Raw genomic sequence first — 72,089 nt, forward strand, 5'->3', positions numbered from 1 at the left:
ATTTGATTTGATTTGATTTGATTTTTAGCAGTCCAGCATTCTTCTCTTTTTTGGTTATAGCACTATGGTTTCCTGTTAGGAATGTCTTCTTGCCCACTGTTTGCACTCTTTTTTTAATCTTTATTTATTTTTGAGATAGAGAGAGAGAGAGACAGAGTGCAAGCAGGGGGAGGAACAGAGAGAGAGGGAGACACAGAATCCGAAGCAGGCTCCAGGCTCGGAGCTGTCAGCACAGAGTCCAACCCGGGGCTTGAACTCACGAACGGCGAGATCATGACCTGAGCTGAAGTCAGATACTCAACTGACTAAGCCACCCAGGCACACCTGCCCACTGTTTGTACTCTTAAGTGTCAGCTAAGATTTGAGTCTTGAAAGGAGTGATAGAAAGAAAGAAAAAAATAGAGCCCATTCATTCTTACAGAGGAGACTTGGATATACTCTGACTGGTTCCTGATACCTGGTTCTTGGTACCAGTGTCACTGGATCTCTTTGCTGAGCACACTTCTGCAGTGGCTTCTTTGGTTCTGAGTCACTACCCCACATCCTTCTAATAAGTCCTTTATTTATTTATTTTTTAAGTTTCCCAAAGCTGGACTTGGTTGTTGCAACTGAAGATCCCTGACTGATGCACTCAGAACCTGCACTCCTCCTCAGTGTGTGTTATTTTTCTAAAGGACAATACAGAATTTAACACTTTATATCAGTATATAGATATGAAATATTTTTTACTTCTTTCTATGGATGTTTGTGTATATGTGTCATGCTTGTGCACATGTGTGTTGGTATTTAAGACACATATACAAATACCAGGATTACACCAGCATCTTAATGAGGCCTTCATCTTTCTTAATTAGGGAAAATTACTAGACTCAAAGCAGAAAACTGGTGCATTCTGAGGAGACTCCCTTGAGCATTCTGTCATGTTCATTGTTGAGTTCGTAGTCTCTAATTTACAATAGGGCCAAATGAGAAGACAAAAGCTCTTTTAAAATCAGTAAATAATGCTAAACACTTACAAATTTCCTAACAGGTTTGTGCTTGATACCTAGAGAAAGAACTTACAGCTGGTTAAGTTCTATTAACTACCATCAATTTCCTTCAAGGGAATATTAAAAATACTGTGGAAGCATAATCATAACAACATTTGTGGAATGTCAGCATAGATTCCTTAAGAGAATCTCAAAAAAGTTATTATGGTCTAGAGATCTAAGGCTTAGGAGGCTAAGATTTTGGACTTAGTCTTGCCTCTGTCATTGGATGACCTTTGATATTCATTTCACCATTCATGGCCCTAATTTTCCCATCAGTGGAGTGAAGATGATAATTTCTTTATCAACCTCACACAAAGTTGTATGTAGTTTAATTGAGATTTCCCCTCATTATGTTAAGTGAAGTAAGTCAGACAGAGAAAGAAAAATACCATGTGACTTCACTTATATATGGAATCTAAAAACATTGAACTCACAGAAAAAATAAAATAAAAACATTGAATTCACAGAAAGAGTAGAATGGTGATTTCCAGTCATTTAGGGGTGAGGGAAATTGGGAGATATTTTGGTTAAAAGGCACAAACTTTCAGTTATAAGATGAATAAATTCTGGGTATCTATTGTGACTATAGTTATCAATACTTTATTGTATATTTGAAATTTTCTAGGAGAACAGATTTTAAGTGTTCTCACCATAACAACAAACAACAACAACAACAACAACAACAACAACACAGTAATTATATGGGGTGGAGGATGTGCTAACTAACCTTATTGTCATAAACATTTATATATATGGGTGATGTACTTTCAAATTAGAAACCCAAAAAAGTAAAAGATCATATGACAAACAAAAGAAATAGAAAATAATGCAATCACCACATGGAAGGAATTACATAATTTGCATGGGGGACCTAAAATGAAAAACTGAGAAGCATATTTAAAGCAGTGCTAATCACAACTGTACAAAAATGCAACACTTCTTCAAAGGGCAATTTTATGAGATGAGCAACCAGTTTACTTTTTAGCAAGAAGTACATTTTTACAAGTGTGTAATAAGTGGGAATTACTATCTACAAACTACTTACCTATTTCTTAGCACCTCTGTTAGCTCTATTTTCACTGTCTTATTTAACCCCCCAAATGATGTGAACTAGGTATTCATTTTATAGAGGAAACTGAGAGTTTTGAACTTTCATGAATTTAAGAAATTTCAGTAATTTAAGAAATTAAATTACTTACCAAGATAAAAAATGATCGAGTTGAGATTCAAATTCTTTGGGGACAGGCATGCTCATTTTATTGCACTTTGTTTTATTGCACTTTACAGATAATGTGTTTACAAATTGAAGTTTTGTGGAAACTGCTTCCAGCAAGTCTATTGGCACCATTTTTCCAACAGCATTTTTTCACTTTATGTCTCTGTGTCACATTTTGGTAACTCAGAATGCTTCACACTTCTTTATTATTATATTTGTTATGGTAACCTGTGATCAGTGATTACAGTTCACTGAAAGCTCAATGATGGTTAGCATTTTTTTAGCAATAAAGTATTTTTTAATTAAGGTCTGTACATTTTTTAGACATAATGCTATTGCACACTTAATAGCCTACAGTCAAGTGGAAATATAATTTGAATATGCAGTGGTGGAAAACCATAAAAAAATTATTTGACTTGCTTTATTGCTGTCTTCCGGAACCAAACCTACAATATCTCCAAGGTATGCCTGTATGTCTTCCCACATTGAGTATGAGCCTGACCATGTGATTTTCTTTAGCCAATGGGATATTAGCAAGCATGACATAGCAGAGGCTCAATAAGCACTTGCACTTTGGGCGTTTGTCTTCTTTGCAGTGCTTCTTGGAACCCGGAGACTACCCTAGAGAGGCCATGTGGAGGAGAAATGAGGTGCCCAGTTGAGAGTTAGAACCAAATTCCAGGCATGTAGCCTCAGTTGAGTCATTCCAGCCATCCTTCAGGTGTTTAAGCCACCAGAAACAAGTCAATCTCACTGTGCATTGCCTAAATCCCTGACCTACAGAGTCATAAGTATACAAAATAATGGTCACTTTATACCACCTAACTTTGCATTGACTTTATCATGCAACAGTAGGTAATTGATTTTTAATTTAGGATCAGTCTAAAGCTGGAGTACTCTTTATCCTACAATATTCTGTCTCAAATTATTGAACCTTTCTATATCTCCTCAACTGAAATCTAGTATGTTGTTTTGCAAAGACATTAAATAGGAAACTTTTATTAAAAGCAAAAGAACATCAAAATGATTCATTTCTCTCCACACCAGATTTACTAATGTTAACATTTTGGCTTGTTTTCAGGCTTATTTTTAATAAAATAAATTATTCTGTCTTTTCTTATAAATATTAAGTTTATTTATTATAAATATCCAAATACTGCAGAAAAGCACAAAGATTTAAATATCAGTTAAGTAGCACCACATAGAAATATTAAATGAACTTCATCCAGTCACATTTGTTTTAAAAATAGAAAGATACACAGGAAGAAAAAATACTTAAAAAAACATTTTTTTTTTGAGAAATTGAGGCGGGGTGGAGAAGGGGAGAGGAAAAGAGAGAGAAAATCTTAAAGAGGCCCTCATGCAGGGCTCCATACCACGACCCTGGGATCATGACCTGAGCCTAAATCAAGAGTCGTGCACTCAACTGACTGAACCACTCAGGCACCCTGAAAAAATACTTTTAAATATGATTATATTATATATCTCTTTCTAATGTAAAAAAAAAGGCAAACTTTTATTTGACCAAAAAAGAAAAAATGAAAACAAATAATACCTGTCCCCCTTCTCCCAAATCCTGATGGAAGTGTTAACTTCAAATACTTATTTCTTCCTTCTATATAAAAGATAACTCCTAAAAGTCTCATCTATGGTTATGAAAGAAATTTTGGAAAAAACAAACTTTAAGAAATTGGAACCATTTTTTTTAAGGTCTCAATTTTAATAGAATGGAGTGATTTCCTGCTATTATATAATGAGGATATTAGCAGTCACATATTTTCTCTCATCTCCCTCTATCCACTTTCCAGATTTACTTAAACATTATCTTACATTATCTTTTTTTTTTTTACCATATAGAAATATTATGTACTATAATGATGATTTTCTTTCCCTTAGAACTCTGTAGACCCAAGCTCTGCTGTCAAAGAGTCAGAGGCCAGTGTGATTTCTTCTCTCATGATAGTGACTGACTTTTTCTGTTTTATGCTTGGATATTTTTTCTTTATTCTTGATACTATTATAACTAGCATATAGGGAATAGCGTAACTAGGGATTTTCTGCATCAAGTTTACTTTGAAAACAGTGTGCTTCTCCAGTATGCACCATTTATTTTCTTCATTTTAGGGAAATTTTTCTGTTTCATATTTTCAAATATGTTCTTTCTGCTTTATTTTTTAAATTCTTTATGATCTAATATATTTGTTAGGCCCTTTTTACCTATCTATCATATCTATCATATCATATCATTTTACCTATCTATCACATTAGCTTTTCTTTAATCTCTTAGAGTTTTCTTTCTTCCTTTTTTTTGCATCATTATTATTTCTAACCTTTTCTTTGAGAGCAATTCCATATGCAGTAGAACCTTTTTAATTTTTTTGCTTTTTCAAATGTATTTATTTTTCTCAGTTTCACCAAGATCAGTTTTGTTGTTACAACTCAAGATCCTGGCAGAAAACAGAGTTCACCCTAGATGCTTACAATTTAGAGATATTAGAGACAAAATTAGTGTGGAGGCAAGGCTAAGATAAAATTTAAAAACAAAACAAAACAAAACAAACAGAAACAAAGAAAGAGTAAGATCCCAGAGACTTATAAGCACTTGAAGCAATTACCACCTCTAGGACTGCAGGGACAAGAGGAGAAAATAGTGTTTGTGGAGTCCACTAATAGTGGACATATGGAAGAGGGGTCCCTCCAATGTAAACTAGAATTGTGGAGGTCACATCTATGGCCAGAGTTGTGTGTGTAAATGTGGAGAGAGGAGAAGAACTACCTAAGCTTCTCCCGCTCCCTACCCTCTGATCTCCTGTCCATATGGAAGCCAAAGGGCATGGGAACAAAGGTGATAAGGTTCAGGGGTCAACTTCCCCTGGACTAGAAGCAGGATAGAGGGGGAGGAGAGAATGGTGGTAGTAGCAATGGTGGGTGGGAGGTTGCCAATGAGAATAACTAGCACATACTTGTCAATTTATCAAAGATTTTAACTCTTCAACAAGTCTCAAATATTTAGTCCTTTCCACTGGTGGTGTATGTGTGTCTATTTATATACACATACACATTTGCCAAGTACCCACCGGTGTCTTCATGAAGTCTTATCTTTCCAAATTTTAAGGAAGGTCTAATTTTCAAAAGAAACAGGCAGTATCCTAGGGAATATCCTCCAAAGAATGAATCCACTTCATTTTCCTAGTTTATCATTTATCAGCTCAATTTTATTTAAAGGAAGAGAGAAGAGCCAAAAACTGTTACAGCCGGAGAGCAATGTTTTCCATCCTCAATTATTTTTTCTCAGATTAGCAAATTACCATTGTATCTCATACTGTTGTGTTATCAATTCCTTTTTTAAGTAATTTTTTAAAAAGTTGAATTTAGGGGCGCCTGGGGGGCGCAGTCGGTTAAGCGTCCGACTTCAGCCAGGTCACGATCTCGCGGTCCGTGAGTTCGAGCCCCGCGTCAGGCTCTGGGCTGATGGCTCGGAGCCTGGAGCCTGTTTCCGATTCTGTGTCTCCCTCTCTCTCTGCCCCTCCCCCGTTCATGCTCTGTCTCTCTCTGTCCCAAAAATAAAAATAAACGTTGAAAAAAAAATTTAAAAAAGTTGAATTTATATCCTTTTTAAGTTTGTCTGTAGCTTGAGACAATCATAAGATTTTTTTCCTCATTTTAAGCTATAATTTCTTGCAAGTTGGATTCTTTTACTTTGCATTAAATATTTACTTTGGCCATGCTGTCATTTCCATCTTGAGCATACTCAGGTAATGTTCTATTGTTATAATACTACAGTGTTGATACCTTCTCCCAACCACATGAGGAAGATTTATTTTCTTCACACCTACAAGTGGTAGACTGAATATTTTACATTATTTTCACTTTTCTGTAGCATGGGGGAATGGCTGGGCCAATGGACAAGCTCAGCTGAGGGGAACATGTGCAATCTTCATCTTGGTTAGTGTGATGGAAATCTGCCCTCTCTCAAAGCTTGGCACTTGCTATATTCTGGTCCATGGAGGCAGCTTTATAGATCTGTGTTTGGCAACCATTGTTAAAGAATGTTGGAGTAAAGAACAAGTCAACCATCAAGGAGTTAAGTAAGTTTACTTTCCTATATGAAGTTAGAAGACATTAGATCTAAATAGTGTAGAATTTTTCTATGAGAAGGAAATAAATTTTACTTGGTTCTCTTGGAATCTATCATCTATAACTAGCAGCTACATAATTCCATTCTGATATTGTATCTATGAATCAGAAAGAAAGAATGCCAACAAAGATGTTGGGAAAGCCCATGAGCATCATTCTGGAAAGCAAAACTTAAATAAAGGAAATGGGTAGAGATGTTTCTAAATGAGTACAATGAGAAATGAATCAGTGAAAGGAGCTAAGAAATAGCAGACTTAATTCCATTTTACATTTCCATGAACTCCAGAGAGAAGTTCACAAAAATTATTAAGCTACATAGTTCCTTTTCACTGTAATTTAATCATGTTGTATTCTTTAGTTAAAAAAAAAAATCTTAGACAATATTAGAGGAGTTCTGTGTGAAGTGGCTATACATTTTTTTCTTCCTAGCATCTTTCTGGTGAACAATCCTCAAATTTTTGCTGTAGCTTTGAGGAAAGAGACAACGGGGCATGACTTGTGGGAGGAGGAGATAGGATTATTACTTAATAAGGATGATGTAATCCAAGAGCTCTTCCTGGCTATGTTTGCCACTTTGTGGGGGGAGAATCTGCCCAGAGAAAACAAAGAGTAAGAAAGTCAAACCCTTGAGGACAAAGTTTAAGTACCTGAAGTTCATTGTTTAACGTTCTCAGTTAGAAAGCTAGAAAAGTCTTTGTTTCAACTACTTTGGTTAGGATTTCTGTTACTGAAAAAGTTCCTTTATTAAATATATTATGTCTCCTATGGATTGGTGGGTAAGAGAAATAGCTGGATTACAGAAATAGCTAGGCCTGCACTTTGGAAAAGAAGACCCTGTTGGGGAGATGAATGTAGTCAACAAAGAAAGGGAGCTACATAGCAGCTATGTTGAGAAAAATACAACAAAACAAACAATAACAACAAAAGAGCTAAAGAACTTAAGTCCTCAAGTGACCCCACTTGTAGGTAAGGCAATTTGATGACATTTATCACCCTAGTTGATCGTCTGGTTTGCTAGCTAAGTGTCTTTTCTGTTTGTTGTATTTTCCCCACAAAGTTCCTCATCAGGTAGAAGACGATTCTGGGATTTTCTGATGGAAGGAAGAACCATTAGGAAGTGAGATTGGGATGTTATTATCACTGCTGTTTCTATTTGTGTTTTTGATGCCCCCAGGAGACTGAAAGTTTTTTTAGAAACATGAAGTGCATCATGTCTTGCTTGCTCATCCCAGTACATCAATGCCTCATACAGCACTGAATATCCAGCGAACTTATTACATGTTTGTGGCAAAAGCCAGTAACTTTATCTCAGGGTCAAAATCAGTTGCCTTTGATGAGATGGAAGTATCTTGCTCAGAGGAATGGCACAAAAATAGAAGATTCAGAAAGGTAAGGGAGCAAGTGTTGGCTTAGAGGTATCATTAGGCATGTGACCTACTCTGATATTGCTAGAAAATTGTCTCCAGAGATGGAAAAAAAAAAAAACAACACAAAACCTGAAGCAACATAGTATGCATTTGTTTTATATAAAAATTTAATGTTGTGCTAATTTTGTGAATGACAAATGGTCTATTTTATAGCACAAATTTAACTTTGAAGCCATCACTTTGTGACCATCAATATTTTGTCTTTTAAAATTTTGTCCATAGATAAACCATGAAAATGTAAACTTTGGTCAGAAGAGAAACAGCATATCTTAACTTTTTTTAATGGAAAGTTGTAAAGCATATTTTGATACTCAGTGATAAAGATTCCAAACTCAGTTCAAGATTTGCTTACCTAATTGCTTGGCTTAATAAAATATTACTGAGCCAGTTGACCAGCTGTTCAAAATTAGACAATAGGTTAGAAAAATATGACAGCCCTAGACAAAGTTATAAAGCAGGTGAATTTGGCCTTCAGAAAATGCCATCTTCTCTTTCTAAACTGATCCCATTTTTCATTGCTTCTTCCTTCTATGATGACCATATCTAAGAAAATAATCAAAATACTAATTGGGTCATGTCACCTTTGATTGAAAATGTGCTAATGGCTTTTGCCTGCTTGTAGGATAAAATCCAACTTACTTAGGACTAGATAAAAAAATTTGTGTGTGTGTGATTTGGACCTTTCTTATCTCAAGAATTTGCCAGTATATTTGATCCAGTTCTGAGTTCATTGTGTTTTGTTTTGTTTTGTTTTGTTTTGTTTTGTTTTGTTTTGTCCCACGCTATTGGAGGCCAAGTACGTCTTCTAAATAACACACTTATTCCTCATCCAAGTTTGAAGCCAATTGAGAAATAAGACAAAACTGTAAGGTATGTGGAGACCAAACTATGGCATTTTTTTTTTTACCAGAGCTGATATAGGAAGAATTGGTGGACAAGTGGGCTTCCTAATACCAGATCCCCAGAACTATTGTCCTAGTAGGTACCTAGTAGGTAACCAAGTTGTAGGAAGTGCTGGATGAGTGCAGGACTCCCTACACTTGGTCCCTATGTGCCCTATAAAGTACTTCACTGAGGGCAGCCTAGGTCCAAGCAGAATAGAAGAATAAGAAACTGGCTCCTTTCAGCACAGTATCTCCTTTCAAGTTTTCCAGCCATGTTAACTCACTCTTCCTCAGAGGAGGATTGAGTAAGCTGCTGATGAAGTGGGCTGAGTAAGGCCAGGATTGTGATGTGCTGGAGGATCTTCCATATGATACTAAAGCTAAGAGTGGAGAAAAGGCATCACTCCAGTAAGGTGGACTGCACTTTCAGCTTCACTTCTCTTATTGTCAAAGTATAGAGTTCTTTTAGTGAGATTTATGGATGGTGGAGTCTTGGTTGTTTGTATGTCTGAAAAGATCTTTATTTTTCTCTCACTTTTGAGAGATTATCTAGTCTGGTGGTTTTCAGAAGTTCCACAGATCTTTCTCAGTTGATATTCTGGTGGGAAAGGGAAGGAACAGGACTAAGCTGGGAGATGGGATGATCCAGGTCCTGCCTTCCAGCCATAGATATTCTGTCTTTATTTCTTTTACATATTGGGTTTCTGCATAATATTATTTTCAACAAAGATCTTATCCCTAGATAAAGTTTGAAAAATATTATTGTAGACTAATCCTTCTTATAATCATAATAATAGCAAACACATAAATAGCATTTATATTCCAGGTATTAAGTGATGTGTGTGTAAACAAACATTAATTCTCAAAACAACGTTGTGAAATAGTTATAATGATACTCCCTTTTTATAGATAAGGTATTCAAGGCATAGAGAACTGAAGTACCTTTTATGAACTTATGCAATTAGTAAGAGGTATAGTTGGAATTTGACCCCAGTATCCTGAATTTGGAGTATATATTATAAACAATTGCACCATTTTGAGTTCTAGAAAGTAGAATGAATCCCACATCTAAAAAATTGAAGGGAGGAAACAAGAACCAGATTTCCTCACTTTCTGCTTGACTTTCCTGCTATATCACACCACTATTAAGGATGGCCACTTACTCTGTGCATAAGTAATGTCAACACTGACCAACATTGTGTTCACTGTTGCTGATTTAGTAGCAATGACTCCAGACTGGGATATTCAACATCCTACTTGCTTTCACCAGTTGGATGACTCACAAGCTTCTCAAACTTAGGAAGTCCCAAACAGAACTCATAATTCCACACCCCACAAACCTGTTCACCCTACCCTTATCTGCTTTCAGTAAAGAGCATCATCTTTTATCATTTGTTCAAACCAGGAAATTATTCATAATCTTTAATTTCTCCTTCTCCTCACCTCCCACATCCAACTCACCAACAAGTCTTTTTGATACCAACCTCAAAATGCAGCTGGAATATATATAATTCTTTCCAACACCACTGCACCACCCTTAAAGAAAAGAAAACACAGTAACTATTACAACTCATAATTTTTCCTTTTTAATCATAGAATGAGCTTCCCTCTATATATATCTATTTTTCAGAGGTTTATACTCAATATACTCAATAACAGTAGTCTGTTAGGATCCAATCGTTTCCTACTTTGTAAACTTATTTTGTGGGAAATAAATTAGAAGTCACAAACATCTCATAATTTACTCTGAAAAAAATTACATTTTCCCTCAATTTTTTTGAAAAGCATAAAAATTATAAATATACATATACTACAACTAACTTATCCCCAATTATTTAATACTTAATCTAGTTTCTAATTCATATGGTTGCAAAGTTGTTATATTCAAAGTAAGCTCTTCAGGCATATTTTATGGAGATTTGCCACCAAAAACTTTTGCTATCAGTTTTAGTATTTAACTATTCAAGATTTGATATCAAAATATATACTTGGGAAAGTTTAATTTCAAGCAAAGTATTTAAGCTGTATTGAACTTGTTTAGTTTAGACATATTTTAATCTTCTTGTTATTATATTGGCATGTTACAATTAATGGCCTATTTGAAATTCCATTAAATCTTCTATTATCAGAGGTTCATAACTGCAGCATAGAAAATTTTCTCCAGGCTGAAACTTGTTATACAAGGTCTCAGTCTAGAACCAATTAAAAAAATTAGTCATTAAATAGTTTGTCTTTGAATGCAGAGTTGTCATTTTCATTAATTTTTTGACTAAGCTGTTTAGCCAGGTCTATACTCCTCCATGCTAATACTCTAAAATTTGTTTTTGAAATGTTCATAGGAATAGTGATGAGAAATATAAGGAAAAATACTTCCTTATTTTATACTGGGGAATGGTATGGCTCCATGTGCCCTCTCTAATGCCCAGTGTCCTCCAATCCAGTATGCTCTGGCTCACCATCACCATCATGTAACCTCCATTCTTCTTCCAAGGTTGGGAGGACCCATTGCTTGGCTATACAAGATGGAGAGTGGAATTTTAATGAGACTTTCAGTGAATCTTCCTGTTCTCAACCCCCCTATTCATCTTCTATTTTTTTTTATTTTATTTTTTTATTTTTTTTAACATTTATTTATTTTTGAGACAGAGAGAGACAGAGCATGAGCAGGGGAGGGTCAGAGAGAGAGGGGGACACAGAATCGGAAACAGGCTCCAGGCTCTGAGCTGTCAGCCCAGAGCCTGATGCGGGGCTCGAACTCACGGACCGTGAGATCATGACCTGAGCCGAAGTCTGACACCCAACCGACTGAGCCACCTAGGCGCCCCTCATCTTCTATTTTTAGGAGTACCAGTACCACCAGTTTCTGAGCCTCCTCAGGGTTCTGCAATGAAAATCAAGTTGCTTCTTGATTAAGCAGATGGGATGATGATAATGATAACGTATGAATGATAATGTAAACAATTACTTGAGTTTACATCTTGCATGCCATTCACTGGCCTTTTAATCTTAGATTAATTATTCAACTTCATTGAGTCTTAGTCTCCTGATCCATAATAGGGATAGCAAGCTGTCATAGAGTTTTTAGGTTTGGTGAGTTAATGAAGATGAGGTTAAAAAGGTAACAGAGTGGCAGATTAAGGCAAGACATGATAGGTCATTGTAAGACTTGGCTTTCCCTCTAAGTGAAATGGAGAATCATTCCTAGGTTTTGAGTGGAGGAGTAAAATAATCAGGGACTTTTTTTTAAGTAAAAAAAAAAAAATAGAGTATTTTGCCATTAGGATTTTCTGACACACTGAAAGAGAAGAGTCAGTGTTGATTCCAAGGATTTTTCACTGAGCAGTGATGGAGTTTCCATCAAATGTGGTAGGGAAAGCCATGGGTGGAGTGGACTAGGAGTGACAGGAGATCAGGGATTGTATTTCTGTTTTCTGCTGAACATCTAGATAAGATGTTGGGGAGAGAGTTGTGGGGAGGACTTGTAATTTTGAGAGTCTTTGCATGCAACATATAAGTTGGAAGTTTTGATAAGGATGCCTTCAATCTACCGATACTTGTTGAATGTGTGACATGTGCCAGGCAGTCTTCTAGGTGATGTGGTCATGTAGCAGAACAAAACAGAGATAATAAATGCTAATGATTTTTCACAATGTCTGACACATAGAAATCACTCAATAAGTGTAGGTTGTTCTCATTATTATTTTCATCTTTATTATCATTCTCATCCATATAAATACTGACTAGAGAATATCTGGAGGAGACCAAGATTATAAAATATTTGGAAATCTGGAATATAATAAATGCTTGAACAGCAGTGAAATACCATGAGGAGAAGGGGCAGAATTAATCCACCCCTTTAAAAATCAGAACTAGGAATAAAAGGTAGAGGGAGGTATATTATAGTTTGATACAAAAATGAAATGTCATAAATTGAATGGGAAGCCTAACTGTAAGGGAGTGATTAGCTCTCACAGGTACTCTTCAGGCAGCACCATCAGGAATATCCTCTTGGGTATTTCTATTTGGGAGTGATATGTTAGTCTTATGAGTTTCTAAGATCACTTATGAATCTAAAATGTAAGAATTCTATAACATTTCTAGAAGTGTAAATTATTTTTCCTGCTTGGAATTTTGACTTATTTGTTCTTATATGAGTCACTTAACCTCTTTGGGTGTCAGTTTTGGGTCTCATCTGTAAAATGAGGCCACTGTAAATGACTTCTAAAACACTGATACTAATTAATGAAAACCACCAAAGAAATTTTTCCTACTTGTTTTCATTTTCCCCCTCCTTTGGAGCAAAGAATGTGAAGATTTCTGGTATACTCATAGTATATAATTCTCACTTTTTCTTTCCATTTGACTTTAAAGGTTAAAAATTACATAAATTAGGGGTGCCTAGGTGGCTCAGTCGGTTAAATGTCTGACTTCAGGTCATGATCTTGCGGCTGTGAATTCTAGCCTCATGTCACCTCTGTGCTGACAGCTCAGAGCCTGGAGCCTGCTTCAGATTCTGTGTGTGTCTCTCTCTCTGCCCCTCCCCCACTCACATTCTGTCTGTCTGTCTGTCTCTCTCTCTCAAAGATAAACATGAAAAAAATTACACGAATTATATTTGCAAGAAACTTTGAGCTTTTACAAATAAGCACAGATGCCTGAGCAAATAAAAACTATATTACAGAGAGAATAATGTGCAGTGTAGGTAAAATCAAACATTTACTCTTGGTTCTGAAACCTAAGTTATTAGAAGTATAAAAATATTGCAAACAATTATTTCTGTGAGAAACAGCTTCTGCTTTGCAATCTTAGGATGCTAATTTTGATCTGCACTGAGGGTTAGTTCCATGACACCTGGGAGAACTATTGAGAATAAGACAATTCTTCCTAATATATGCAGTTCTTTTTCTTTGTATTTTTTCTTTTTTCCTTCAGTGTTCCATCTTTCCCTCTTCCTCATCTCTTATTTTTCTGTGCCATTTCTTTTTGCTATTTCTAATACATTTTAAAAAATTTTTTGTAATGTTTATTTATTTTTGAGAGAGAGGCAGAGTGTGAGCAGGGGAGAGGCAGAGAGAGAGAGAGAGAGAGAGAGAGAGAGAGAGAGAGACAGAGTGTGAGTGGGGAAGGGGCAGAGAGAGAGAGGGAGACACAGAATCTGAAGGCTCTGAGCTGTCAGCACAGGGCCTGATGCAGGGCTCTAACACATGAACCAGGAGATCGTGATCTGAGCCAAAGTGGGACGTTTAACTGACTGAGCCACTCAGGTGCCCCTTTTTGTTATTTCTAAATCAACAATTCTTTGAGCATATATTATGTGCTCAGTGTAACTGATGAAGGATAGGGCAAGGATGGGGCAATGTAAGACCTGGTTTCTGATTTTGAGGGATTGGTAGATTATTTAAGGAAGGAAGGATGGAAGGAGAATGCAATAAACAAAGCTCTTACAGTGACCTTGGCATTGTTTTTAGTGCTGAGAAGACAAAGATTCATGTTTTCAAGTTTAGGCATGTTTTCTAGTTTAGGCAGACAATGTCTTGGCAGACATTGCTCATTTAATCCCCTTAACAATCCTAAAATACTTTGCAATCCTCATTTTGTAGATTAGAATTTGAGAAATTTGTCCATATGTGTCTGAATCTAAAGCCATATTTCTTTTTACTACATTGTGCTGCCTTACAGGACCAATAGAATATAATTGGATCAAGTGCTTTGTGGGGGTGGAGTAAGCTATATTTATAACAGGCATATGAGAAAAGGATATTAACCATTGGTAGAAAGGTGGGTGAGAACTTTATGGAGAGGTAGGGACTTGAGTCAGTTTCTCCATTCATTCTTTAGTGAAAAAAATGTTTAAACACTCTGTGCCAAGCACAGTGCTATACCTGGCTTAGCTCCTTGTGAATCACTGATTTTAAAAAGGATTGATGCCTATAGACAAAATTATAACCAAAATTTTGTAAAAGATTTTATGTAGTGGGAAATAGCCATATTTCATACTATTTTTATTTTTTCAAGTTCTACTGACATAAATTAATTTTAATTTCTTGAATTAAGATGAACTTTTAAGATCTTTAAAAAAAGGCAGCCAGGATTCCTGCATTATATTTGATTTTCACTTAAAATGAATACTGTTTCCCAAAATTAGTTGAGCAAGGTAATAATCTAGGGACACTTCTTACAACTGGGGATCCCAGAAAAATCTAGAAATCTATATTTTTAACAATGGCCCCAGGTTATTTTTTATCATCAGTAAATTTGGGAATCCCTAATTTAGCCCAAAGGCATTTGAAATTTAGCCTTGAATTTCTTGATAGTCAATTTAGACGTGCACAATTCTAGCTGATTTGACACTGTTGTAAACATCAGTTGGTTGATGGGGCCAGATGGACTTGAAATTGGCCTCAAATTTAGATGGGAAAACAGCATTTCCAAACCAGATTTAGGTGAATGAAATTTAACACAGTTAATTTTTAAACTATTAATGAACAAAAGAACAACTGAATTGAAATTAGTGCCATTTTCAAATCCCTAAGACTTAGCTTTTAAGGGAAGAAAATATAATGATGTAGGTATAAGGACAGTGGCAGTATCATTTATTTTAGTTTTATGCATGGATATTTGAAGCAAAGCAGATACAGTGGGGAAAATGGAATCTGGTTTTTAGGAGACTGTTGTTTTGTTTTCAGTTTTAATAGTTGAAGCCTGAATAACATAGGAATGATCAAGAATTTTAGTGAAAAAGTTTTTAGGTGCTGGGGGAGGTTAGTAAAGAAAAAAAATTTGTTTTAGATATAAAATGTCTAATAAGTATTTTTTAATGGTGGTTATGATTAGCTTTCTCAAAGTTGGGGCTTTGTTCATTTTATTTTTTGATTAAGCAACTAAGGCTGGCTTATGGTACAGGGAAGAAAAAGTGCTTTAGCTTGTTAGTCCTTAGTGATAAAATTAGTGTGATCTGTTTTGGATATTAATTAGTATGCTTAGGTTGGGATAGGTTTTGGAATTAACCTGTGTGATTTTGAGAAAACTGCTTAACTTGTCTGCTTTTAATTTTCAACCTCTGTCAAAGGAACCTAGCAACACATATTCCATGCATCTTAGAGGATTGTGAGAGTCAGATGAGATAATGGGTATAGATAAAAAGTTATTAAACTCCATTGATAATAAAAAGAATTCTGTATATTTTGTTTCAAAATGGTTTGAAAATCATTCTATACTGTTTAAAAAGAAATATTTGTTCAAGGAGCCTAACTCAGGTCAAGGAAGTCCCCAGTAAATTCTTCAGATCCTTTCAGTACCCAGATTCTGTCATATGACACAGTAGAAGTACACCTCAACACCAGAAATCATTTGAACATCAGTGGTATGGGAGCCACTCGTAAACCTTCCCATTCCCTGCTCTACTTGTTTAGCAGCTCAGGAGAGGCTGTCCCTATCTACTGCTGTCCATTTTCACCCTTTTCATGGGCCTGTAACTCAGCAGCTTAGGATCCTTCCTAATTTAAATGCTGTTACTCACTCGGAATGCCAACTGGGAAAATGCTGGCAATGCAAAGGTTAATGGAAGCGCTGACACAACCCTAATTACAGGAGCACAAACATATCTCTATAATTGTAGCTAGCACTTATCTCTGTTTCTCATACTCCTTCAGCCCACTGAGATCAGCCTCAAGCTGAGGATGAAAAGGGGGCCTCCAGAGTTGCTTGAATGAGCAGGGGCTGATAGAGCTATCAGGCTTTTGCAGATGGGATGCCTGCCACTCTTGGATATGTTGTCATAATCAGTGTTTAGGCAAAACACCTGGACTACTTCAAGGACCACCACTCCCCTCCCCACCCCAACCCTGTACTGGTGCCTAGTTATTCCACTGGCTGGGAGGGGCAGATGAAACTACAAGGGATAAAGGTGCCAGTCTGAACTGGCTCTCAGATGCTTGACTGAACATTTCCCATTAGGTCATTGTTTACCCTCATTTGAATATATGTTTATTTTCATACTAAGAAAGGCATTGGAATCATGCCCAACATATCCCCAGCAACTGACTCTAGCATTTAAAGCCCAAACATGCTGATGCTTGTTGAGTGTAATTGGCCATGCTACATAGTGATGGCTTTGGGAGGGTGGAGATGCTAATTTTGCAACTATGGGATCTCAAGTCAGTTAATTTAATGAGGACCCAGACTCTTTACTGTCAAGAGACTCTAATGAGATTGACCATCACCCTTGTTCATCTTGTTGTTGGCATTGACTTTTTACCTAAATAGTGTACCATTATGATGATAGTTAGACCAAAGTTGTTGAGTTAATTTATGCAAATGGAAATGTTGGAACTGGGTTTCTTAAGTTTAATTTTCATAGCTTTTTGTGTTTGGTTAAACATCTCAGGGAAGTACATATATTAAAAATCTCAGGGAAGTACATATATGTGAAATTATCTATAAATCTACCTTTCTACTTAATTTATTTTGTTTATGTAAGCTAGTTATGGATTACCGGTATGACACTTCTATGTGTATGTTTGGCAATATTTGTACTTAATATTTTTACCTTAATCCTATGTGGATCATGGAGCTAGCCTTCTCAAATGAAACTGTGTACATAGAAAGATACTTCTGAAACTTTGTATTAGTTTCAAAGACAAAGGCCTCCAGCTTTTGCAGAGTAATGTCTAATTTGCAGGTTTGCTTTTGATGCCTAGAGTCATCCTTTGGAGAACTTTTAATCCTTTCACTCCCTATCCCAGGAGAATCCAACACACCCAAGATCCACACTTCTCTCATTCAGTTTGATCATTTATTAATGCCAATGTTTTTGTAAGTTCCCATTTTCAGTAGCATTTTTGTTTGTAAGGGATAGGGTGGAGAGGGAAGAGTTGACCTTAACACCACAGAATGAATGACTAAAAATGTCAGAATTCCAGTGATTGGTGGCAAGGATACTTTCAGAGAAAGAGTCTTCCATAGTAATCTTCATTCCTATAATCAGCTTTGGCAAAGAGGCTTGTACACTGGACTGTCAGGATAAAAACCTAAGTCATAAGGATGAGTGGATATATGAGTATATGGGTTTGTGTAGTAGGGAAGACAAAATGCAGAAAAAATCACTATTGAATATTAAAACTGTTCTATAAAACATTGTGAGGGAAACAGCATTCTGAATAAACAAATATAAATAAACAAATGACAGAACAGGAACTCAGTTGTAGTATCTCACATGGATAATAATAGTAATAATGCTAATAATGATAAGCATCTATTGAGCTTTTATTATGTGCAGGAACTGTGTTAAGTGCTTCATTGAGTTCTCTTATAAAGTCCTTGCAACCACAGAATGAAGTATGTACGCTTCTTAATTCTGTTTTATTTTTTTTTAATTAAAAACTTTTTTTTAACGTTTATTCATTTTTGAGACAGAGAGAGACAGAGCATGCATGAATGGGGGAAGGTCAGAGAGAGAGGGAGACACAGAACCTGAAACAGGCTCCAGGCTCCGAGCTGTCAGCACAGAGCCCGACGCGGGGCTCGAACTCACGGACCGCGAGATCATGACCTGAGCCGAAGTCTGACGCCCAACCGACTGAGCCACCCAGGCGCCCGTTAATTCTGTTTTAGATGGTGAGCTGAGGAATAAGGCACCTAAATTAATTGTTTGACTGGTAAGTTCTTGGAAGTTGTGTAAAGTCCATGTTATTCTGATGCCAAAACCTGGGTCATTCTATCCTTCTTCCAACAAAGTCAGTTCAGAGTTTTCTTTAATTTTTGTACTCTTCTTAGAATATTTTATAGGTTTGCTCAAGTCAAGGAAGAAAAAATGGCTAATTAGGAAACAAATTACATGTATTCAAACCATGAACTCTATGAGCTACTGTACCTATTAAACATCTACTCCTTGTCAATATCAGATCAGATTTTTTAAAAAAGTTATTTTTTATGACTCAATAAAGAGACATTCTGAAGAAAGCACTGAATAAAATGAATATAGAGCTCTACTTAGTAAGTCCCTCCTGATCTCTACTTTCAGAGCAAAAACCATTATGTGTTTTTCTTTTAATTAGGAAAATTATATATCTACTTCTTTGGTCTTATTTACTTCTTTTGGTTTACATGTAAACTTATTCTTAAGAATCTTTAAAATTCTGGAATTGTGAGGCTTTTCTGGGAGCTGCATTCATCTTTTCCCTTCCTGAATTTCAACTGTAGTATAGGGCTGGCCTTTTATTTAAAAATTTTTTGCAGGGGCGCCTGAGGGGCTCAGTCAGTTAAGCGTCCGACTTCAGCTTAGGTCATGATCTCACAGTTCATGGGTTCAGGCCCTGTGTCAGGCTCTGTGCTGATAGCTTGGAGCCTGGAGCCTGCTTTGGATTCTGTGACTCCCTCTCTTTCTGCCCTTCCTCTGCTCGTGCTCTCTCTCTCTCTCTCTCAAAAATAAACATAAAAAAATTTTAATGTTTATTTATTTTTTTGGGGTGGGGTCAGGCAGAGAGAGAAGGAGACACAGAAGCTGAAGTAGGCTCCAGGCTCTGTGCTGACAGCACAGTCTGATGTGAGGCTAGAACCCATGAATAGTGAGATCATGACCTGAGCCAAAGTTGGACACTTAATCAACTGAGCCACTCAGGCACCCCGTAGGGCTGGCCTTTTGAGGCTGACTCCCCAACATGAAGAAGTAGGGTACAATAGTGAGAGATTGCCATGGGTGTCTGGATTCAATTCCCAGCTCTGTCTTTCCCATTTGTAAGTGACGTTGGGCAAACCAGACCGTTTAAATTTTCTAATGCAATGGTTCTCAAACTTTAGCATGCTTGTTACAACTCGAGAGTTCTGATCTTCTCCCCAGAGTCTCTGATTTAATAGGTCTAGATTAGACCTAAGAATTAGCCCAGGTGATGCTAACACTACCAGTTTAGGGCCATGCCCTGAGAAATGCCACAGTAATTCTTAGTGTTCTCATCTTTAAAATGAGGACAATTGTATCTACCTCAGCGAGCTGTTATAGGGTTTGGAGATAGAACATTAAGCTGACTTTCTTACCTGTGCATGTAAATACCCCACACTATAGACACTAGTTTATTTAGTGCTTAAAGTCCACCATTCAAATCCTCTATTTGGATTATTAACAGGACATTGATAATCCAAGTGTCTCTGAAGGGGTTACTTCTTAAAACTTATCAGTGACCAGGATTATGGAGTTAACTTGCAAAAATTACAGGCATCTGAGAAGGTGGGAGAACAGAACTAGAGATCTGTGCTTATTCAGGGTCAGGAGAAAATGCCTGAAACAAGACTTCCTTCCCGGATATATAACATTGGGGAAGGTCTCTCCTGATTTTCAGTATATTCTAAACAAAAAGATGAGAAAGATGATATCATGAGGATTATATGATTCCTGGCTTCAGGAAACTTTATTTAAAAACCCCTGAATCTCTGTTTCTAGGTTAAATTCAGAGTCCCCAGCCATAATTTAGTGTATTTATTATTTTATAAGACTCACTGATCTAAATAGATCAATTGTCCATGAGTATTGAACAGCACATTTTTCTCTGATCTTTATTAGGCTTTGTGGATGGTACAAGGAAAGTATAGTGAGGATCTCTGAATTCAAAGAGCTGAGCTTATTAGCCACCTTATATTTACATATTATGCCCTGCCAGTGCTAAACTGCACATATTTATTAAAAGTTAAGGAGTGGTCAGAGAGGAAACCTAAGAAATATTTCCTTGTGACTGAAAGTGCTTCCAACGGGTGGTCGGTCTCCTTCAACCTATAATTCAGAATTGATTTAAGATTAAGAGTTATTAAAACTATGACATTTGACCTCAATCCAGATGTGGAGCCTAACTCAAATTTAGCTCATCCACAACAGTAGGGTGTATGGAACACATATAAGAGATACCCCTGCAGCACCAGGTTCTGGTGAACAGGAAACATTGCACTGTAGGGCACTACAAGACCTCTTCTTCATAAGGGCAGTACTTTCAAGAGCAGGAGACATAGTGAGAGACTTTCCTAACATACAGAAACAGATACAGAGAATTAGGCAAAATGATCAGTCAGAAGGATATGTCCCAAATCTAAGAACAAGACAAACCACAGCAAGATACCTAAGCAAAATATAATAAGTAATATGCCTGATAGAGATTTAAAATAACAATAATAAAGATACTCATTGGACTTGGGAAAAGAGTGGAAGACATCAGTCAGACCCTTAACAAAGAGATTTAAAAAGAACCAACCAGAGATGATGAACACAATAAATTGATTTAAAAATACAGTATATGGAATAAATAGCAGGTTAGAGGAAGCAGAATGATTTAGCGACTTGAAAGATAGAGTAATTGAAAGTAATCAAGCTGAACAGGTGGGAGAAAAAAGTGCAGAAAATGAGAATAGACTTAGGGAATTCAGTGACTCCATCAAGTCTGATACCATTTGCATTATAGGTATCCCAAAAGAAGAAGAGAAAGAAAAGGGGGCAAAAAATTTATCTGAAGAAATAATAGTTTAAAACTTTACTAGTCTGGAGAAGGAAACAGATATCCAGTTCCAGGAAGTACAGAGAGCCCCCAGCAAATTCAACCCAAATAGATTCACACCAAGGCACCTAGTAATTAAAATGACAAAGAGTAGTGATGAAGAGATAATTTTAAAGCATAAAGAGAAAAGATGACAGTTACATATGAGGGAAACCTCATAAGGCTATCAGTGGATTCTTCAGCAGAAACTTTATAGGCCAGAAGGGAGTGGCATATTCAAAGTGCTAAAAGAAAAAAAAAAACTGCAACTAAACTGTCTGGTTTTTGTCTCTTTCTCAGACAAACAAAAATTAAAGGAATTTAATGTGGCCATGAGGCCACAAACCAGTCCTGAAATAAGTGTTAAAGGGGACTTTATGAGTGGAAAGGAAAGACCATAAGTAGGAGTAAGAAATGTAGGAGCAACAAAAGCAGTAAAATTAAGCATATTTATAAAAATTAGTCAAGGTTTTCACAAAACAAAAGGACGTAAAGTATGACACCATATACCCAAAACATGTGGAGCAGGGAGAAGAATAAAGGATGGGTTCAAACTCAAGAGACCATTAATTTAATATAGAGTGCTATATGCATATATTATGTATAAACCTAATGGTAACCACAAATCAAAAACCAGTAGTAGATAGGCAAAAAATAGAGAAAGGAATCCAAGTATATCTCTAGAGAGCCAACAAACCACGAGAGAAGAAAGCAAGAGAAGAAAGAAACAGAGAAGACCTACAAAAACAACCACAAAAGAAGTAACAAAATGACAACAAATATATGCCTATCAATAATTAGTTTGAATGTAAATGGATTAAATGCTTCAGTCAAGGGTGACAGAAGGGATAAAAAGCAAGACCCATATATATGCTGCCTACAAGAGACTCGTTTCAGACTTAAAGACACAGACTGAAAGTGAAGGGATGGAAAAACACTTATCATGCAAATGGGAGTGAAAAAAAAAGCCAGGATAACAATACTTTTATCTGGCAAAATAGACTGGAAAACAGAGATTGTAATAAGAGACAGAGAAGGAAACTATATAATCATAAAGGGCACAATACAACAAGATGTAACAATTGTGAATTTATGTTCCTAACATGAGAGCACCTAAATATAGAAAGTACCTAATGACAAACATAAAGGAAGTAATTGATAATAATTCAATAATGGTAGGGGACTTTAGCTCATCACTTACATCAATGGATAGATTATCCAAACAGAAAACAAGGAAACAGTGGCTTTGAATGACACATTGGACCAGATGGATCTCATGGGAATATTGAGAATATTTCATCTTAAAGCAGCAGAGTACACAATCTTTTTAATTGACCATGGGACATTCTCCAGAATAGGTCACATATTAGGCCACAAAACAAGTCAACAAATTCAAAAAGATTGAAGTCATATGATGCATCTTTTCCAAACACAATGCTATGAAACTAGAAATCAACCACAAGAAAAAATCTGGAAAGAACACAAATACATAGAGGTTAAATAATATGCTAATAAATAATGAATGGGTCAACAAAAATTTAAAGAGGAATAAAAAAAACACGTGGAAACAAATGAAATGAAAACATAATAGTCCGAAACCTTTGAGACACAGCAAAAGCTGTTTTAAGAGGGAAGTTTACGGCAATAGAGACCTACCTCAAGAAGCAAGAAAAATCTCAAATAAACAGCTCAACCTTACACCTAAAGGAGCTAGAAAAAGAAGAACAGACAAAACCCCAAATCAGTAAAAGGAAGGAAATAATAAAGACTAGAGCAGAAATAAATAGCAACTAACAAAACAAAACAAAACAAAAAAACAAAAACAATAGAACAGATCAATGAGAGCTGGAGCTGGTTCTTTGAATAGATCAACAAAATTGAGAAACCTTTAGCCAGACTCATTTAAAAAAAAACAAACAAACAAACAAAAGAGAGGACTAAAATAAAATCAGAAATGAAAGATAAAAAATAACTGGCACTGCAGAAATACAAAAAATTATAAAAAATATTATGAAAAATTATATGCCAACAAATTTGACAACCTAGAAGAAATGAATAAATTCCTAGAAACATATAACTTCACAAAAATGAATCAGGAAGAAATAGGAAATTTGAATAGACCAATTATCAGCAATGAAACTGAATCAGTAACAAATAAAAGTCCAGGACCAGATGGCTTCACAGGCCAATTTTACCAAACATTTAAAGAACAGTTAATACCTATTCTTCTCAAACTATTCCAAAAAAATAGAATACATTCCAAATACATTCCACAAGGCCAGCATTACCCTATTATCAAACCCAGATAAAGACACCACAAAAAAAGAGAATTATAGGCTAATATCTCTGATGAACATAGATGCAGAAATCCTCAACAAATATTAGCAAACTGAATTCAACAATACATTAAAAAAATCATTCACCACAATCAAATGGGATTTATTGCCAGGATGCAAGGTTGTCCAGTATTTGCAACTCAATCAACATGATACATTGCATTAACAAGAGAAAGGATAAAAACCATTTCAATAGATTTAGGAAAAGCATTGACAAAGTTCTGCATCCATTCATGATAAAAACACTCAGTAAAGTAGGGTTAGAGGAAACATACCTCAACATAATAAAGGCCATATATGAAAACCCCACAACTAATATCATACTCAATGGTAAAAAGCTGAGAGCTTTTCCCTTTGGTCAGGAACAAGATGAGGATGTCCACTCTCACCATTTTTTTAAAAAAGTTTATTTATTTTGAGAGAGATAGCATGCAAGTGGGGGAGGTACACAGAGAGAGGGAGAGAGAGAGAATCCCAAGAAAACTCCACACTGTCAGCATGGAACGTGATGTGGGGCTCAAACTCACAAAGTGAGATCATGACTTGAGCCAAAATCAAGAGTTGCTTACTTAACCAACTGAGCCACCCAGGCACCCCATCACCATTTTTATTCAACATAGTCTTGGAAGTCCTAGCCACAGCAATCAGACAAGAAATATGAATAAAACGTATCCAAATTGGTAAGGAAGGAGTAAAACTTTCACTATTTGCAGATGACATGATACTATGTATGAAAACCCAAAAGACTCCACCAAAAAACTGCCAGAACTGATAAATGAATTCAGTAAAGTCACAGGACACAAAATCAATGTATAGAAATGTGTTGCATTTTTATACACCAATAATGAAGCAGCAGAAAGAGAAATGAAAACAATCCCATTTACAATTGCACTAAAAATAATAAGATACCTAGGAATAAACTTAACAAAAGAAGTGAAAGACCTGTACTCTGAAAACTGTAAAGTTTGATGAAAGAAATTGAAGATGTCTCTAAGAAATGGAAAGATATTTGATGCTCATGGATTGGAAGAACAAATCTTGTTAAAATCTCAATATTACCCCAAGCAATCTACAGATTTAATGCAATCCCTATTAAAATTTCAAAGTACTTTTCACAGAAGTAGAAAAATTAATCTTAAAATTTCTATGGAATCGCAAAAGACCCAAATTGCCAAAGCAACCTTGAAAAAGAAGACCAAAACTATAGGTATCACAATCCCAGATTTCAAGATCTACTACAGATCTGTAGTAATTAAAACACTATGGTACTGACATAAAAATAGACACATTGTTCAGTGGAACAAAATGGAGAGCGCAGAAATAACCCATGATTGTGTGGTCAATTAATCTTTGATAAAGGAGACAAGAATATGCAACAAGACAAAGTCCCTTCAACAAATGGTGTGGGGAAAACTGGACCACTTTCTCACACTGTACACAAAAATGAACTCAAAATAGATTAAAGACCAACATATGAGACCTGAAACCATAAAAATCCTAGAAGAGTACATAGACAATAATTTATCTGACATTAACTGTAGCAACATTTTTCTCTACTTGAAGAAAATCTTTACTTGTAACTAGTTGTGCATATCAAAGAAAATGAATGTACAAAGTTTATTATAGAGTTTGATTCTAGTCATAAAATCTTCTCAGTAAATCTCTGGATACTTAACAAAATATAGTATCCTTCATTGACAAATGTGCTAGTATTGACATAAACTTATCGATAGTATGTTAATTCAATAGATAGATACTTAACATCTATTTCATATCAACAATCATGGAGATGATTTTGTACTAATTTTTGCATACATTCTAGCTTGATCCCACTGGAATTGAAAGGCTTTCCTTTTCAAATTTTCAAATGGTACTAGAGACAGGCAGAATTCACAAAAAAAGAGATATGTCATATATATGAATACATTTTATGTAATAAGCTAAATATAATTTTTTCAATTATGTATACTAAATATTATATGAGTTTTATTTTAATATAAATAATATAAGATACATAGACCAGATTTTAAGATTGAGTCACTACATTTATATAATTTAATATATTTATGTAATATATAATTTATGTAATATATCTATAGCTTATATGTTACATAAATTATAATTTGTATGTAAATTGTATGAATAATATATAGATTGTATCAATATGTTTTATATTATATGCAAATATATAACATAGATTAAATATAAATTTATATATAAATATAATAAATCTGTCAGGTATTTTTAAAAATTTTTTTTAATGTTTATTTATTTTCAAAGGAGAGAGAGACAGAGTGTGAGTGGGGGAGGGGCAGAGAGAGAGGGAGACACAGAATCAGAAGCAGGCTCCAGGCTCTGAGCTGTCAGCACAGAGCCTGGCACGGGGCTTGAACTCACAAACTGTGAGATCATGACCTGAGCCGAAGTCTGATGCTCAACCAACTGAGCCATCCAGGTACCCCAAGTATTTTTGTTGTCAGTGATTCACTGTTATTTAGAAAATTCGAGCTTGAATGGGGAAAGGATGGGAGAGAGTTGAAGGGATCTAGATGGTGTTCCAAACCTACAACTCTGGGATGCCTTATGGCTGGTTAAAAGATTGCTCACTAAAGAAAATATAATTTTTGTTGAAGGTTTTAAAGGTCATTCTGAGTTTATTTAATCATCAGTGCTTTATTCTCACTACGTTTTTTGTTTGTTTGGGTTGTTGTTTTTTTGTTTTTTTGTTTCCTTTCCAAAACTATATTTACATGGTAGATGAAATAGGTTGTGGTTATAGTGGTTGGGTAAAATTCATATTTTAATACCAGTTCAGCTTCTGCTATGTCAGATGGGAACCAGAAAGGACAGGAATAAGGGTGATATCTGAATTAGGTGGCCCCTTTTTTGGTGTTCTTAGAGTATAATGGTTCAGTTAGATAACCAAGGTCCTTGAAGAACACAGAGACCTAAGAAAGGATTACCAACTACAGAAGAAGAATTCAAAGTAACCATTTTCCGAGGGCTTATCCTGTTCTTTTTTTGTATTACTTACCTAATTAAGCAATAAATAATACCTGTAAACTCAAGGTCACGTCTTTTAAAAATATACGTGAGAGCTTTAAAGTATCTTTAAAGATTTCACTCTAAAATTTTTGGGTAAATTGCAACTCAATTAACATTTGACTTATTGAATTAGTAAGAACAAAAAAAGAAAAATAAAGCCAATTTTTCATCAATTCAGATTCTTAGAGTTTTTTGAAAAGTAAAAAAACAGATTTCTTTATCCCTTGGTAATCTGATTAATTTAATAATAATTAAAGTTGACTTTTAGCTATAAGTTAAAGCATTAAAGTATCTCTATTTTCAGATGGTGTGATTATATGACTAAAAACCTGAAGAACCTATGTAAAAACTACTACAAGCAATAGTGTAATTTAGTTCAGATTGACAGACAAAAGTTGAATAAACTTCATACATAAATTTAAATGTGTATATATAAACAAAAACTATTTGAAGTTATAATACAATACAAGAACCAATGCATGATTAAACACAGACACACAGATACATCTAGGCATAAGCTCAATAAGAAATTGCCAAAACCTCTGTAAGGAAAATGATAAATCACTGCTGAAAGATTTAGAAGTACAGTTGAACAAATTGAAAAGATACATTTTGGACAGGACAGCTTAACATCCTAAAGATGTCAGTTATTTTTGGGGGGCACCTGGGTGGCTTAGTTGATAAAGCAACCGTCTTAGGCTCAGGTCACGATTTCAACTTTCGTGGTTTGATCCCTACATTGGGGTGTCTGCTGACAGTTGAGAGCCTGGAGCCTGCTTCAGATTCTGGGTCTCCCTCACTCTCTGCCCCTCCCCTGCTTGCGCTCTGTCTCTCTCTGTCTCTCAAAAATAAATAAACATTAAAAAATATTTTTAAAAAGATGTCATGGGCAGCCTGGGTGGCTCCGTCAGATAAGTGTCTGACTTCAGCTCTCGTCATGATCTCATGGTTTGTGAGTTCGAGCCCCACATCAGTTTCTGTGCTGACAGCTTGGAGCCTGGATCCTGCTTCAGATTCTGTGTCTCTGTCTCTCTCTACCCCTTCCTTGCTTGCACTTTGTCTCTCTCTCTCTCTCAAAAGTAAACATTAAGAAAAAAAAAAGATGTCAGTTGTTTTTAAGTTAATACATGTAATACAATCTCAATAAAAGTGCCATTATTATTTTTCTTTCCTGATACTAGAAAAGTTGTCTATAAAGTTGATCTGGAAAGAAAAAAGTGAAAATAGACATGAAAATCTTAAAAAAAGGAAAAGAGCAATAAGAGGAATCTAATCCTAAGATACATTAAATCATACTACAAAACCTCTATAATTAAAATAGTATATAGCATTATAGCATGAGTAGAAGGAAAAAATAGAGCCAAGTACATATGGAAATGTAGTTTAAAATAATCTCACATCAGTAGGGAAAAGGTGAACTCATTTAAATAACTGGTATTGGCATAAATGGATAATAATAGAAGAAAAGAGAAAATCAGTCCCAGTTTCCATCCTACACGCCAGAATAAATTGTAAATGTATCAGAGAGTTAAATTAAAGTGCTGAAGTACTAAAGCAAAACATGGTCTGTAGTTTAGGAATAAGAGAAACTTTCCAAACTATAACTCAAGATATAAAAGCATTAAGAGAAAATATTGATAATTTGACAGCAAAAACAACAACAACAACAACAACAACAACAAACTTTTCCATGCATGAAAAAAAAAAAACAACAACAACAAAGAATACATACCATGAGCAAAGAACAAATGGGAAAATGGGAAAAATATCTGCAATTTATATTAGAGGCAAAGGTTAATAATATTCAGTATATAAAGAGCTTATAAATGTAGAGAAGAAAAACATTCTATAAGTCCTATAGAGAAATGGACAAGAGATTTAAGTGGACAGATAATAGAAAAAGAAATATAAATAACCCTTATTTGCAAAGGTGCTCAAATCATTGACAGTAAAAGAAATGTGATTTAAAGCTATCTTGAAATTCCATTTCCCATTTATGAGATTGACCAAAATATAAAATTTTGACAACATCATCTCCTGGGTGGATGAGGCACTCACAAACATGGCTGGTAGAAACCCAGAACTGTACGATTTCAAGTGGAGGACAAGTTGGCAATGTCCATTAGTTGGCAGAAAATCTTTAGTTTTAGGAACCTAGTTTTAATAAACCACAGGGGAATAAGGTGGGAAACAAGAAGACATTTGCACAAGGCAATTCATTATAGTAAAAAACTGGAAAAACCCCAAATAGCTGTTATTAGGGGACTGGTTGAATGCTATATTACATCCACTCAATGAGATACTATTCTATGAAGTGGTAAAGAGAAATGGGAAGGGTCATTATATACTACTATGAAGTCTTATAACTGGAATTAATAAAGAGAGAGACTTGAGAGACCTAGCCACTTATTATAATGTATAGATCTTATTCATGAGTTGGCAAAACTTCTCTTAGGATCCAGATTAGTAAATATTTTAGGCTTTGTGAGTCATACAGTCTCTGTCACAACTATTCAACTCTGCCTTTGTAGTGCAAAAATAGCCATAGACAATATGCAAACAAATGGGTTAGATGTGGCTGTGTTCCAATAAAACTTTACTTAGAAACATGAGCAACAACTGGATTCAGACCTCAGGCTATAGTTTGCTGATATGTGAAAACTATTAAAAGAAATACATGAGACAAATTGAACGCTAACTGGGTGGAAGAATAGGGACAGGACAACGAGAGTAACCTCTTCTATTTGGAAAGGAGAACAAGGGGAGGCACAGAGCAGTTACTGGCGTATAGAAATTCTGAAATCCTATTGAACAAGATCTCCCTGCTCTGGAATGGGGACTGTTCCAAGTTTACATGCTAGCTTTTGTTCCTTTGAGTAGATTTCCAGTTTGCTGTATTTTCTATTAACTCTACCTCTGGGGGTTCATATCTTTTCCATTATTGTTCTTGGTGACATCTGAAAATACTCTCCTTGTGAGAGTCCCTCAGCCTGTGCTGGGTTGTGTATTGTTGACTTAGCACCTAAACTTCTGTCTAAGGTTGGGAACTACATTTCTCAGAATCCTCTTCTCTGTACAGTTGTGGGACAGAGTTGGCCAGTGAGATGAACTTTTATTACATTTGGAAAGAAGATGAGAGCCGAGGACATAACTCTGTGAAAGCTATGATGGTCAGACATGATGTGTAGCAGAGGTACCTGGTGGGCTGCCTGTTCTCTCTTTCTGCTTCAGCTCATCTTCTTGGTTGCTGGCCATGCTGATCAACAGCTGCCTCAACCCACAAAACCTTGGCTATAGGCCCACAGAAGCTTACATAGAACTCTCCACAAACTCTTCCTTTGCCAGGTCAGGCCTCTCTGGCAGTGAGATTCACAGTCCTTGTATTTTCCTGCAAGATCCAACTTGTCTCTGTGCCAGGGCTTCAGATGAAAGTCATTAATAACTATTTCTCTGATCTTTCAACTCCTACTTCCAAGACCTCCACTTTCCTAGCTCCATCTACATTTAGATAAACTGTAATTCCCATATTACATCATTTCTTGTAATACTTACACTCACTCTGGTTTCCTGACTTAGCCTCAGTTGATAGAACTGCCCATTAAAAGTTAAAAATTAAGAGTCATTTTATGTCTAAGATGATCATTCTTTTTAGTCCTCCCCAATGTAGAAGAAGATATTTGAACTAATAATAAAATCTATTTTATTTCACCGCTTTTCAAAAAGAATTTGGTATCAGTTAGTTTTATGCCTGTTTTTCAACTATATTTTAACTGACCAATTGGATTCTAAACGTCAGGATGCCAGATACTACCTTTTGCCAATTAAAAAAAAATCCTGCTCCGGGGGTGCCTGGATGACTTAGTCATTTAAGCATCTGACTCCTGATTTTGGCTCAGTTCATGATCTCGTGGTTCATAAGTTCAAGGCCCACATTGGGCTCTGTGCTGATAGTGTGGAGCCTGCTAGGGTTCAATCTCTCTCTGTCTCCCTGTCTCTCTACCCCTGTCCCATTCACACTGTCTCTCTCTCTCTCTCAAAAAAATAAATAAAACATTTAAAAAAATCCTCAGAATTAAACATGGGTTAAATTGAAAAAAATATATATCTTTTGAAAAACATCATTCATTCAAGGAATTCCATTATAAAAAATTCCTGCCTTGTGATTAATCTAAAATGTTATCATTAAATTTTTTTTTCCTGAAAGATATTTGTCTGCTGAATATGGCATGACATCTAGTTTTTCATAAATTTTCTAGTAATATTTGGGAAAGAAAACAAAAAATAATTCAAAATATGTAATTGCCTGAATATTTATAATCATTTTTTATCCTCCAAGCTTAAATTACAACTGTACAAATTCTTGGCTATTGTACTATTATTTGTGGATTTGCTTAAAAGAAAGCCCTTTAGTGTTTAGTCAGACAGTAGATGGATTTCAGTAGGTAACATTATTTTATGACAGACTCAGTAGCTGAACGGTATTCATTTTTTTAAATCTAGTAAAACATTTTTTTGTACTTATTTATCATTTTTGCAAAAGGTGACACATTAATTTGTGATGGGCTTTTAATTATACAGTTTTTGTAAAATTACTCCTTTTCTCAAAAAGGAAATTTTAAATTTTTTTTTTTCAACGTTTATTTTTGGGACAGAGAGAGACAGAGCATGAACGGGGGAGGGTCAGAGAGAGGGAGACACAGAATCGGAAACAGGCTCCAGGCTCTGAGCCATCAGCCCAGAGCCTGACGCGGGGCTCGAACTCACGGACCGCGAGATCGTGACCTGGCTGAAGTCGGACGCTTAACCGACTGCGCCACCCAGGCGCCCCTCAAAAAGGAAATTTTAAAATAGCCAGGGCAAGCCATGAAAATAAGCCTGTGCCTTGCACCCCAATGTTTATAGCAGCGCTATCAACAATAGCCAAAGAATGGAAAGAGCCCAAATGTTGTTCATTGAGTGATGAATGGATAAAGAAGATGTGGAAGATAAACACACACACACACACACACACACACACACACACACACACACAGTGGGATATTAACTCGGCATTCAAAACGAATAAAATCTTTCCATTTGCAACAACATGGATGGAACTAGAGTGTATTATTATGGTAAGCAAAATTAGTCAGAGAAAGACAAATACCATATGACCACTCATATGTGGAATTTAAGATACAAAACAGATGAACATAGGGAATGGAAGCAAAAATAATATAAAAACAGGGAGGGAGACAAACCAAAGGAGACTCTTAAATATAGAGAACAAACTGAGGATTGTTGGAGGGGTTTTGGGTGGGGGCATGGGCTAAATGGGCAAGGGGCATTAAGGAGGACACTTGTTGGGATGAGCACTGGGTGTTACATGTAGGGGATGAATCACTGGATTCTACTCCTGAAATCATTATTTCACTATATGCTAACTAACTTGGATGTAAATTAAAACAATTAATTAATTAAAAAAAACCTGTGCCAAAGTCCAAGGTCAAAGCAGTGTGATTGAGTGAGGTAGATTTAATTATAATCCCAAAGATTCCTTTGTTCCAGTAAGATAATCTATTTATTCTTTTGCCATGCCTTTGTTTTAGATAGTATGTGCTTCTTGTCTCCTTGACTTTGTATTTGGCTGTGTAACTTTCTTTAACCTATGGGAAGTTAGCAAATATGGTGAAACCAGAGCATTGAAATGTGCTTGCTAGGTTGGGCAGGTTCTCTGTGCTTCTGTATCATGAAAGAGCATACCCTGCACAGTACTGTTCCTCTAGCATGGCTCCCAGACTAAGACACAGGAGACAGAGCTCCCCAGCCCAGCTACAGGCACATGAGCCCAAAATATATGCTATGAAGGTTATATTTATAAGAATAGGAAGAGAAAACATTTTATGTAATGGTTTTTAGGTTGACCTATAATATTTACATATTTAGACATATGTTATACGGGCCTCCATTTTCTTTTTTTTTTTAAATCTTGCCCTGGACTTTGCAAAGGTTAAAGGCTGGTCTACAGTCAGATAAAATTCCATTTCAGTAGTAACACTTCTATTTGTAGTCTTCACGTGTATTCTCTGAATTTATGTGTGTGTGTGTATGTGTGTGTGAGCATGTGTGTGCTATGACTATATGGGGCCCTCTAAAGTGCAGGGCCAGAGGAGGCCCTGGACTGTTTGTGGGGAGGCGAGGAAAATAGTAAGATTATTCACAACATTAATGCCCATTTTGAAGGCATTTAATGGTGGGCCTTTTAGTTGTGGCTTTGAAGGTTTTTAGCATGTCCGAAGGAATTGGCCAGAACCATCACTTACATCTTTGAGTTTCAAAAAAAGTATGGCAAGTGCTTATAGAATGAATGTTTATGTTCCCCCAAATTCATATGTGGAAACCTAATCCCTGACATGATGATGTTTGAAGTGGGGCTCTTGGGAGGTGATTAGATCACTAAGGTGGAGCCCTCAAAAGAAGCCCCCCACTCTTTCTGCCCTGTGGGAGGGCTATCTGTGAACCAGGGAGCAGGTTCTCACTAGACATTGGATCTGCTATTGCCTTGATCTTGGACTTCTCAGCCTTGAGAACTAGAAGAAATAAATGACTGTTGTTTATAAACCACCCAGTCTATGGTACTTTGTTATAGCAGCCCTAGTGGACTAAGACAGCAAGTCTAAGGCATCCCCTTTCCTTTCCATACCTAGCAGCCACTCCTAGGAGGTGTCCCACTGCATGCCACTCTTTGCCCTGTTGTGGCTTCTGTTACCCTTCAAGATTGTGACCAATGTCTATTTAAATTTAAATTTGATTACTGAGTAAAAATTCTAGAACACAAGACCTAACAAAATGTTTTGTTCTAGGCCTTGAAGTCCTATGGATTTTTTTTTTTTAGTTCATTCTATGTAAACAACAACAACAATAACAAAACCCAAAAAACCAAAACATCTCCTTTGCATAAGAATACCCCAGAGTACAGACAATGCACATTTTCTCTCTTGGCCTAGAAATATTCTTAATAGTTAATTCTGATTCTTTCTAATAGTTTCAATGGAGCCGTAACCCACTTAGCTGGATTTTAAGCATCACCTACATTTCTAGGTACATTTATAATGTTAAGGATATTCCCAGAACATACACCAAAGGAAAAAAAAGTGGGGTGGGGGGGAATGCTTTCGCATTGTAGGATGATGACATATGCTTGTGCTTAATCAAATTCCCAGCTAATCACAAATACCAAAGTCATTGAAGAAATCAATTGCTTTTGCATACTGAAGCTCTGATTTAAATTTTCAAGCCTCCATAATTTTAAAATCAATAAACATTTATTATTGTTTCTACTTGTACCTCTGAATAAATCACTGTATAATTTTACCTCTTAATTCTCAAAGGTATAATATAAAAATATTGATTTTAATAGTTTTTTTGTGCTTCTAAAAGGATGTGTAATTTATTCATACACAGCCTATTGGCATGATGCCTAAGGCAATGGATATTATTGTTACAAATAATGTATGAAAACCTTTTATTTTAAAAATCTTTTATAGAAATACAGAAGTCTTACAGAAATGTGCACACAAATGATAAGTTTTCAATTTGATGGATTTTCACAAGGTGAACACACATATATAAACTCTAGATTAAAAAATAATAGAATACACCAGCAACCCAGAAACTTCCCCTTTTCCCCTCCTAGTCACTATTCCCTGAAAAGATAACTGCAGTCTGATTTCTAACACCATTGATTAATTTGGCCTGATATTGGACTTTATATAAGTTGAATCCCACAATGAGAAAAGTTTTTGTGCCTGCTCTAAAAACAAAACAAAACAAAACCCAAATCCCCTCAGCATTGTGTTCATGCACTTCACCCATGTTTTGGATTTAGCAATGATTTGTTTATTGCTGTATAATATACCTTTGTATGAATGTGCCACAATAACTTTATCCATTTTCTGTTGATAGATATTTGTTTCCAGGTTTTAGCTCTTATGAGTAGTGGGATTATGAATAGTCTTGTACATGTCCTTTGATGAACACACGAATGCAGGCATAGTCATGAATTGCTGCTAGGTCAAAGAGCTTGCATGCCTGTGTATGACTTTAGTTGGTACCATCAAATTATTTTCTAAAGTGGTTGTATCAGTTTACTGCTATCACGTACTCCTAGTAGCAGTGCATTCTTGTTTACTTTCTCAACTGCTTTCTCCATCTTTTTAATTTTAGCCATTTTGGTGGATATGTAGTGGTGGCTTTTTGTGCTTTTAGTATATATCATTTCTTTGATGATTAATGATGTACACATTATCATACATTTATTTATTGGCCCTGCATATCCCTTTCTCTGAAGTACCTGGTCAAGTCTTCTGCCCAATTTTCTGTTAAGACATTTATCTGTATTTAAAAAAAAAAAACAACTTGATTTGCAAAAGTTTTTTTTTCAATGTCTGGGTTTGAGTCTTTTTAAAAATTATTATTATTTTTTTAATTGCTGTGGGGGAGAGGCAGAGGGATAGAGAGAGAATCTTAAGCAGGCTCCGTACTCAGCACAAATCCTATGCCCCTGAGATCATGACCTGAGCTGAAATCAAGAGTTGGCACTTAACCAAGTGACCCACCCAGGTTCCCCAATGGGTTTGAGTCTTTTATGTTTATTACAGTTTTTTCTCTCACTCTATGGCTTACCTTTTCCCTTTCTTTTTTTTTTAAGTTTATTTATTTATTTTGAGAAAGAGAGAGAGCGAGTTTGAAAGGGGCAGAAAGAGAGGGAGAGAGAGAATCCTAAGCAGACTTCTTAGAAATAAGTTTCTTACTTAGTACAGTAAAATAATACAGATAAATGTCAATAATGTCTTGTATTTCTATCTTACTTAAATAGTTTTTATTAATTTATATATTTCTTTATGTATAAATACTCCCTGAAATGGTGCTTGCGCAAGAACAGGGAAGCTGATCTTGAGTAGCTTCATATCTGAGAAGGAAGATTATGAGAATAAATAAATAATTACACAAATATGGAATGAAATAAAAGTTGTAAGATAAGGAAACATGGCGTATAAAACACATTTTATCTTCTTTTAGGTGGGTAGCAGGGAAGGTTACATGGAAAAGAAGGCATTTAAACCAAACCTGGCAATGGGGCGCCTGGGTGGCGCAGTCGGTTGGGCGTCCGACTTCAGCCAGGTCACGATCTCGCGGTCCGGGAGTTCGAGCCCCGCGTCGGGCTCTGGGCTGATGGCTCAGAGCCTGGAGCCTGTTTCCGATTCTGTGTCTCCCTCTCTCTCTGCCCCTCCCCCGTTCATGCTCTGTCTCTCTCTGTCCCAAAAATAAATAAACGTTGAAAAAAAAAAAAAAATTTAAACCAAACCTGGCTGTATGGGTGGAATCTGGACATGATGAGATAGATTGAAGGCATTTCCTTGAGCAAGCACAGAATAAACAAATGGCCAGAATTGAAAAGATGTGGTAAATGTGTAAGGACAGGGGTAATTTAATCAGATAGTTTACATGAACTGTGACTAAAAAATTACTGACCTTGACTATTATAAAGGAAACAACAGAAAACATAAATCTAAATGCCTGCCATTTCATATGAAATAGTTGTATTGAATTGCACTTTTCCAGTTGTATTAACAGAATCCAAATCTAGCCAGTTTAAGCCCAAAGAGAAATAGGGTGACTGGGTATTTCATGGAATCTAAGGGGGACATGAGCAGGTAGGCTTTGGGAACCAGTGGGGGCTAAGTGTGCCACTCCATAGTGACCCAGGTAATCCTCTCAGTTCCTATTTATGAGTTCTGCTTCTCAAGCATATCTGGTTCATTCTGCTGTCTTGCTGTAGAATGGTGTTTTAGTCTGGCCGTTTGGGCTGCTACAACAAATACAGACCTGGTGGCTTATAAACAAGAGAAATTTATTTTTCACAATTCTAAAGGCTGGAATTCCAAGGTCAGTGCACCACCATGGTCAGGTTTTGATGAGAACCCTTTTATGGTTTCAGACTGCTAACTTCTCATTGTATTCTCACATGGCAGAAAGAGAGCAAGAGAGTTATCTGGGCTCCTTTTATATGATGATTAATCCCCTCCATGAGAGCTCCACCATCATGGCCTAATCACCTCCCAAAGGCCCATCACTTAGTATGATCACATTGGGGGTTAGAATTTCAACGTATGAATATTAGGGAAACATGAACATTCAGTCTGTAACAAATGGCTTCCCTGCTTCCCAGGCCAGATATTAGAAAATAACTTCTAAGGGCTCTTAAGTAGATTTTCTCCATTCAAGAGATCAGACAGATGTACCTGGAATCTCAAATTCCTGGAGGAAGGGGCTCATCAGCTTTGTTTGGGTCAAGCGTCCATTCTTAGTTCAATCAATTATGACAGAAGAGAGGATAGGAGATACGTGGTAGAAAACATCATATTTGCTGTGATTACTTAGAGCCTTCCCATTATAGCCAAAAGGATATTTGAGGCTGGGGAGGGGGTTTTTAGAAAAGGGGAAAGTTAATCAATTCAGGAGGTGTCACTTTAGAAGACTGTGGTGATATCTAACTTGAGGATATATTATTGAGTTAATAATTGAGCATCTTAAACAAGCTAGGTCCTTGTTTTATTTTGTTTTTTAACTTTTTATTTTAAAATGATTATAGATGTATAGAAGAGTTGTATAGATAGAACACAGAATTCCTGAATATAGTTCATCGAGCTTCCCCTAATACTAATATCTTATATAACTATGGCGCATTTAATGAAATTAAGAGTTAACATTGTACACTCTTGTCTAAATTGTAGACTTTACCAGTGATTATACCAGTGTTTCCACTAATGACCTTTTTCCATTCTAGGCTTTGATCCAGGATACTACCCATTGCATTTAGTCATCATGTTGCCATGGTCTTCTCCAATCAATGACAGTTTCTCAGTCTTCCCTTGTTCTTTGTTATCTTGACTGTTTTGAAGAGTACTGGTAAAGTATTTGTAGAATGTCCATCAGTTTGGGTCTATCTGATGTTTTCTCATGATTAGACTGGGGTTATGGGTGGAGAGAATACCACAGAGGTGATATGTTCTTTCTTCATATCATGGTCATGTTATCCGGGGAAGAAGAGAGCAACATGACTTATGACTAGAGGATGTAAACCTTCATCACTTGGTTAAGGTGGTGTCTGCTAGGTTTCTTCACTGAAGAGTTACTATACATTTGAAAGCAAATGTTAAAACCACCACAGTAAGGAATGAATATTTCAGGGGCAATACTTTGACGGGAAGGAAATACTTTCTCACTCCATAAAGGTTCATCTATTTGAGCATTAAGCTATGGGTCTTGCTTGTAGCAGTTGTTTCTGTGTCTAATGGTGATGTTCTTTTCCCTTAATCTTTTTGTATTTATCCTTTGGAATGATTTCATAAAAAATGTTTATTTCTTCTTCCCAGTTTATTAATGGTTTCAGTCATTTGTGTGGATCGGAGTGGGCACATGGATATTTATATTTTGGATCATAATCCAATACTAACTTTATTTATTGAGCTGTTCAAATTGTTCCAGCTTTGGCTATTTCAAACTCTTCCATTTTCTTTCTTTTTTTTTTTTTCCCCTTAAGGCACTTTCTTTTACATCTTTATTAGATGGTTAGATTTGTCAGCATTTTTCTTGTTGCAGTTCTAGAATCTTTCATTTTCCACAGGAAATCATAGTTCCTTCTATTGGGGAATGGTATTTAGAAACTCAGATGTAGACCTTAGGTGTGCTGACAGCTACTGGAGTGTTACTGCTTCTAGGTCCTCTCTGCTCACAGAGCTAGGAAATCTCTGTATGTATATTAAACCGTGTATACACAGACATCTATAATTACTCCTGTGTCTATCTTCAAACATTTAAAAATAAAAATGAGTTGATACTGATATCTTTGACTCTGATCCAGTATCACAGGATTTGTTTTAGCCTTACCCTCTTATTCATTTGTAATTTTATTCTCCAACAGTGAGGAAACTCATGCCAGGTGCTTTTTTTGTGATATCATATTAAGTTGTTGCAACTATGCTTTGGAGATTATCTCCATTTTACTGATGAAGAAACACTTAACTTAATATGCTTAAGTGATTGTCTGCAGGCACAAAGAAAGTAAATGGTGGAGCCAGTGGATTCAAAGTTATTTAAATGTCATGATTACTCACTGACTTATGGTTAAGGATATATGCTTACTATGATAAAACTCTCCTTGCTCAAAGTATTTTTAGAGCTGGTCTTTTAAAATAACAGCCTTATTGAGATATAATTCACATCCTATAAAATTCACCCATTTAATCCCTACAATTAATTGCTTTTTAGCATATTCACGGAGTTGTGCAATCATCAACACTATCAGATTTTAGAACATTTTCATCACCCTCTCTGCCTCCAAAATCTATAGCCATTAGCACTAACTGTCTGTTACCCCTTAACCTCCAGGCCATGGCAACCACTAATCTGTCTTATGCCTCAATAGAGTTGCCATTTTTGGACATTTCAAGTAAATGGAATCATACAATACATGGTCTTTTGTGACTGGATTTTTCCTCTTTTCTTGTTTTCAAGGTTCATACATGTTGTAGCAAGTATCAGTACTTAATTTCTTTCTTTTAAAAAATTGATTTTATTTTTTTAAAGTACTTTCAGATTCACAAAAAAGATGAACAGAAAGTACAGGGAGTTTTCACGTATCCCCTCTGCTACACAACCTCCACCACTATCAACATCCTACACCAGACAGGTACTTTTGCTGTAATCAATGAAAGTGTATTGACACATCATTGTTACCCAAAGTCCACAGTTTACATTAGGGTTCACTCTTGTATATTTTGTGGGTTTGGACGAATGTGTAATGGCATGTATCCACCATTACAGTATCATACAGACTTGTTTCACTGCCCTAAAAATCCTCCATGCTTCACCTATTCATACCTCCTTTCCCCTAACTCCTAGCAACCAGATCTTTTCACTTTCTCCATCATTTTGTCTTTTAGGGAATGTCATCTTGTTGGGTGCATATACTATACATTCTTTTCAGATTGACTTCTTTCATTTAGTAATATGCATTGAAGTATTCTCCATGTATTTTCATGGTTTGATTGCTCATTGCATTTTAGTGCTGAAAAATATTCCAATGTCTGGATGTACCACAGTTTGTTCATTCATCTACTAAAGGACATTTTGGTTGCTTCCAAATTTTAGCAATTAATAATAAAGCTGCTATAAACATTCATGTGCAGTTTTCTGTGTGAATGTGTTTTCAATTCCTTTGGGTCAATACCAAGGAGTATGATTGCTGAATTGTATGGTAAGAGTATGTTTAGTTTTGTACAAAACTGTCAAATTGTCTTCCAAAGTGGCTGTACCATTTTGCATTCACTTTGACAATGAATTAGAGAGTTTCTGCTGCTTTACCAGCATTTGGTATTGTCAGGGTTTTGGATTTTGGCCATTCTAATAGGTGGGTATTGGTATCTCATTGTTTTAATTTGTGGTTCTTGATTACATATGATATATATCATGTATTCGAGTGCTTATTTTCCATTTACCTATCTTCTTTCCTGAGGTGTCTGTTCAGGTCTTTTGCCCCTTTTAAATCATGGCATCTGTTTTTCTCAGTTACCATTGTTTTGAGGCAGCTGGTTGTCAAGGCTACCATAAAGCTGGTGAGAGGGGAATAGGAATAAGGCAAGCTAAATTACCCACAAATGTTGATGTTCTTATCAAGATTCAACTGTTTTTCTTGAATAAATGCTAACCTGAATCATTGAAAGCCTTTGCTTAATATTCAGAGTTCTGAAAAATTGATTTTGACAATTATTATCAGTATTCTGACAATTTTTTAATGTGGGAACTGATTTTTGAAGGTCCTTACTCTGTTATTCTAGAAGTGCTTCTCCTTTGAAATTACACTGCAGGGCAACTTGGTTATTCATTTTGATTTTGGCATTAACATTTTACTGTGTCTTCTGGAGTTTGGTATATTTCATTTTAAACTTTGGTACTTTAAATTCATACCATATTCCACCTTAAACTTTGGTACTTTAAATTCATGCCATTTTGAATTAGTGTGTTACTTCACTTTGCAACTTTTCTTAGGCACTCCAATCTTAAAGGTATAGAAGACCTTTCAGAATTTTAAAATGTTAATTGGGGTTAGTTCCTGTTTTTTCCTGCTTCTATGTAATCTTTAAAAAGAGGAAAAAGCCCTGAGGATGTAAGTGGCTCAACACAGTCTTAAGTGCACTGAATTAGTTGCAGACTGATGACCATGTCATGCTGAAGACTTTCTTCTGTGCTACATTCCATGAGAGACGTGTTCAGTCTATATGGTTCCTCACCACAACCAACGCAGGAGAGATGCATTAAAGGCTATTTCCTCCCCACCTTCCATTCCCTTTCGGTTCCTGGCATATGACTTGGTAGAGTTTTCCAAAATCGACTCTTATCAATGACAGATACCATGGACCTAAACATATACACCTCACTTAAAAATTTGCATAACAGTATTCCAGCAAATCACATGCACTGTCTGAACATATGGTGTCATGCAGGATTACACATTAATGTGTCATATTGGTCAAAATCATTTTGGTTCACAACAAAGGAAAATTGAGTTAAATGAAATTTTATCATATATACCACTTTATATAATCATATCTTTGAGCATTTGGGGAGAGGCAAATGTATCTTTAGCAATTGCAAATGTATCTTTAGCAATTTGAATCTTTTTCAGAAAAAAAATTTTTTTCTTTTTTTTTTTTTACTTTTTTATTTCCATTTTGTTCTCAGTCATTATTGTACCTCAGAAATATCTATAATATAAAGGTTTAATGGATGAAAAAAATCTAAAGAAAAGGTGTTAATTCAGAAGAATAGTGAACTATTACTGGATATTCATTGGAATTATTTTATATTTTATTTTTTAAATTTCTTTTAAAATTTTTTATTTATTTTTGAGACAGAGAGAGACAGAGCATGAGCAGTGGAGGGGCAGAGAGAGAGGGAGACTCAGAGTCCGAAATAGGCTCCAGGCTCTGAGCTGTCAGAACAGAGCCCAACACAGGGCTTGAGCTCATGGACTGTGAGATCATGACCTGAGCCAAAGTCCGATGCCCAACCGACTGAGCCACCCAGGCACTCCTCATTGGAATAATTTTAATGCCTTTGATAAAGACTGAAAACTATTTCCTATTATTGTTTTCTTTCTTCTCTAATGGTAGAAGGTCTGATTTTTACCTTAGGGGGGAAAAATATAAATTATCCTCTAATCCCTATTGCCATTTGCTAAGTTCTAACAAATAAGATATAAGTATAATATCATAGGAATATTGTTATTCCCATTTGGCAGTTGCACCACAGAGCAGGTAATAACTTGCCAAAGGTTATACAGCTCAGGATCTAGTAGGTTCTGGAATCAACCAGCATCCTTATTCCTTTAAATATATTTTAAAATACATGATAATTATTCCTTTTCTTGTTGCTTGGTTACTTTTTCTCTTGGGTACATTTAAGTTGGTTGTTACAACTGATCCTTATTGCTATATAATTCAGATACTTTGTCTAATCCTTTGTGGTTTAAAATGTTGGATGTTCCATATTTCATTGAATCTAAAGCAGTATTAATTTTAAAACACCATTGTTTTAAATACCATTGAGATGTTAGATGGTGCTATTAAATATAACCATAAGATGACACCCAGTAGTAATATGCATCCTATTTCAGAGATGATAGAATTAAAAAATAAATGTCTTAGAATAAAAATATTATCATCCCTTTTTGTTGGTCATTTAGGTTGAGGTTTTCCCAGATTTTGTTATTTCAGAAAGCAAGCAGCAACCTAACACCTCACACCCATTAGGATGGTTACTATCAAAAACCGAGAAAATAACCAGTGTTAGGGAGGATGTGCAGAAATTTGAATCCTTGTGCACTGTTGGTGGGAGTGTAAAATTGTGCACCTGCTATGGAAAACAGTATGGCAGTTTCTCAAAAAATTAAAAAATAGAATTGCCATATGATCTGGCTATTCCACTTCTGAATATATATTATATACATATTCAGAATATATATTATATATATATATATGAATATATATATATTCAGAATATATATTATATATATTCTGAATATGTATATAAAATATATACATTCAAAATATATATAATATATATAATCTATATATTCAGGACATATATATATTATATATATATATATATTTGAAAGCAGGGATTCAAAGAGATATTTGTATATACCCATGTCCATAGGAGCATTATTCACAATAGCCAGAAGGTAGAAGCAACCCAAATGTCCATTGACAGATGAATAGATCAACAAATTGTGATGTATTAATATGATGAGATATTATACAGCCTTAAAAGGGAAGGAAATTCTAACATGCAACAACATGGATGAATCTTGAGGCCATTATGTTACGTGAAATAAGCCAGACATAAAAGGACAAGTACTGTGTGATTTTGCTTATATAAGGAGGTATCTAGAGTAGTCAATTCATAGAGATACAGAGTAGAATGGAAGTTGGAATGGAGAGTTATTATTTAATGGGTACAAAGTACAAAATGAAAAGAGTTTGGAGACAGGATAGTGATGATGGCACAATAATGAAGATGAATGTACTTCATGCCACTGAACTGTACACTTAAAAATGGTTAAGTTGGTAAGTTTTATATTATGTACTTTTTACCACAATAAAAAAATGAGGAGCAACACAAATTTCTGACAATACAGTAAAAAATTAAAAAACAACAACAACACCGTAGTCTCAATTCTTAGAATTCTACCAAAATGCTTGAAGGCAAAGCCTTTTCATGATACCCTATCCAGTGTGCTTTTAAATTTAGAGAATTAAAAAAAAAAACTTAAAGAATTCTAAATTTTAAAAATTTTTAAAAATTTTGTGATCACTTCAAATGTGAGGAATATCCTTATTTTAAAAATGTATACCAGGGTGCCTTGGTGGCTCAAGTCGGTTGAGCGCCCGACTTCGACTCAGGTCATGATCTCACAGTTTGTGAGTTCAAGCCCCGTGTCAGGCTGTGTGCTGACAGCTTAGAGCCTGGAACCTGCTTTGGTTTCTGTGTCTCCCTCTCTGTCTGCCCCTTCCCCGCTCATGCTCTGTCTCTCTCTGTCTCAAAAATAAACATACATTAAAAAAAATTTTTTAAATAAAATTGTATACTGTTGACTAATTTACAAATTACATTGGCGAAATTATTCCCTGACATTTTTTTTTCATTCATTCAACATATTATATTGAGTGCATTCTATGTGTCAGATTTTCAAATAGGCATATAGAGCCCTAGACACACATGCTCTCTGTTCCCATGAAGCTTCTAATCTAGCAATTATTTTGCAAAATCATCTGACAACAGGGTAGGCTAGGTTTCTCAAGAAACCCAAGGATAAGCCAAGTATGTTTTCCTTAGAAACAAATTATAATAAATTTAAAAAATAATAAAATATAAATTGATAGTATGTAAAATGTGAAAAATTTCTTCTTATTACCATCTCCTTGCCATAGTCCCTCTATTTAAAAGAAGTCGTTGTCAGTTTTGTGTCCTTACAAGTCTATTTCTATGCATTGATAGACAAATAGTTCTATACCTCATTCATAATTATTAACATTGTATCACAGATATTATCCTGTGCTAGTCCACTTAGATTCTCCTCATTCTTTTTTAACAACTACTTGTTATTCATTTCTTTGTGTCACAATTTATTTAACCATTGATGGACATTTAAGAACTTTGCAAAATTTTCACCTATTACATATAATCTGCTGTAAACATCCATGTATAATTTATTACTGATTTATTTTGACTATATTAATAAGACAATAGATAGAAAGAGAAATATATAGCCCAAAATTTAAAAGTTGTTAGATACTGCTAAATACTCCCCTCCAAAAGTTGTACCAATCTAGAGTTCATGTTATAGGGTACATATTTTAACCTCCTTGACAACACTGGATTTTATTCATCTTAATTTTGTACTGATCAGATGGGAAAGACATGATATATTTGTCTGAACTTTAGTATTATATGTTGGCCATTGACTCTACCAATTTTTGTTCCTTTCTTCCTTACTAATAAATATTGAAATAATATTGAATGCAATGAGGCAGGCATTGCTCTAGTAACAAGAATATAGCAATGAAAAAGAGAGCCAGAATTCTGCCTTCATAGAGCATAGACACTAGTAAAAGAGACTTCCATGTAAACAAGGAAGTAAAACAATCTCTGGGAGTGGTAAATGCTCAGAAGAAAATCAAAGGGAAGTATAGGGGTATAGGAAATGTTGGGGCACAAGATAGGATGATCAGAAAAGACTTCTTTGGGAGGGAAAACTAAACAGAGATTGAAAGAGGAAAGGTATGCCCCTTTTGAAGAGTTGGAAAGACAATCCTTTATAGAAATGCCCTGAGGGGTTCGACCTTGGCTTTCCTGAGGAATGTTGGGAGGTGAGAGCTACCGGAGAATAGAGACTGAAAGGAAGAGTGGTAGATGAGGTCAGCAAGAGGACCAGTGTCTGTAATGACTAGGGGTTTTCCCTCTCTAAATTTTAGGAATTCCCATAGTAATCTATGTGAATAACTGTAATCTCTGAACAACTAATATTTTGGTGTGAAATTAGAGACTTGTTTTGAAAATAACATCTTCATATTCTTTCTATTTTCCTTAAAACCTGTGTGCTATTCTCAAATTATTCTTTGCTTTACTTACCTCACTTACTCTCCTAGAATCTCAGAGACAATTTTCTTTTTTATTTTTTTTAAGTTTATTTATTTATTTTGATAGAAAGAAAGAGAGAGTTTGTGTGCAAGCAGGGGATGGGCAGAGAGAGAGGGAGAGAGGATCCCAAGCAGGCTCCGCGCTGTCAGCGTAGAGCCCAACATGGGGCTCCATCTCACCAACTGTGAGATCATGACCTGAGTGGAACTTAAGAGCTGGATGCTTAACTGACTGAACCACTCAGGTGCCCTGACAATTTTCTTTACACTACAAAGCACTTGATATTATTTGCTCTAAATATACATCCATTTCAACGCGGACATGAAAGAAAGTCTGTTTCTAATCCCATGCTTACTTACACAAAACTTATAGAACTGGGAAGTTCCTCTATGCAGATTGACACATGGTGTGACTTCTTTTTTACACAATCATATACTCTTAGAATTAGTCTTATTACTCTAAATTTACACATATAATAAAAGTGATGTACTTTGTTTCCTGCAAAATAGCATTGCATTGGGAGTTAGAAGATTGGAGAAACAGTTTACCTTCTGCCACATACTAATTCTGTGGTCTTGAGAGTCTCTTGGTCTTCTTGGAACCAAAGTCCAATAATTGTTCAAAAGAAGATGTTAGAAATGATTTTGAAAGGATTAAATTATTATCATTATCATCCCTAGCACCAATTATGGTAACTGGCACATAGTAGATAGTCAATATTTTAGTGAAAGAATGAATTCACTAATATTGCTTCTCAAGGGTGCAGTTAAATGCCCCATTAGATAACTTACTGAGTGATCATGATGTTCTCTTTCTTAGAGTGTTTGATGGAGAAGGGATGGACCAAAATGATGTGGGTAAATCAGCAAACGTTAATTAAGCCTTTATATGTGCCAGAGTCTATGCTAGTTCCTGGAATGCCAGGAAGGAGTAGGAAGAATGTTTGTTCACAGGTATTTTTGTTTGATTCTTACAAGGAAACCAATTATCTAGTTATTGATAGGTTTTTATATCCCTCATATATTCTGTGAAATGTTAGGACTATTCAGAACTATTAGAATTATTGAGCTTTGAGTTCAGATAAACTGCATAAACAACTCTAATCAACTGTATTTAGTTTTAACCACTTCTCTTCTTAATTCAGTAAAGCCAGGTTCACAAGACATGAAAGTCAGTGAGCTCTCCCAAAACAGTGGGTTGGAACCAAGCTCTTCAGTGGAATTATCTGGAGAGATTTTAACCACTCCTAGTTCCTGGACCCCAGTTTGAGAGATTTTGATTTAGTTGGTCTGATATGGCCCTGAGTATCAGTCTTTTTAAAAACTCCTCAAGTGATTCTAATATGTGGGTAGGATTGAAAATCACTGTTTTATTAATTTCATTGTTATATCTATTCTGGGCATTTCAGGAATGACTAATTTCACATATATATTTAAAATTGTTTTTAAATTAAATTTAAATTAAATTAAATTAAATTAAATTAAATTAAATTAAATTAAATTTGATTTTTTAAGAGAGAGTGAGCAGGGAAGAGGGACAGAGGGGGAGAGAGAGAATGAATCCCAAGCAGGCATCATGCTCAGTGTGGACCCTGATGCAGGGCTAGATCCCAGGACCCCGGGATCATGGCCTGAGCGGAAATCAAGAGTTGGATGCTCAACCAACTGAGCCACCCAGGCATTCCTAACATTCTTTTGTAAATGGAGAGAATTTAAATCCTATGAGTCTTTAATAACCAGCAATACTATTGACTTTTGTAAGTTTTGCTCCCTGAGCAGTACAGCCTGGCAACCTAAAGCCCTTTGGCCAAGAAATCTCTGTGCAATTTTTAAGCTGAAGAACTCTTGGATAACAGTCTACTGTGTCTGAGCCAGTTAGAACCCACTCCTCATAATACAGAAAAGTATTATATTTTTGGAGTGGTTTCTAGGAGTTTCATGGGTCTTTCATGGCCCACCTAAAATTTAATGCAACATTTTCTATGTAGATACCAGTGGGTATTTTGGGTGAGGGGAAGTCCTCTGTTTTAAATCAGATATTCAAAGGGGACTGTGAGCTCTTCTAGGAATGTTAAAAGAACCACTGCCGACTAGTATAAAAACACATGGAATACCTCGTGTTTGGAGAAGAAAGTGCTAAGGTTTGATGTCTCTCTAAAAACCAGTCTGATAAGAATTAGGAGGGTGGTTCTTGACACTCCAGAAAAAAATTGAGAATGCCTCCTACTTCTTCCCACTACGTTTCTAAGAATGACTCCACCACAGAGGAAGGTGAATGTGAAAGGCTTCAATATATCCAAGTATCTTTCCTTTCTGGAAGTGAGTCATTACAGTTTCTTCTTACTGCACTTTCTGTTCCCTCAGAATTTAAAGAAAACTTTTTTTACTTCTTGCATTTTGAAACTTTGTCATATACTTATTATTGTTTGGTATTATAATTATGTGTATTTGTTTCTTTGTTTATTGTCTGTTTTGTTCAGTTGAAAAGCATCATATGGCCTGGATGCTGTCTTATTACAATTATTGTATTTTTCACTGATACTGTTTAGGATGATGCCCGGCATGTATTAGGTGCTCATGAAATGAAATGTTTGCCAAATAAACCATAAATCAATGTTCAGTGGCAGTAGCCACTATCCACTTCCTCACTTGACTCTGGGGAAGTTATTGCAAAGTCCACTCACTGTCTCCATTTATGATATTTGGAGCCAAGGTGATTCCAACAGAAGGTATAACTCAGTTTGTGGAATAAACAAATAAATATATGCCAGAATAACTGGCATATAATCGTGGTTGATTCTAAGACATTTATAGGTCTAACATGTCTCTTAAATTATTGATTTGTTGATCAGTTGAATAACAGAGACCACTTGACTTCATTCTTAAATTTATGCACATAGGCTGATGAGAAGTACAGGGAGGTTCAGTAGGGAAAACAAAACAAAACAAAACAAAACATTGAAATGGGATTCCAGATACTTGGGGTCTAGATTTGCCTCTGCTACTATGAGACTTGGGAGCAATAAATTTATCTCTGAATAAGTGGGTTGAACCAGCTGATTAGTGAGGTCCTTTCCATACCTAAGATTTCAGGCACGTTTGATTCCCAAAGCAAGGATTGATAAGTATGGGGGATTGACATATAGGATTCACATCTCTTGGAAACCTTTAAAACAGTAATGAATAGCAAAGGAATTTACCTTTCTGTGTTTTGGCTCACTGATAAGCAGTGTATGAGAGTCTATCATGATTTAATCTTCAAAATACCTATTTTCTTAACTATGGCCAGCCCTATCTGGGATGTGTTAACAAATTACTACTTTTGTCTTAATAGAATTCATTTTCTTGTTCTTGTAAGACTTGAGCTAGATGTCCTTTTTGACCTTTTAGAGGGCTTACCTGTATTCTAACACAGCCCACAGCATTTTCCATACCATACTATCTCTGTTTCTCACTAGAGGGACTATGAACTCCAAAGGCTAGGCATAATAAGAACTTAGCCCATAGTAGATGTTCCTTCAATTTTGGTTAAATGAATGAATAAATGAATAGAACATTTGCTATGGTTACAGCTAAATAAGCCAGTAAGTCAGAGTTTTCCCTACTTTTTTGAAATTGGAATAATTGATTTCCAAATAACAGTGTTACACTGGGATTATTGTTTATTTGCAAAAGCTCATGCTCCATGAGCATCAAAACTTGACACTGAGGTTCAAATGGCAGTGGAACCATATGGTGTAATTCTATACATCCATGAAAAGGCACAAAACCACAGTACCAGATAAAAACCTCACCAAATGTTAGAGCTACTAGAAACCTTGACTACAACATAGTCATTTTGGTGGTAAGGAAACAGAAACCCAGGAGTTAAACTAATGTGTTCAAACTTCTTGATAAGGAGTCCATAAACCTGAGCCCATAACCCAAGCTTTCTCATTTCCCCTCTTATCCTTTAACCCTCATGTACTACACAGTCTCAATCTCCTGTGCTTAGATTCAGAACAAAATTAAAATCCTGTTGCTTTCTCTGTTTTCTGTTCTTCAGCCTGGCCACTTTTTGTCAATTGAACACCTGCAGTAGTGTCCTCTCCTTCATGTACCTCACAGTGTTTCAATGCAGTTCACTTGCTGTGCCAGGTAGGTTTCCTCCCTCACCTCTTTCTCTCTTTTGTTCAGCCTTTGAATGGACCTGTAATTCAGGAAGTTGACAGGGAGCATGAAAAGATTGGAAAGGCAGCAGATGGAGTGGAGGGAGGAGGGAAACAGGAGTCTGAAAATGGCCTGGAGGCAGCTACTACCTGGTGGCTGAAGCCCACAGATGCGTTGCTTGACTTTGAAGAAATGTACACACATATTCTCATGAATATTCTCACATGACAGTAATATCATACAGTTGCAGAGCACGTTGCAGACAACTCCTGAGAGAGGTGATACAGGGTGTGAGGCAGCCTGGATTTAGGTAATATTAAGATTCCTAATGTAAAAATTTATTGTAAGTAATTTACTGTAAAACAATCTGCAGGTTTTTGGTAGCCTTTAAAAATTCTCTAAATTTTAGCTTCTTGATCTATAAATAGGGTGTATAAGTTTCCTAGGTCTGTCTTTTCGTTCTGTCTCCACATGGCTTTTCCTCTGCATGTGTAACATGTCTGTGTCCAAATTTTCTCTTTTTTTTAAAGGGCATCAGTCATATTAGATTAGAAACTACTCTAAAGACCTCATATTAACTGAATTATTATTTTAAAGACCTTATCTACAAATAAGGTTACTTTGTGAGATACTGGCAATTGGGACTTCAGCGTATGAATTTTGTGGGGGACACAGTTCAGCCTATAACATGGAGCATATTTTATAATCCTCTTAGGGTTTGTCTTGAAGATCCAATGACTTTTATATGTGAAGTGCTTTTCAAATTTTAATTTGCTATATAAATGAAGAGCCTGACATTTAGCAATAGGAATCTTTAAATCCTTATTTTTAGAACCCACAAGCTGAATGGTTAAATGTTCAGTTTTATAGATTTATTACAGGGTTGTGATGTTTAAATATTAATACACTTCTATATGTTTTGATATATATTTTTTCTTTCTTGGTATTTCATACACACTTTTCTCTCCCATCTCCCACCTGTTAAACATATCCCCTGGTATGGGTTGCATAAGGTGGACAGAGCAGAGAGAGAGGGATCTCTCTGCCTTTTGCCATTCTAGATGCACAGACAGAGTGAGTGCACACAAAGTCTAAGCAGAGGGGATCTTGACAAACCCACAGGCATTCCTAGTCCCCGGTGCAGCACAGAAACATAGTAGGGAGAGTTACAAGACCTGCAGGTCGAAGTGGACAACAAACATGAGGAAAGTTGCTGTGGAAACCTTGTGATCTGACAACTAGGAGCCAGACAGAATGAAAGATGTCTCAGAATCTCTATATGGAAAATGGACATCTGGAACTGTATCTCAGCAAGAAACCACTGGCATCCTCACAGAGGACTAGCTGGGGGAGGGATTATTTACCAAAGGAATGATTACAAATGTGTGAGTACAGTGTAGAGTGCAGGAACCTGGGGCTAGCACTGTTAGCTCTGCTAGGCCTGAAAGGCTGAAGGGAGAGCATGACATTAGAAACCAGAAGAAAAAGAATCATATAGAGAAGACTGATTCTGTCTGGAGCAGAAAGAAGGGAACCCTGTCGACGTGCTCCCTTTAATTCAGGCTCCAGGACAAATTGCTGGGGTGGAGGTGAGGTGAGAATGAATCTGGAGTAGCAAATAGAAGATTTTCCATGGCCATAGTTCTTGGCACTACACATGTCCCAAAACGTTGGCATAATCCTAGGGGTAGGGAACAATGTGGGCATGAACCGGTTAATACTGAGTTTCTACCACTGTAGCAGAATGGGGACTCGAAATAGAAAGTGAACTGAATTATAGAAAAAGACATATGTTATAACTTCTTACAAAATATGAGATTTGGACTGAGAATTGTATCCACCTCATATAATCCATAAATCTAGTGTTATATATACCATACACATGTGTATCCATACACATACGCATGCACACACACACACACAACACCAAATGACAATGCAGATGACATTTACATTGGAGTATAAGATAGACAAAAAAGTGCTGGCAGAGAGAAAGAAAGTCTGAGATGAGTAAGAAATCAGTAGGAGTGCATTAAGTCAGAAATGTCAAGCAAGGAATGAGGAAATGGGATTTGGAATGGCAGGAGCCACTGGTATTATGAGCTGGAGACTCCTTGACTGACACTGAGCACTTATGGGGAGCAGCAGAGAAATTCTTTCTTTGATCTAGGATGAGGCCGAGAGGCAGAGCAGCAAGTATCAGCTAGGAGAAGACAAGAAGGAGGAATGGGGTCCCGGTGGGACAGAGGGAAGCTTGCTTTTCCACCTTCTTATTCTCACTTCCAGTAGACCTGCAGGCTGGCTGTGCCTCTAAGTCCTCAGTAATCTCCTCTTTTAACCTAGTGTGACTGGGGCTCAATTCCATGGTGTCTGTTGTAAATTTTACAATTATTTTCTACAGCTCATTTAAGTTTTTGAAACTCAACCCCCATTCTTCATGACACAGAAAATGAAATCTAAACATTTGATCAAATTTATTTACTATTTGTCACTTCGTGTTGGAAATTGTCACAGTCAGGATTGTTTTACTTTCTTTTTCTTCCTCGTCCCAGGTTGAGGTTCTGAGGGCCCTGAACCATGGTTATTGATGGCATTAGTAATGAGGGAAAGTCCACTGTTAGTATTCTGTTTCACATAGTACTTGACCCTTTAAGTTATAGCTAGTTATTATCTGGTCCTAATGTTGTCCTCATTGACCTTGGCAATCTGCTGAAACGTGGTCACATCCTATTCTAACCTTCTGTGCAACAGTCCACACCCTTTGTAGCAGGGTTCCTACATCCCAGCCATGAGTTCCATCCTCCCCCTCCTTTCAACTTCACATGCAAAATTAACCTTGAAGAGTATAAAAGCTTCAAATTATCGCTGATATTGAGATAATATTTCAGGAAAAGAAATGATCTGGGTGAGGGAGAGGGAGAGAGACAGACAGAGAGATTGATTCCAACTAAGGGCTTTTTCTTTTCTTTTTTTAAAATAAATATGATTTTTAATTCAGAGTGGTCTAGTTTCAAATCCTATTTTGGTTACTTATTAATTGTGTGGTATTGGGAAGCTTAGTTAAAACTGCGGAATGTGTTTCTATAACTGCAAAATTAGGAAAAGAATGTCTACTTCTGGGGAGGCGGAGGGGATACAAGGACCTGGAACACTATATGTGATTGATAAATGTTGCCTGCATTTTATTTCATTCCATTAATGATGCAGACTTATTGTGGGCACAGTGAGAGGAAAGGAATGACCATAAATTAAAATGTTGATTTGTTTTCAGTTACTCTTTATTCTCCTTTGTGCAGCATCCTCTCTGGTCTTGGCAATCTCCTAAGGCCAGTGGGTGTGGGAGATAATTATGGGTGAGGGTTGCCTCAGGGATCTTTAATAGCAGCTCCTCTTCCAAAAGCAGATCAGGTACAATGGACAATATCTTTGATTAATTTTGGTGCCTTGTAAAATTAAACTTTATTCTGTGTAAAAGTTTTACACATCATAATGGAGACATTGTAGATCAATGAGTAAGAGAAAGATTGCTTAATAAATCTTATTTGGGCAAGTGTTTAGCTACTTGAAGAAAAATTAAATTTGGATTCTCATTTAACAGCATAAACCAAAGTCTGTTTTATCAAGATTAAAAAGGCAGGGGTGCCTGGGTGGCTCAGTTGGTTGGACGTCAGACTTCGGCTCAAGTCATGATCTCGCGGTCCGTGAGTTCAAGCCCTGCGTCGGGCTCTGTGCTGACAGCTCAGAGCCTGGAGCTTGTTTCGGATTCTGTGTCTCCCTCTCTCTGACCCTCCCCCATTCATGCTCTCCCTCTCTCTGTCTCAAAAATAAATAAACGTTAAAAAAAAAAAAAGATTAAAAAGGCAATTTTAGAATATCAAAGTTAATTTGACCTACCAGAAATAAAAGGTGATTATTTTCCAATTTCTGGATAAGGGAGGAAGAATTCATAAAGGAAAGGAATAATAGATTTGACTGTAGAAAATATAAAATTTCTCAGTATCAGTATTATGAACAAATTTAACTACACATATGACATAATACTAATATCCCTAATGTTTAAGGCAGTTAGTTATATAAATTGATACAACTCCAATATGTTAATGAGTGCAAGACATGAACAGATAATTTATTTAGTAGGTAGAAATGATTAATGCATGCTTTAAAAAGTATAATGTTACTAAATGTTCAAAAAGATAAAAGTGAAATGAGATAACATTTTCACCTACTGAATTAAAAAATATGAGAACACTCAATTTTTCTCGGGTCACTTCTTATATAATACTGATGAGAGCTTAAATTGGTTTGCCACTTTGGAGAATAATTTGACAATATGTATGAAAATTCTTAAAAATGTTTACATTGTTTAACCAAGAAATCCAATCTCAGGGCATGAATGATAAACAAAAAATTCTTAAATTTAAGAAAAGCCTCATTATAATAGCTTTAATTCATTGATTGCTTACCATGTGACTGGCTTTACTTGAATAATTCACTTCTCACCAAAACTCCTAAGTAGCTGGGCCAGGATTTGAACTTACATCTGTCTGCTTCAAATTCTGCTTGTATTCTTTGTTACTATTTTATCCTACACAAAGATACCTTTCATGATATAATAGTGAAAATTTAGAAATACTTAAAAAAAAATCTATTAATAATGTAATAGTAAAACAAGCTATGGTTAACCGATTCCATACAATACAGTGCAGCTAGAAATGATATAGAAAGTGCTTATTTTCAATCATTTTAAATGAAAATAGTGTAAAATAAATTGGTATCTTTCTTCTGTGATTTTAAGTATTTAAAGGAGATAGATACAGAAAAGAATACCAGTTAATAGTAGTTGCCTTTGATTTGTAATATACTGGTCCTTTTCTTCTTTATCTCTATACTTTTGTGGTCTTCTCAGATTTTGCAATCAAAATAGATTATCTTATATACAGGAAAAAGTAAATTTGAATTAAAAAGTTTGTGGAGACTTTTAGGTTTTTAAGGCTTGATAGGAGATGTATAATCTTCATTAGGTTAAATTCTTAGTCACATACTCTGTCAAAAGAAAAGTGCTCTAAAAATTGACAAATCCAATGAAAATAGGCAATAGTTGTGAGGTTAGATTATTATTAGTGTAATTAGATAAAATCTGTTAGTGTCATATAAATAAACAACAATATCTATATCAACGTTATAGACTTAAGACTGTTGATTTACCTATTGAAAATACAAGGATTGAGAACCAAGTTATAAATCTAATAAAGTTTCCAATATAATGTAAAAAGAGGTTATCTTAGTAATGACTTTCCCTATGACTATATATGATCTTTAGGAATTTAAATATCTTAATCAATTGGCTGAGAGTTTTCTTTCCTTGACTTACATGGCAAAACATGGATAAATATTTTTTAGGTGCTATCATCAAAATTGCACAACCTGATTTTTTTAAAAGCAATTTCTGCAGAAGTGTCATCTTTTGGGAGTCCCATCTAGCTTTAGAAAATAAGCTTTGCCATAACACATTTAGAACAAAGGCAGTGATTTTATATTTATTTTTATTTTAATGGTTACAATCCCCTTAATTCCATAATTAACGATGTAATGATTTGATTATGATCAGTTTGTAGGAATATTAACCACTCTTGGTTTCTTCTCACCTCATTAACTAGCAAACTAGGCACTGACTATTGACGATAACCAGTTTCTCATGGACTATTGCTCAGTATTACCAAATCTTTTTAGTTTTATGAAGCCATTTCCATTAGAGAATGAATAGATTTTCTATTTTTTTCCTTTTTAGCATATGTTGGGATCACATGAAAATAAATATGACTTTATCACCTCGTTTCCAATTTTTTTATCCTAATAAGCAGCAGCACCTATTCATTGTTTCAAATAGCGCAGCGTTAAAAATTGTTTCTTAAATCAATGTTTCAAATAAGTGGAACTAGTTTAGCTAAAATGGCACTGCTCATTTAACCTGGTATATTGCTAACAAGAGTGCTGGGGGGGAAAAGTTGAAATTAAAAAAAAAATAGTGGGGGCACCTGGGTGGCTCAGTCGGTTGGGCGTCCGACTTTGGCTCAGGTCATGATCTCATGGGTCGTGGGTTCGAGCCCCGCATCAGGCTCTGTGCTGACAGCTCAGACCCTGGAGCCTGCTTCAGATTCTGTGTCTCCCTCTCTCTCTGATCCTCCCTCATTCATGCTCTGTCTCTCTCTGTCTCAAAAATAAATAAACATTAAAAAGAAAAAAAGAAAAAAATTAAAAAAAAATAGTGGTGGTAGCTTGGTTATAATCATTAAGGAGTAATAATACTGAGTTTGATTTATAAGTTGGAAAGATTATGGTGAGGGAAACAAACCAAATTCAGCCAATTTGAGAGTGTATTTGTTCTCAGGACCCTGATAAATGTTTATGGTTTGAGTGAATTGGAGCCCACTAGCATTGCCAAAACACCTGGAAGAGATGTGCATGGAAGAGAAGAGTGTTCTATGTTATACATCTATTTAAGGTAAATAACTATTTAGACAAAAAAGAAGAGGAAGGTCCTCATTTACAGCACTATTTTCTCAGCATTACAATTTTCACTGCTTTTCCCCCTTAAAAAAAATAAAAGTAATTTATGCATATTTCCTATGAATTCCCAAATAAGTTACCCTTTTCCACTTTTCTAATGGAATATCATTTTCTTTTTGTTTATAGAAACTTTTCATGTAACACAGCTATTTTTGTGCTTATTTCAAATACTTCTCTTTGTAACTTCATGTGATTTTATTTGTGAATCTCTTATATTGGTTTTACCTTTCCCCTCTGTATAACCAACTAGATTTTAAGGATATAAATAAAGAGAGAAATTATATTTCATTTTTCTTCTAGAGAGGTAAATTGGAGCTCAGAAAAGTTAAGTAATTTAATTAAGCCAATAGACCAGTGTTTACTAAAATTTATCTTGTGGGTCATTAGATTTAAGACAGGTATAATCATACACACATACACATGGTTTAGTGGCCAAATTAGTTTAGGAAAGACTGCGTACTATGTAAATTCTCAGTGAGTAACAATAAATATTATATACCAAAAACAGAAATATTTCTGCAGCAAGCAAAGTGATCTATTCATCTATTAAGCTTATTTGAATGCATAGTGTCATTTGTTTTGCTCTTACATCTTTCGTTTGAGGGTTTTTGTTTTCTTTTTGCTTCTTGAGTTAAACTTATTCATATACATATATTAAACTTATATATATATAGGTATATTAAACATATATATATATAGGTATATTAAACATATATATATATATATATATATATATGTTTTTCAGTAAATGCCTTTTAGGTTATAAATTTCCTTCTAAAAACCTCTTGAATTGTATCCCACAGGCTTCTAAAATGACATAATTCTTTAACACATAGTTCTAGATATTTTGTTTTTTGCATTAGGATTTCAGGTTTAATCCATAAATTGCTGAAGATATATTAATAAGTATCTTTACTCTGTGTATTCTTAGTGGGCCACAACTAATTCACCTTTTAGATATAACATGGCACAGCATATAGTAGATATTTCCTGAAAGCTGGTTTAAGTGAACTGAATCTTTTTTGAAATCACTTAGACTGACAGAAATGAGTCTCAAATATATATCTCTTGATTTTTTTAGTCAGATTTATTGAGAAATAATTTACTTATAATAAAATTCACCCTGTTTATAAACTTGACACATGTATACAGTCATGCAACCACTACCACGATTAGGATAAAGATGATTAGCTCCCCACAAAGTTCTTTGTTTCTTTTGTAGTCAGTGTCCCCCTCCAACCTCCATGCAACCATTGAACTCTTTTTGTCAGGATAGTTTTGCCTTTCTAGAATGTCATAGGAATAGAAGCATATAGTAGGTAGCCTTTGTGTCTTCCTTCTGTCACTCAATGCATTTGAGATTCTTCCATGTTGTTACATGTAATAGTAGTTTTATTCCTTTTTATTGTTGAGTAGTGTTCCACTAGTTGGCTATGACATAGTTTATTATCCATTTGCCAGCTGATGGATGTTTAGTTTGTTTCCATTTAGGTAGTTTTTAGCAATTATGAGTGAGGCTTCTATAAACATTCATGTACAGGTTTTGTGAGGACATAAGTTTTTATTTCTCTTGGGCAAACACCTAAGAGTGAAGTTGCTGGCTGTTCTGATAATTGTGTGTTAGTGGTGGGGATTGGTGGTGGAAGAGGAGTGGATAGGCTCTCTGATGTCCTACTGCAGGATAGTGTTTCCTGGTCCTTCCAGCAGTGATAGCACACCTGTAACACATTAACATAATATCATGGGGCTGACTCCATACTGTTTCCTGACCCCCCTCCAGGGCCAAAGGAGTTTTTCTTCTACATTTTCCCATCAGCAGTGGGTCTTTACCTGTGCCTGGTAGTGACATAGTTTTCTCTGCCCCTCTCACAGAGGTTTAAGGTTTTGCTACTTATGAGAGGATGGTCTGGGCAGGGTGTCTGGGGTTCATGCTTTCCCCACAGCAGCAGTCGCTGTCTTCCAGCTGGCCCGTACCACACAAGGGACTCTCTTGGGTTGTCTACTGTGCTATCATCTTTCTCATGAGCACCTGCTGGGGTCCACGGAAAAGAGCCTGGGAGTAAGTACCAATTCCTCTTATGTCCGGGGCTGCCAGGGGTTTCATACTGTCATACTACCCACACTCAACCTTTACCAATTCTTTAAAGGTTTGGTTGATGTTTTTTTAAACTCAATTGTAGGGTGGTCAGTGCTTTTTCTCCCATTCTCTGCCACCTGTGAGCCAGTCCATGGGTACTTGATTCAATTTAATTTTATTCAAATATAAACGTAAACTAAAAACAATTCAGCATAGTTTAATTTCTTGTATTGCCTTTCTATTGGGGCATTAATGGAGGGAAAGTTAGATGATTGGGAGGATCAAAATCTGAATCCAAAGAGATGTGTTCTCAAACTAGCCTCCCGCAGACACTGGGGTTTGGCTACAAAATTTGACTGAGTTGCTTTTTTCCCAAATACTCAGAAAACAGTTAAATTTATGGGTTGAATTATCTGAATTCTAAGATTCTACCTCATAATTTGTTATTATTGTAAAACCTTGGTAACTGCTGCTGATTGTTTGCTCAGTGGTACATGCAGCTGGGTAAACAATGAGCATGAAAATGGCAAATTGGACAGCCAATCAAGCTTTTTCATCACTTTATAAGGTAATTTGGGTTCATCTTATATGGTTTTAACTTGATAAAACATTTTCCTGAAAATTTTTGTGTGGTTTGGGAGTATAGAAACACATATCATTTTAGAGATGCTTAAAAAATTTGCATTCCCTGTAGAAACTCAAAGTAGTTGTGTTGAGAAACACTGCAAAGCAGAGGGGATGATGTAACCAAAAAATAGGATCAGTAAAAGGTCTTTGATTTCAATCTCATATTATTTCTGTTACTGTGCAAATTTTTACGATAGTGGCTCATGTTATGTAAAGTAATTTGAAAAGGAAGGATTTCAGCAAAACATATTTAAACACCTAAAAGGAAGATATGTGAAGCCTAAATACAAAGCTTAATCATGTACTTAATCATGGGGTGTTTCAATAAATTTTAATTTATGCCAATTTTTATCTTATAAAAGGATGTGGAAAGTCTTCCAGGACTGATTTGAAAATAGCTGAAATATATCCTGAAGAATTTTCAACTTTTGCAAAATTCAGTGAGTGAAATAAGTGATAATTCTGTAAGGCATAGGGTGTCTGTACTTATTAGAGTTGAAGGCATTCTGGGATATAAGGTCCCTCTCCAAATCTGAAATATATTTGTATATTTAAACATATGCAGTGTGCACTCTCAACAATAGCCAAATTGTGGAAAGAGCCTAAATGTCCATCAACTGATGAATGGATAAAGAAATTGTGGTTTATATACACAATGGAGTACTACGTGGCAAGGAGAAAGGATGAAATATGGCCCTTTGTAGCAACATGGATGGAACTGGAGAGTGTTATGCTAAGTGAAATAAGCCATACAGAGAAAGACAGATACCATATGGTTTCCCTCTTATGTGGATCCTGAGAAACTTAACAGAAACCCATGGGGGAGGGGAAGGAAAAAAAAAAAGAGGTTAGAGTGGGAGAGAGCCAAAGCATAGGAGACTCTTAAAAACTGAGAACAAACTGAGGGTTGATGGTGGGTGGGAGGGGGGGAGGGTGGGTGATGGGTATTGAGGAGGGCACCTTTTGGGATGAGCACTGGGTGTTGTATGGAAACCAATTTGACAATAAACTTCATATATTGAAAAAAAATTAAAAAAAATAAACATATGCAATGTAAATATAATTTGGTTAGGGTGGGGGTGGGGTATAATTGAAATAGGCAAAGGGAGGACAAACTTCCAGTTCTAAAATTATATATAATATCTATAATTTTGATATATGTCATATATAATTTATACATAAATATATAAATAAGAATAATTATATAAATATAAATGTGTGTGTGTGGATGGGTGGATAGATAGATAGATAGATAGATAGATAGATAGATAGATAAAACTTAGTTGGATGGGGTGCCTGGGTGGCTCAGTTGGTTAAGCATCCAACTCTTGATTTCAGCTCAGGTCATGATCTTGGCTCAGGTCATGATCTCATGGTTTGTGAGTTCGAGTCCCACGTCAGGCTATGTGCTGACAAAGCAGAGCCTGGTTGGGGTTCTGTCTCTCTCCCTCTCTCTCTGCCCCTCCCTGTTTCAAAATAAATAAATAAACTCTAAAAAAAACTTGATTGGTACCTATATATATTTTCTAATAATATTTTCTTCTAGAAAATGTGTTTCTACTTAACAGGAACCCATGGGGGAGGGGAAGGAAAAAAAAAAAAAAAAAAAAAAAAGGACGTTAGAGTGGGAGAGAGCCAAAGCATAAGAGACTGTTAAAAACTGAGAACAAACTGAGGGTTGATGGGGGGTGGGAGGGAGGGGCGGGTGGGTGATGGGTATTGAGGAGGGCACCTTTTGGGATGAGCACTGGGTGTTGTATGGAAACCAATTTGTCAATAAACTTCATATAAAAAAAAAAAAAAGAAAATGTGTTTCTAGTTTATACAATAGAACTAAATATATCAATATTTCATGGTACTCTGCAAAGAGTACTATGATTTCCAAATAATATATCACATGTGTTTGAGTGGGCTTTGATGTGTTTTCCACATGACCTATTTTGGATTTGGGGCATACTCTTGGATAAAAATTTGGCTCTGAAAAGTGATTGTGTTTCAATTTCCTCATCTGTAAGATGGGAATAATAATAGTGCCTCCTTCACAGAATCGTTATGGGAAGTAAATGAGGCATTGCTTGTAAACTGCTTGTTTCAGTGCCTGGCTATAATAAGTGTTCATTAGAATTTGGTTATTATTAGTACCTAAAACATAGAGGTGGTCATGGGATTGTTTTCAGGCCCTGGAGAAAAGCTATGTATCTTTGTAGTGATACCTCCATTTGAGACGGAAGGGACAATAGTGATGATGTTCCCTGACCCATTAATTTACAGCATTTGTTGTAAGAATCAACTGAGATAATACTTGTTAATCCACATTGCTACTTTTGGGTATGCAAGTTAAAAACTTCACAATAAGAAAGAAACTGTCTTTATTATTTTATACACATCATTTTAAGAGAATCTGTCAACTTTTATTTTACATTTTTTTGTTTTATTCTCCTAGGTTTCTTTTTCTTGTTTTTAACCAACAGCTCTTTTAACCTTAAGTTTCAGACATCTCTTTCCATAACATCTTTCATCTGACAAGCATGGGTATCAATGTGGTGTGTTAGTTCAGTTCAGGTTGTAGGAAGCCCTTGTTGCCAGGATGACTGACTGGAGTGGGTTTTCCAGTTCCCTTTTTATCTCTAGAACCAGCAGAGGGAGCACCAGTCTCTCCCTATCTAAACAATCGTGATGACTTTTAAACATATGGTGGCCCTTTAATGATTAAATTTAAAAAGATAGTGTTTGAATGAAGATGTAAAATTTAAAGTGTGAATATTCATTAATTATTTTAATAATGCAGACAAGTTTAAACTTATTCAAAGGGGAAATTTTCTTTTCAAGACTACAGGTCATTATGGAGTGAAACTGGGAGCTACCGAGTAACTTTACCACAACATAATTTAGAATATATTAGTTTTCATTGGAAGTAGAGGGAAGGAGGAAGCTGAGAATGTCTGGAATCATTTAATAAATATTTATTGAGTGCTTTCTATGTTTCAGGTGATAAGCTAAATTATGAGGCTATAGAAATGAACCAGACTCAATCTGGGAGGCAGACCGAGAAGAAAACGTTGGGAAAATTACTTGAAAATGTCTAATTGTTAAACAAGAATTTTAAATAAAATATTTGTTGAAAGAATGAATTATAATAGTATGTGTATTAATAATATAAAATTAACATTTTTGTATGGTGCTATAATAGCATGTGTATTAATAATATAAAATTAACTTTTTTATATGGTGCTTTAGAGTTATAGTGCTTCCACATACATTACTCATTTAATTAGACTTAGGAGAGGTTTAAAGTTCCACAAATATGAGGCACCTGGGTGGCTTAGTGGGTTAAGCATCTGATTCTTGATTTCTGCTCAGGTCATGATCTCACGGTCATGAGATCCAGCCCCACTGTGTACCTTGGTTGGGATTGTCTTTCTCTGCCCCCGCTGTCCCTCCCCTCTAAATAAATAAATTAATTAAAAGTTTCACAAATGGTGAATATATATAAGGTTTTTTATACTTTAGAAGTAAGGATTATCTGCTTAAAAATAAATTCTTAGAAAAAACATCCTCCTTTAGTATATTGGGCAATAATCCTTTTTAGAAGTTATTTTCCCACTCAGTGGAAACTATTAAATATCTATGTTTAGAAGATCAAGAAGGTTGGCCAGGGGAAATAAAACTAAATATACAGCAAAAGCCTAACAAGAATTTCTTTGAGGTCATTAGACAAATCTTAGTTGAAGGAAGTACAGGGTAATGCCATTCAGAAAATTTCATCTATATGGAGAAAAAAATGATCCAATAAAATTAGTAGTAACTTTGATAGAACATCTGGGATAATATAAAATGTACATGTTTTAGAGTAGGCAGTTTACCTAATATACAGACCTCAGTTCTGCACTAGAAGAGAGTAACCCAGTGAGTTAATTTTGACTTCATTAAACTTTGTTGATAAAGCAAACTTTTGATTATTAAAGACATAAAGTGAATGCATATTATGATACTTTTTAGAGATCCTAAATAAATAGGCACCCAGATCTTTCAACAACCAGACTTAATCTTACCAAGGAGGGACAAGAACTCCAAATTGATCAAATATAAATGAAGCATGCAAGGTTATGAGAAAGTTGATTTAGGAATAAAAGTCCTACAACTAACCCAGTTTTAGATATAGGCTATTTCAATGTTTCTCAAGATGAGATATAGCCTTTGACCCTACCAATTCTTTTTTCTATTTTGGGGCTTAAAGTAGCCACTTTATTTATTTCTCTCAGTTCTGTTGGCTGACTAGGCTCAGTTGGTTGGAAGGCTCTTGTTCAGGGTTTTGATCAGGACTTACTTTTTTTTTTTTTTCTTTAAAACACCTTCACCCATTTCCTCCACCTTTCTGCTGCCCCCTGCCCCGCCCCATCTCAGGCAACCACCAGTCTGTTCTCTGTTTCTGTGAGTTCAGTTTTTTTAGATTCTGCATCTAAGTGAAATCATATGGTATTTGTTTTTCTCTATCTTATTTCAGTTAGCATAATGCCCTCAAAGTCTATCCATGTCACAATTGGTAGGAGTTCTGGCCCCACTCAGAGGGGTAGAGCTTGCTTTCTTCTGTTTTGTCCCCCAAATGCAGTGGGCTTCCAATAGTGCCCTAAGGTAATTGGTTTCACGTTTGTTCTTCCCCCTGCATATTAAGGCTTTAGTTTTGTAGGAGACATAGAAGTGATGGGTTGAGCCAGGGTTTTGGCAGCAGCTAGTGTTTCCTCCTCTACCAGCACCCCAAGAAAAGCCTTCTCAGGATTCTCCCTGACCTTCCCTGTGAGTGTCTGGTGGGATTCATGGAGTCCAAGACTGCAAGAGTGTGTAAAGTCCTTTATAGCTGAGATCCTTAGGAGTTGGCACTCTCATGCTAGTTCATTCTCATCCTCTAGCAATTTGTTTAAATGTTTTAGCTACATCTTCTTTTCAGCTAAGATTGTATCTAGTATTGTCTGCCTCAAGTCAGTAAATACTTGGCCTTGTTTCTCCCTGAAAACACTGTTTCTCCCCAGACTTCAGGTTACTTGGTGGCCCTGCAACCTCAGTTTCTTTTTTTTTTTTTTTTATATGAAGTTTATTGACAAATTGGTTTCCATACAACACCCAGTGCTCATCCCAAAAGGTGCCCTCCTCAATACACATCACCCACCCGCCCCTCCCTCCCACCCCCCATCAACCCTCAGTTTGTTCTCAGTTTTTAACAGTCTCTTATGCTTTGGCTGTCTCCCACTCTAACCTCTTTTTTTTTTTCCTTCCCCTCCCCCATGGGTTCCTGTTAAGTTTCTCAGGATCCACATAAGAGTGAAACCATATGGTATCTGTCTTTCTCTGTATGGCTTATTTCACTTAGCATTACACTCTCCAGTTCCATCCACGTTGCTACAAAAGGCCATATTTCATTTTTTTCTCATTGCCACGTAGTATTCCATTGTGTATATAAACCACAATTTCTTTATCCATTCATCAGTTGATGGACATTTAGGCTCTTTCCATAATTTGGCTATTGTTGAGAGTGCTGCTATAAACATTGGGGTACAAGTGCTCCTATGCTTCAGTACTCCTGTATCCCTTGGGTAGATTCCTAGCAGTGCTATTGCTGGGTCATAGGGTAGGTCTATTTTTAATTTTCTGAGGAACCTCCACACTGCTTTCCAGAGCGGCTGCACCAATTTGCATTCCCACCAACAGTGCAAGAGGGTTCCCGTTTCTCCACATCCTCTCCAGCATCTATAGTCTCCTGATTTGTTCATTTTGGCCACTCTGACTGGCGTGAGGTGATACCTGAGTGTGGTTTTGATTTGTATTTCCCTGATAAGGAGCGACGCTGAACATCTTTTCATGTGCCTGTTGGCCATCCGGATGTCTTCTTTAGAGAAGTGTCTATTCATGTTTTCTGCCCATTTCTTCACTGGGTTATTTGTTTTTCGGGTGTGGAGTTTGGTGAGCTCTTTATAGATTTTAGATACTAGCCCTTTGTCCGATATGTCATTTGCAAATATCTTTTCCCATTCCGTTGGTTGCCTTTTAGTTTTGTTGGTTGTTTCCTTTGCTGTGCAGAAGCTTTTTATCTTCATAAGGTCCCAGTAATTCACTTTTGCTTTTAATTCCCTTGCCTTTGGGGATGTGTCGAGTAAGAGATTGCTACGGCTGAGGTCAGAGAGGTCTTTTCCTGCTTTCTCCTCTAAGGTTCTGATGGTTTCCTGTGTCACATTTAGGTCCTTTATCCATTTTGAGTTTATTTTTATAAATGGTGTGAGAAAGTGGTCTAGTTTCAACCTTCTGCATGTTGCTGTCCAGTTCTCCCAGCACCATTTGTTAAAGAGGCTGTCTTTTTTCCATTGGATGTTCTTTCCTGCTTTGTCAAAGATGAGTTGGCCATATGTTTGTGGGTCTAGTTCTGGGGTTTCTATTCTATTCCATTGGTCTGTGTGTCTGTTTTTGTGCCAATACCATGCTGTCTTGATGATGACAGCTTTGTAGTAGAGGCTGAAGTCTGGGATTGTGATGCCTCCTGCTTTGGTCTTCTTCTTCAAAATTCCTTTGGCTATTCGGGGCCTTTTGTGGTTCCATATGAATTTTAGGATTGCTTGTTCTAGTTTCGAGAAGAATGCTGGTGCAATTTTGATTGGGATTGCATTGAATGTGTAGATAGCTTTGGGTAGTATTGACATTTTGACAATATTTATTTTTCCAATCCATGAGCAGGGAATGTCTTTCCATTTCTTTAAATCTTCTTCAATTACCTTCATAAGCTTTCTATAGTTTTCAGCATACAGATCCTTTACATCTTTGGTTAGATTTATTCCTAGGTATTTTATGCTTCTTGGTGCAATTGTGAATGGGATCAGTTTCTTTATTTGTCTTTCTGTTGCTTCATTGTTAGTGTATAAGAATGCAACTGATTTCTGTACATTGATTTTGTATCCTGCAACTTTGCTGAATTCATGTATCAGTTCTAGCAGACTTTTGGTGGAGTCTATCGGATTTTCCATGTATAATATCATGTCATCTGCAAAAAGCGAAAGCTTGACTTCATCTTTGCCAATTTTGATGCCTTTGATTTCCTTTTGTTGTCTGATTGCTGATGCTAGAACTTCCAGCACTATGTTAAACAACAACGGTGAGAGTGGGCATCCCTGTCGTGTTCCTGATCTCAGGGAAAAAGCTCTCAGTTTTTCCCCGTTGAGGATGATGTGAGCTGTGGGCTTTTCATATATGGCTTTTATGATCTTTAAGTATGTTCCTTCTATTCCGACTTTCTCAAGGGTTTTTATTAAGAAAGGGTGCTGGATTTTGTCAAAGGCCTTTTCTGCATCGATTGACAGGATCATATGGTTCTTCTCTTTTTTTTTGTTAATGTGATGTATCACGTTGATTGATTTGCGAATGTTGAACCAGCCCTGCATCCCAGGAATGAATCCCACTTGATCATGGTGAATAATTCTTTTTATATGCTGTTGAATTCGATTTGCTAGTATCTTATTGAGAATTTTGGCATCCATATTCATCAGGGATATTGGCCTGTAGTTCTCTTTTTTTACTGGGTCTCTGTCTGGTTTAGGAATCAAAGTAATACTGGCTTCATAGAATGAGTCTGGAAGTTTTCCTTCCCTTTCTATTTCTTGGAATAGCTTGAGAAGGATAGGTATTATCTCTGCTTTAAACGTCTGGTAGAACTCCCCTGGGAAGCCATCTGGTCCTGGACTCTTATTTGTTGGGAGATTTTTGATAACCGATTCAATTTCTTCGCTGGTTATGGGTCTGTTCAAGCTTTCTATTTCCTCCTGATTGAGTTTTGGAAGAGTGTGGGTGTTCAGGAATTTGTCCATTTCTTCCAGGTTGTCCAATTTGTTGGCATATAATTTTTCATAGTATTCCCTGATAATTGTTTGTATCTCTGAGGGATTGGTTGTAATAATTCCATTTTCATTCATGATTTTATCTATTTGGGTCATCTCCCTTTTCTTTTTGAGAAGCCTGGCTAGAGGTTTGTCAATTTTGTTTATTTTTTCAAAAAACCAACTCTTGGTTTCGTTGATCTGCTCTACAGTTTTTTTAGATTCTATATTGTTTATTTCTGCTCTGATCTTTATTATTTCTCTTCTTCTGCTGGGTTTAGGCTGCCTTTGCTGTTCTGCTTCTAGTTCCTTTAGGTGTGCTGTTAGATTTTGTATTTGGGATTTTTCTTGTTTCTTGAGATAGGCCTGGATTGCAATGTATTTTCCTCTCAGGACTGCCTTCGCTGCGTCCCAAAGCGTTTGGATTGTTGTATTTTCATTTTCGTTTGTTTCCATATATTTTTTGATTTCTTCTCTAATTGCCTGGTTGACCCACTCATTCGTTAGTAGGGTGTTCTTTAACCTCCATGCTTTTGGAGGTTTTCCAGACTTTTTCCTGTGGTTGATTTCAAGCTTCATAGCATTGTGGTCTGAAAGTATGCATGGTATAATTTCAATTCTTGTAAACTTATGAAGGGCTGTTTTGTGACCCAGTATATGATCTATCTTGGAGAATGTTCCATGTGCACTCGAGAAGAAAGTATATTCTGTTGCTTTGGGATGCAGAGTTCTAAATATATCTGTCAAGTCCATCTGATCCAGTGTCTCATTCAGGGCCCTTGTTTCTTTATTGACCGTGTGTCTAGATGATCTATCCATTTCTGTAAGTGGGGTGTTAAAGTCCCCAGCAATTACCACATTCTTATCAATAAGGTTGCTTCTGTTTATGAGTAATTGTTTTATATATTTGGGGGCTCCGGTATTCGGCGCATAGACATTTATAATTGTTAGCTCTTCCTGATGGATAGACCCTGTAACTATTATATAATGTCCTTCTTCATCTCTTGTTACAGCCTTTAATTTAAAGTCTAGTTTATCTGATATAAGTATGGCTACTCCAGCTTTCTTCTGGCTTCCAGTAGCATGATAAATAGTTCTCCATCCCCTCACTCTGAATCTAAAGGTGTCCTCAGGTCTAAAATGAGTCTCTTGTAGACAGCAAATAGATGGGTCTTGTTTTTTTATCCATTCTGATACCCTATGTCTTTTGGTTGGCGCATTTAATCCATTTACATTCAGTGTTATTATAGAAAGATACGGGTTTAGAGTCATTGTGATGTCTGTATGTTTTATGCTTGTAGTGATGTCTCTGGTACTTTGTCTCACAGGGTCCCCCTTAGGATCTCTTGTAGGGCTGGTTTAGTGGTGACAAATTCCTTCAGTTTTTGTTTGTTTGGGAAGACCTTTATCTCTCCTTCTATTCTAAATGACAGACTTGCTGGATAAAGGATTCTTGGCTGCATATTTTTGCTGTCTAGCACCCTGAAAATCTCGTGCCAATTCTTTCTGGCCTGCCAAGTTTCAAAAGAGAGATCAGTCACGAGTCTTATAGGTCTCCCTTTATATGTGAGGGCACGTTTACCCCTTGCTGCTTTCAGAATTTTCTCTTTATCCTTGTATTTTGCCAGTTTCACTATGATATGTCGTGCAGAAGATCGATTCAAGTTACGTCTGAAGGGAGTTCTCTGTGCCTCTTGGATTTCAATGCCTTTTTCCTTCCCCAGTTCAGGGAAGTTCTCAGCTATTATTTCTTCAAGTACCCCTTCAGCACCTTTCCCTCTCTCTTCCTCCTCTGGGATACCAATTATGCGTATATTATTTCTTTTTAGTGTATCACTTAGTTCTCTAATTTTCCCCTCATACTCCTGGATTTTTTTATCTCTCTTTCTCTCAGCTTCCTCTTTTTCCATAACTTTATCTTCTAGTTCACCTATTCTCTCCTCTGCCTCTTCCATCCGAGCCGTGGTGGTTTGCATTTTGTTTTCCATTTCCTTTAAAGCGTTTTTCAGCTCCTCGTGACTGTTCCTTAGTCCCCTGATGTCTGTAGCAAGAGATTCTCTGCTGTCCTGTATGCTGTTTTCCAGCCCAGCGATTAATTTTATGACTATTATTCTAAATTCACTTTCTGTTATATTATTTAAATCCTTTTTGATCAGCTCATTAGCTGTTGTTATTTCCTGGAGATTCTTCTGAGGGGAATTCTTCCGCTTGGTCATTTTGGATAGTCCCTGGTGTGGTGAGGGCCTGCAGGGCACTTCCCCTGTGCTGTGGTGTATAACTGGAGTTGGTGGGCGGGGCCGCAGTCCGACCTGATGTCTGCCCCCAGCCCACCGCTGGGGCCACAGTCAGACTGGTGTGTGCCTTCTCTTCCCCTCTCCTAGGGGCGGGATTCACTGTGGGGTGGCGTGGCCCGTCTGGGCTACTTGCACACTGCCAGGCTTGTGATGCTGGGGATCTGGCGTATTAGCTGGGGTGGGAAGGCAAGGTGCACGGCGGCAGGGGGGGCAGGCTTAGCTCGCTTCTCCTTAGGTGATCCACTTCAGGAGGGGCCCTGTGGCAGCCGGAGGGAGTCAGATCGCTGCCGGAGGTTTGGGTGTTCGCGCGGAGCGAGCAATTTCCCTGGCCGGAGCCGGTTCCCTTTGGGATTTTGGCTGGGGGATGGGCGGGGGAGATGGCGCTGGAGAGCGCCTTTGTTCCCCGCCAAACTGAGCTCTGTCGTCCGGGGGCTCCGCAGCTCACCCTCCCTTTGTCCTCCAGCCTTCCCGCTTTCCGAGCAGAGCTGTTAACTTATGACCTCCCAGACGCTAAGTCGCGCTTGCTGTCGGAACACAGTCCGTCAGGCCCCTCCGCTTTTGCAAGCCGGACTCGGGGGCTCTGCTTGGCCGGCGAGCCGCCCCTCCGCCCCGGCTCCCTCCCGCCAGTCCGTGGAGCGCGCACCGCCTCGCCGCCCTTCCTACCCTCTTCCGTGGGCCTCTCGTCTGCACTTGGGTCCGGTGACTCTGTTCTGCTAATCCTCTGGCGGTTTTCTGGGTTATTTAGGCAGGTGTAGGTGGAATCTAAGTGATCAGCAGGACGCGCGGTGAGCCCAGCGTCCTCCTACGCCGCCATCTTCCCAGAATCCCTCTGCAACCTCAGTTTCTTAATGTGTTAAAGAAAAGTTATTAATTTGCGGTTTGTATAGCTTTGTCCTTACTCCAAGATTGGAGAATACTCTACATCTCTGAGCTGAAAACCTTTATCTTACTTGTCATCTGTGCCATTTTTTGGTCTTCATTTGCCACCACCATATTTCTCAGGATTTACTATGCTTAAGAATCAACTGAGAAGCATGTTAATACTACATATTTCTGTGTCCCACTCTAGAAATAGTGATTCAGTAGTCTCAGGTAGACAAAAGGGATTTGCTTATTGACAAAGCTCCCCAGGGAGTCCCCAGGCTAAAAAGGACTTTGAAAGGCAGTATCTTCTCAAAGGTAAATTCTCCCTGAGCGATGGTAGTGTGCTCATTCATTTTTCTGTCTTCTGTTGTGTCCATGCCTTATATATGTTAGCCTGTCAATAATTATGCAAAATATGCATTGAATTTAAATTAGTTGCATAGGATCAGAGGTGGGGAAGAAACTTCCCTTGAAATATCCCACATTTATTAAACCTATCCACAATTCAAGGTTCAGCTGAAGTTCTAAATCTTCCAACCAACTTCTTGGAGTAAATAGCATTGGAGGAGTGGGGGGGGGGGGGCGGGGAGTAGTGAGTCAAGAAACCTGCTTTTAGCTTCTAGTTTGAGCTTCTAGTTTTGTCAGTAATTAGTTATGTGATTTGGCTAAGGCACTTAAACTTTTCTGCAATTTATTTTTGGCTTTGATTTAACAAAATATAAGAATGGAATAGACTTGGAACATAAACATGAATAATCAAGAAAATCAGTTGAGAAGGTGTTTATTTTTACTTATAATGTATGAAGATATGTTTATAAACACACACATACATTATACATACATACAGACACATGCATATATGCACATACATACAGTAACCATATCGTATACATTATATATTTTGCATATGTAATTACAGATTCCAGTGCCTCCATCTGTAGAGATGATGAGTCAGTAATTTGAAATATATATATTTTTTAACATCTCTAGATGATTCTAATGAATGGTCATGTTTGAAAACCACTCAGTTAAATGCTCTGAAAATTTTCAAGTCTAAGCCTCTATCTCCCTTTACTGAACTCCATCTGATGGCCATGAACTACCAAAGAGTAGTGACTAAAAATATATTTAAGTTTTATTTTTCATTTATATTATCATCCCAATACATCCCAATATGCTTAGTGATAGAAAACGCATCATATTTTTTCTTGAATAGAGTTCCTAGTATAGTTTATAGAATCCTGCAAGCAAGTTAGTAAATTTTTGTTGCTGGATAGATTAAAATAAAAGTAGCCAGAAGTTAGAAGTCAGGGAGGAAAGGGAAGTTAGAGATAGGTGGGAAGACGCAACTGTCTTGGTCTTAGCTATATGAATAGAATATCTTGGCAGAGGAATTTTAAATAGATTGGATAGGTGACAAAGGAGAATTGGCAGAGAAGAAGGTGGCAGTAGTCAAGGTAACTAAGCAGTTGATGAGCATCTGAGTTGGGAGCTTCCGGAATGTGGAGGAGGAAATGACACATGTGAGTATCTGAGGGAGGAGTATGTGAGAGGAAGGGAGAGCTAATGAGGGGAGGCCGCTGTATTTCTAAGGGCTAATGATAGATTTCAGAGAGAGAGAGAGAGAGAGAGAGAGAGAGAGACAGGAGGGTCTAGAGTTGGGAATGTGCAAACATGTGTAGCACAAAGACTCCAGAAAGCTTTAATTCCTGGAGCTCAAAGGAAGGCAGTTGCCCTGGAGATCAGCTAGGATCTGCAACCACCACTGTGAAAGTGAGACATAAACTTTTGCCGAGGAGAGCCAGTAAGATCTGGGAATCCGTGGCATAGCCTAAGCCTATCCTGTCTGCCCTGAAAAAAAACTTTAGTAGAGTTTATATAGGATGTTTTTATCGATCCTGATGGATCTGTCATTTTGAGTTAACAGTAAAATAAGACTCCAAGTATCTGAATGAGTTTGCCTGTTGAATGGATTTGTGTAATGCCATTATTGCTAATTGTGAAGAACATTTGCTCAAAATAAAAAACTTGAGTTTTTAAATTTGACTTAACCTTTAGATATAAGAAGCAAATGCTGTTATGCTCATCAGGGGAGGTCATGTTTACTATCAAGTAAGGAGGTGGGATTTTGATTGACTTTATTTATTTTATTAGTAGAATAACATCCAGGAAGTGTAAACATCCCAAAAGATAATTTAAAATAAGGTTTTTGACCTAACACTGAGGTTTCAGTGCAAGGACTGGAGTGAACAAAGATCAGTGATTTTGAGTGGTCTTTTTCAGAAATTATCATGGTATCCATGTTTCCTTACAAAGGAGAATCAGTG

At 36.4% G+C, this 72,089-nt stretch overlaps 1 long non-coding RNA gene across 1 annotated transcript; it reads left to right on the forward strand.

Moving 5' to 3' along the window:
- Window positions 1-18,234: 18,234 nt before the first annotated feature.
- On the forward strand, window positions 18,235-38,004 carry LOC124516531 (uncharacterized). The gene is made up of 2 exons (XR_006963058.1): window positions 18,235-18,351; window positions 37,417-38,004. It is a non-coding gene; the product is annotated as an uncharacterized LOC124516531 (long non-coding RNA).
- The last annotated feature ends 34,085 nt before the right edge of the window (window positions 38,005-72,089 follow it).

This window comes from Lynx rufus, unplaced genomic scaffold (assembly GCF_022079265.1).
Source record: "Lynx rufus isolate CCGP_SWC_20201006 ecotype Redwood Valley unplaced genomic scaffold, mLynRuf1.p SCAF_2, whole genome shotgun sequence".
Classification (NCBI taxonomy): Eukaryota; Metazoa; Chordata; class Mammalia; order Carnivora; family Felidae; genus Lynx; species Lynx rufus.